Source organism: Apus apus, chromosome 3 (genome assembly GCF_020740795.1).
Source record: "Apus apus isolate bApuApu2 chromosome 3, bApuApu2.pri.cur, whole genome shotgun sequence".
In the NCBI taxonomy this organism is placed as follows: domain Eukaryota; kingdom Metazoa; phylum Chordata; class Aves; order Apodiformes; family Apodidae; genus Apus; species Apus apus.
Genome location: NC_067284.1, coordinates 98,168,063 through 98,239,817, shown reverse-complemented (window position 1 = coordinate 98,239,817; position 71,755 = coordinate 98,168,063). Strand labels below are relative to the sequence as shown.

Here is a 71,755-nt window from a genome sequence, read left to right as displayed (position 1 = left end):
ATGTTAGTTCTCCTCTGCAATGCTTGCACTTTGGTGGTTATCTTGGCCTGGTGATCAGATGAGATTCTCGAGGCACAGGTTAACCTTAGGCTATTGTCTGTATCAGCCCAAGTACACCACTGGCACATAGCTCTGAGTAATAAATGTAACATCAGCCCACAAAAATAAGGAACTGTTAAGCTGTTAAAATCTTTGCAAGCTGCAGGTTTCAAAAATTAAGTGCTTAAGGAATTTTGAGTCATATTGAAGGAAGAGGGGAAAGTCAAGTTTAAAGGGTTATGAATGTGTGTAAAGAAAATATTTTCAACATTAAAATAAATTAATACAGTTTCTCAAAGCTGAGTACAGAACAAATGGATATCATTGTTCTGAGCACTTTGGCTGCCCTGAGTTCTTTCTTTTTCTTTCCCATAAGTGTGTAGTAGCCAGATATTTGGACAAATAAAACCAGATCTATCCTTTCGCAGACTTCTGGATAAGCTGAACACATCAGGATGGCACAAGAACTGTCTGGTTAGAGATGTTGTCACTTAAACAAAAAGATCTGCCATGTCACTGCTGAAGCCACCAAGAAGACTAAGGTAAGTATTGCCACCTCCTGTTTTATGCAAACTCCGTAGAGCAGTTAAAATCAGAAAAGCAAAATATCACTTGCAAGATCAAATAAAAATCTCAATAGATTTGGAAAGTTTTATTGTCAGCTATTAGCCAGTTTCCCAAAAGATCCTGAGGCTCCGTTTAGTTCATATGATAAACCCTTAATAACTTCATCATTTCTCTATAACTACCTTTTGAAGTGCAGAAGGATGAATCTAATTTTATTTGTACTGAACTCAGTGAGAGATCATTCACAGATTTCCTGTACAAAATATTAATTATTCTCAACAGAGACTGCAATGAAATCTCTTTACTTCAGCATTTGAAAAATTGAGATGTGCACAATGTCACCAATTGTGACAGCAAAAGTCACAGTCAGAACTTACACCTTTGACTAAGTTTCAACAGTGGCTTAGTTAATTTAAAAAGATCCAAATAAGACCATTAGTCTTTAGAAATAGTTATTGCTTCATGTTTTAACAAGGGTCTGTATACCTAGGAGAGTCCTAACAGGAGTCTGGATACCCTGAAGAATTTACACGTAAGTTGCCATAAGCCATGTGAGATATCTCAAAAAAGTCTGTATAAGGACAAGAGACTACAGAAAAATTGATTGCAGTGGTTTGTATCCAGGGCGAGATTCACCTGACCATTGATCTTGTTTCTGTTGGACTGAACAGTCAAATATGTCAACAAGATGTTGTTCAGTGTTTCCAAATATCCTAAAGACCTCATTTTTTCTTTTATGAGTGAATCTTCTGAAGCATGATTTTAAACAGTAAAAAAAATATAATGGACTCATGATGGTAAAAAGAAAATAAAATCTTATTGTTCTGCTACCATGAAAAAATGGATAAATGATATCCCACTAAGTCCATGAATGTATTTCTGAACTTTTTTTTTTTTTTCTTTCCCAGAAATCTGTGAAAAATAACCTCAAACTGCAGCCATTAGAGACTTTGGTTTACTTGGCAAAAGAAGACAGTATTACTTATACATAGAACTTTTTGTTGGTGTGTTTGTTTGTTTTTTCTTTTGTTGTTGCTGTTGTCCATCAGCACTTTTTGTTCCTGCATCTAAAATATTTGGAAGACCTTCCTCTTGTAAATGGCATTAATGAAAAAAACATATGGAATAAGAAACAATTAAAAATGCACTACCTGTTACTGTTTCTGAGATACTTTGTGTAGAAAAACAAATACTAAAAGTAAAATGCCCACTTGAGCCCTACCAATTTTGTAAACAGTCTCAAATGCAGTGCTAAGAATTGTTTACAAGTTGTGCCAGCTGTTTCACGGTTAAAGACTTTACCTTTCTTCACAATGAAGCAGCAGGGAAGGAGACACATAGAGGGGGAACTTGCAATTAGGAGCAAAGTAATTGATCATCCAAAGACCATCTGGAAAATTTGCCTGTGGATGGACAAACTGCTGAGGAAGGTTTCAGGATGTTTAACACTTAACACCCAACACTACACTATGCTCACAGAATTTATGGACTTAGGGGGAAACTATCTGGCACCTGTACTTTCTGCTTGGCCTTCTGCATTGCTTAAAACCATGAACCTACATTTTCAGAATTGTTTCTTTACTTGAAGTCAGCTAAATGCATTGATGAGCTATGTTTTGCACTAGGATTACTTTCCTTAAGAAGCTTACAAAGTATCTCTTATCTACATTGACAATTTTTATTTCTGCTTAAAGGGTTAAATGCTCTTAAATCACGTTAGTGACATTACTGAGGTTTGTGCTTCCTGACTTAAAATGGTATAATCAATTAAGGGAAGCGCATCTTTGGAATTTTAATAAAAGCAGTTATTTGATGACTTATCAGGAAATGGAATTATTTTTTCCACATATATGTTTTTTTCCCTTAAATGAGTCATCACAGCTTAGCCCAAAGCATTAAGGTCTGATTCCACAAAGTACTTAAACACAAGAGTAACTTTAAACATAAGACTAGTGCTACTGTTTCAAAAATAGCCCGACTGCGCCTGTGCCTCAATTTACAAATGCTGAGACCTTGTTGAATCAGCACCTTCAGCAAAATTGGCAAAGCTGCATTGCTCTGGACTGCAAAACCAAAAGAAAATGTCCCAAATAAAGCTGTAAACTAAAAGATGTATTTCAAGATCACTGGAAGGACTTAAGTGATCAAATCTTGCTGACTGCTGGTGAAATCTTGCTTCCTGTTGGAAGCTTTGCATGTAAATTGGTGGAGGAGAAATTCTTCCAACCCCCTTCCCAACCAAATGTATTTGCCCTGTGGTGATCTCTCTCTGTGGCTACAGAAAGGGAGGGGAGCCGCTAGACAAGGCTAAGTGAGATCAGTCTTTCTGTTGGACTTGTTTTGAATACTGCTACACAGATGCTCACACAGCACTTGATACTAAAAAGAGCATTTCTCAGGGACCGGGCCAATTCACCTCTGTTTTCTTGAAAAGATAAGTCATTTTGGGAAAAGACAAGCACAGGTCCTTGCAAGTAATTTGTCTGTACCTAGCAGGACTGCTGTGCTTTGTCAAGGCTGTGTAGGGAAATGGGTTTTGCCAATGATCCTGATCAGAAGGCCACTGCTGCCAACTTGCTCAGCGTACTGCACCTTTTGTGCCTTGCTCTGTTGCAGTGTTTAGTCTCTACATCCTCCCATGACCACAAAACTCACTTTAAAATTGAAGAACAAATGCCAAAAATATATGCTGCCATAAACTAAACCAAAACCACAATAAAAAAGTAGGCCCCAAACTAATAAGTTGCAAATACATCTCTGTCTGTGTGGGAGGGATGGATAATTGAGGGCCGAAAGAGCATTTTGAACTCAAGCCGGATCCTTGTGGTACTGTTTCTCTTTCAAGGAGCATGTGAGAGGTGCCAGCCCTCCAACAAAACACTAAATATTTAAAAACAACAATCGCACTCCTCTGGTGGCTAGGTTTGAAAGAACAAACATCAGGCCATTGTCTGGCTCCTGCCATCATCTTGTACACACAGAAAGCCAAAGACTCCAAATAATTTTGTGGCCTCAGGCATCAACAATAAACAATGTATATTTGATGTGTTGGTCTAATTTCTGCCCTCTGAATCTGCTGTCTTAAAGCTGTATCCATGCTTTTTTTTTCCCTTTTTTTCATTTTGTTTTATTTTTTCTTTTTATTTTTTTCTTTGTTGTTGTTTGTTTTTGTATTTTTGTTATGTGCAAGCCTTTATATGCCCTGCAATCTTTCTTTGCACCTTTCTCAAGTCTTAAAGTTTCGTGTTTAGGATGCTGTTACTGAGGAAAAGGTGACCAAAGTGCTCTTTTACACTGCAAACTTAATTCTTGCCGAAATTTGCTGTTCTAGTCTGGTGAACTCCTTGCCTGTTGCTACACTTTATAATTATATTATCAAATTTTGGGGAAAAATTCCTGAAAGCAGGGGAAAGGAAACATAATTATCCTTGCAGCGGAGACAAGTAAGACTTACTGAATGCGGTTTCCAAAGTTTTTTGCCAGACTTCTGCTATGAAAATTATTGTCCAGAAGGGAGGCTGTAAACTTATTTTTGAAGATCATTATGTTTCAAGAAGGACTATTGTACTTCAGATAATTGCTTTACCCTTTCTCATATGATTTATGAGGTCTTCCAACATTTGTGGTACCAACATTTGTTTGTGACTTTTATTGCTCTCAGAGCAGTCACTGATTCAAAAGACAGACCTACTCTCTGGTCTCTGCAAAGCTGTATTTTTAGAGGACTAAATGACCCCTTTTTCTTCTCCATTCCTGCAAGCTCCTCTCCCCAGGGCTTCACTTTGCATCCCAGGCTGAACACAACCATTGAGTAAATTCCTTGCAGAAGCAAGAGCAATATACAGACTAAGGAAGCATCACACATGATGTAGTAATTTATTAAAGGAAAAACTTGTGATGAGCGTACAGGAAACAATTCAATGCCACTCCTCAGTGAAGGAATGACAGTTATAAACTTTTCAGCAATGATGATAAAAAGGCTATAATGTACAAAGCAAACTGTTGAGTGTGATCTACTATTTCATTTTCAGAAAGGATTTTGTAATAGCGGTATTTTACTGGTACCAACAGCATTTGCTGCAAGGGCAAGTGTCACACAGCAGAGGCTTTTGCTTTCTTCTCAGATTACACAGGCAACACGTGAGGAGAGCTGGCCACATAAACGGTATAAGCTATGAAATCTAAAAAGCTTTGCAAGAACTAGCAGAACCAGTCCACTAAGCCACTCTGCTAGGGCTAGACTGGGGAGGTGAAACTTGTAGCTAGAAACAGCCCCAGGAAGCAAACTGAAATCATGTGGGGCAGAGTGGGGAGCTGAACTGAGGTGCCTGACAGCCTGGGTGAGGCTGCAGCTCACCCAGCTGATGGATGGAGCCCCAGCATTTTCACAGAAAAAAATAATATAATCACTTAAGTTGGAAAAGACCTGTAAGATTCTTGAGTCCAACCATTAACCCTACTCTACCAAATCCAGCACTAATGTGTGATGTCCAACACATCTAGGGATGGTGACCACGTTCCTAGTCCTGCTTGCCACACTATTTCTAATACAAGCCAGGATTCCATTGGCCTTCTGAGCCACCTGGGCACACTGCTGGCTCATATTCAGCATCCTGTCAAACAGAACACCCAGGTCCCTTTCCGCTGGACAGCTTTCCAGCCACTCTTCCCCAAGCCTGTAGCATTGTATGGGGTGGTTATGGCCCAAGTGCAGGACCCAGCACTTGGCTTTGTTGAACTTCATACAGTTGACCTCGGCCCTCGTTCTAGTCTGTCCAAGTCTCTCTGTAGATCCTCCCTACCCTCAGGCACATCAACACTCCCTCCCAACTTGGTGTCATCTGCGAACTTACTGAGGGTGCATTTTCACCCAACTGGTTTGATCAGACCTCCTCTGAATATGCCTATTAATTTAGGATCCCCACGTGCCATACGGAAGTGAAAAAAATTAGCAAGTGAACCTGGAAAAGGCCTTGGTCAAAAGATAGTCATTGCTCTGTAGAGCTTGGCCAATCTTGGGCCAAGGGCCTGGGCAGATATGTGCCAAAACAGCTGCAGCAGCAGCTAAGCAGCCATATTCTATTATTGCTCTTCCTCCTACCCCTGCTCTGCTCCTTTCAGCACACCCTCTGCCACAGATCTTCTTTGTGCAGGGAAGTACCAGGCATTATTTTTGGAAGCTCCTCAGGTGCTCCAATGGACAGTCAGCAGTGAGGCTGTCAGCAGCTGCAGGAGGGCTGTTCAGACTGGACTTTGAGCAAATGTACCCTTAAATCTCCTTAATATGAAAACATTTAACCATGTTCTTCCCACTGAATTTAACAGAATTACTTTCATGCCTAAATTTAAAGCACTTCAGGATCAGAGTCTTTCTTAGTCTTGTATGAGCTGGCTGTGACAGAGCAAGGCTTTGAACCTCTTTCTTTTGAAATTCAGTTGGGCTGTGTTAACCACAAGACCACAGGTATTTTGTGAGCCTGCTCATTAATGTTTGCAGCATGTTTTAGGATCTGAAGATTTTAGCTCACTCTCCAGCTTTCTAGAGGAACTGTTGCTGAAGTTAATGGGGTCCTTGATTCCTGATTAGGCTGATTTTCTTGGCTGCAGTAACCATTGTGATACTGCCACCAATTCTACATAAAAAGTTTAAATAAATGATGTGCAAAAAAAAAATAAAATCTAACCTTCTGCTCAGATTTTAGGTATTATTTTTAAGGCTAAGCAAATATTAAAATAATTAGTTTATTCCTTATTACTCTTTTCTCCTTCCAAAACATTACTTCTGCCTGCAAGTAAAGCCCTACCACATAGAGTTAAAGCACCTTTCTTATGTTTCAGAGTCTGTAGATAAATTTAGGCTATTAAGAAAAATGGCTGAATTAAAATACTTGCATATCTAACATCCTTTCAAAACTAGAAACAAGACGAACACTGCAAAAGAGAGAGAGAAATTCTGTCTCCTTTCTAAGGCCAGATAGCTTTTCAAAAAGCCTGTTTCTAGCTCATGGTTCCACTGCTGCACGAGCACATTCAGCCAGCCTGGTTTTCAATCCCTTTGGCTTTTGTTTCCTGGTGTCTGAGGACTTAAGTAAGAGGGGGAGAAGGAATTCGAGTGATTTAGGTAGAACATAGGCTTCTTGAATCAAGGTCTTTAAATACAGTATACAAAGGGACTATCAGCATGCTCCATGCAGGAATAGCTCTGTTTTTCCATCAGTAAATTCGTAGCCCTTAGCTTTTAGTTTGAGCAAGTTTCCAAACAAACGTCGCTATCTCTGATACATGAGAGGTGGTGTTCTCTGCTCTGCCCGTCGTGTGCCCCTGCAGTAGGAAGAGGAGGAGGTTTCCTCCATCTGCATGTGGCTCCAGGGGTGGTGGGGACATCCTGTCTGCTCTGGTGACCCTTCTCTACATCTTCTGTCACAGTCTCAGTCCTCAGGCTCCCCCAGCCCAGAGCAGCTTGAAGGGAGCCGGGCGGCTCCTCTGCCCCTGGCCCTGCCGTGCAGCAGGGGTTCAGCTGTGCCTGGGCCTCTTCGCCTTCGCCCTGGCAGCCCCGGGCTGCAGCTCAGCCCCTCTGCCCCTCCAGGCGTCAGGCAGGATGGGGTGGCCTTTGATAAATGACTGCGGGACAAACATCCGCAGCAGATGGGGGCAGATGTTGCTCCTGCTAATTTTGCGAAGTGCTTTCCCTGCTCTACCAGCAAAACCTTCTCGTTGCTATTGTTAAACTCCCAGCAGTTGTTTTCCATTTGGGAACATAATTATTCCATATCTTCTCAAACTGACTGATGGGGAATGTTCAAGAGAAATCCTTCTTCTTGTGTGCCATTTGGGAAGGGAAATGAAGACCGGGTAAAATTTTTTCTCTATTTCTATATAAAAAAATGGTGCCATATGACTTTAAGTTTCTCTCTAAGCATTGATATTGGTGAGTTCTGTAATTTTAAACAGTCACTTCTGTGCTCTGTTTACCTGAGTGTCACTAGCTTCATAGCTAGGCAGACACTCAAGATAGGCCTAAAGAAATTTCTAATCCAATTTCTATTAATTATAAAATGGATTTTTATGAATTTATATTTCACAAAACAGTTTTTTGATCCTCTTCTAAAATGCTACCTCAGCACAAGGTGCAGTGGAGAAAATTATTTCTGTGCAATGATTTGAGACTCGCTTAATAAAAACACCTAGTGGATTAAAAGTGTAAATAGTTCAAGGCTTATTTCTGCACATGTGGATGATAAAAAAAAAATAAAGTTTAGAGAATTTTTCTTTGAGTAAAAACTTCAGGATAAGGCCTTCCTATGTATTGCTTAGCTCAGCTAGTATAGTAGCATCAGTGCACATGTATACACATGTATTTATTTATATGTAGACATATATACACACCTATAGTAGCAGGCAGTGGCAACTTTTATCTTACTAGGAACTTTGAGCTGGTTGTTTTAAACCTGAATGGAATAGGACAGGGAAAATCCAAGTACAGGATCCAAAACAGCCCTATCCTTAGGAAATAAGTACTCCAGGAGCCTTACCATAGGGTGGAAGTGGAAATCTACAGGAAGTCTGATGGAGCCATTGATATATATGGGTCTTCTTGACTTAATTTTAGTTACTAATAAACCAACCATAGGCCTCCTTATACAGCATGTGTTGCAGTATGGCCAACTATAGAGAGATTAAAAAATCAAATTAATTTAGCAAAATCATTAGAATAACTCTGCATCTGTCCCTTCATATCTAATGATTTATTTCTTATGCCTTTGTAGAATCATAAAATCATAGGGATTGGAAGGGACCTTGAAAGATCATCTAGTCCAACCCCCTCGCCAGAGCAGGATCACCTAGAGTACATCACACAGGAAGGCGTCCAGGCGGGTTTTGAATGTCTCCAGAGAAGGAGACTCCACAACCTCTCTGGGCAGCCTGTTCCAGTGCTCTGTCACTCTCACAGTAAAAAAATTTTTTCTGATATTCACCTTAAACCTCCTATGCTCCAATTTGTATCCATTACTCCTTGTCCTATCACTGGTCATCACTGAAAAAAGCTTAACTCCGTCTTCTTGACACTCACCCTTTACGTATTTGTAAACATTGATGAGGTCACCCCTCAGTCTCCTTTGTACTTAGAAACGTTTCAAGAGTTAGAAATATTTCTATTTTTTAGAGTTCAAAATTTATTTATTTTTATTTGTATAGATATTTCAGTTATTTAGAAAGGAAAGAATATACTGAATAAAGAAAAAAATTATTAATTGGTCCAGGTCACCAGGACAACTGGTGCCTACACTGGGCCCAGAATTAATATCTTTCTGATATTTTCTTTTCTTAGCAACCAGTATTTTATTTAAGGGAAGACCTTTAATATAGTTGGTTTAATCTGACATTACTATTTTTGTTTTACTGAAAATTTAACTGCTTTATGAAAATCATTCTGAATTCAGAAGACTGTTACATGAAATGACACTATTCCTAGGTCAGTCTGTTCTATGTGGACACAGGGAAGGCATGGCCAGTACAGTGTTTTTCCAAAGTAAGTGACGGAACCAGAAAGACCCCAGGCCCTCTTCCTTACCCTACCCAACTGAAAGAGTTTGAATACATTGTATTAAAAAAAGGAGGAGGCAGACCTGTTTCTCTCAATAGGCTGCCCAAAGATTTCCCACACTGTCATGTATAGAAGAGATCAATCACAAACAATTCTGGTATCAAAGAGAGAAGTAGGATGTTGATTCTTGTGCAACATTTCCCATTTAGAGTGAATTTTTTAGTTACACGCTTGTAGAACCAAACCCAGTTCTGTATGTGACGCACTCTGACTCAGTTAATGTACCTGCTGTGATTTCCAAATAAACTTCAAATACTCACTGACCTTACCGGGAAGCTCTCAGTTCTAGCTAGGTAGGGTAAAACTCTCTTGCTATTGTGCAAAAAACCCTACAGACTTATGTGAACCACATGTGTGAATAAGGTATTGCTTGGAAAGTCATATGTAAATCCTAATTTTTTTACAGTTACAGTAGCAGTGATGGACTCTGAAGCATTAGGAGTGACAAAAAGTCAGGCAATGACTACTCCCTAAGTCTGTGGATTGTCAATAGAGGCAAACAGTGGATTTGCATTGACTTTTGCTCCTGATACTTTAAATGTGTCAATTTTCAACTGCAAATTTTAAATAAATCTACAAGCCTTCAGGAATGATATAGTGATATACAGTAAAACTTCTTTAGACAATGCTTTGCCAAACAGGATAAACATCCCTTCCACTCAAAGATATAAACTGCAATATGCTGATCCCTCTAAAAAAAAAAAAAAAAAAAAGAATAAGTAAGAAAAATAACTTTTTGTGGCCCTGAACAGAAAACAGACTTTAAACTTGGTATGTGACCATTAGCTAAACACTTGTTTATTCACCCGCCTAGAGATGAGTAACAGTATTTAAGGTCTCTTAGAGAAAGGGGCTTGAGACTCAGACCTGCATCCCTGCAGGCAGAGATCTCTGCAAATCTACACTGGCCAAACGGACCTGCTGTGCAGCTCTGGTAGCAGGTAGGAAGTCTGGTAACCTTTTAACAAGGAGTCTGTGATGCAGCAGCCACGTAATGTGAAGTGATAACCTGATGCAAAATCACTCAATTAATTTTGTTGTGTTCTCTCTGTACCAGCAGGTCATTGTGCTAGATCAACCATTGTCTGTCCCCCTAATGACGGATTAAAATTTATATACAATCCTTGTTGTAGACTTCAGCTACTTTGTCAGAAACATGATGGTCCACCTGTCACACATGACTCAGATCCAAGCTGGTGTACAGATATGGTATTGAAAACTGTGGCCTGTGAGGCAGGGTCAGTCAGACTGTGCTTAAATAAAGTAGTGAAGCTAGTTTTAAACCAGACTAGAGACAATATAGCTGCTGAAATGATACTAAGCCTTTCCCATTATTCAAATACACATTTTTATTTATTTTTTTAAAGAATGAGTTTTTCCCAGTGGAGTTTCTGTTACAACAAATCACCTGCCCTCCTGCTGACCAGCTGCCAGGATAGAAACCTGAAGATGACAAACTGTATAGCTTTCTTGCCTACTTGACAGGGGTGTGGTTGTGCGTTTATGACTGTTTTGTAAGTCTTCACTGTGCAGTGATAGGGGAGTGCACGGTGCTTCATCCATGACTGTGGAACCATGATCCTGGTTCACACTGAGCTGTGCATTGCCAGACTGCTCATATAAACTAACCGGATGCCCTTCTGAAAGCTCAGACTGCAAGGCAAAGTAAAAAGGAAGAAAATAAAGTGAGGAATCAGCAAATTATTAGTCTAAATCTCCTTGCCACATCAAGTCACTTTGATCGCTGCAAAATGACAACAAATGAAAAAACAAGCACTTCTGGAGAGCTGGTGGTCTGGCACAGCAACAACTGCACACAAGGCTGCAAGCAGGGAAAGGGAACTGACACCTTTCCCAATACTCCACACTGGCACAAAACTCAGGAACTAACCCACAGAGCGTCTGAAGACATGCAAATGGACAGTGCTATTTTTTTTACTTGGAAATCAGACAGAGGCTTCTTGGGTTTTATTAAACGTCCTTCGGCAATGAGTTCTTTTTGAGCAAAAATATCTTTTTCTACTAACAGAAGATCTAATTGCATCATGCCAATTGACTACCAGTTAATCTCACCTCAAAAACAGAGGAGTTGCAATCATGAGAAAAATCAACTCAAACAACAGTTGCAAATCTAGGCTTGGAAAGAGTAACACAGGTACTGGAGCCATGCTGCCTTCCCCTGTCAGCCCCATTTCGTTTATCCAGAGCAGGCTATAAAGCAGCTGGTGCTGGAGGACATGATGGAATAAAAGAACAGAGTCACTGTAATACCGTCCTACTTCATAAAAATGAAATGGATTTGCCTCTTTGTAAATTACAAAAAGTACAATCAAGGCATAATGGATTTATCAGATGGGCAATCTGCTAGGAATGACCAGATCTGCATGCGTTACTCACAAAACACAGTGCTCATCAAACCAGACCCGGGGACTGGCCCAAGATCTGTGACAGAGAAGGACAACAGAAGAATATTCCAAACACCAACAGGGAGGCACATTTGCTTTCCTGCCTGCAAACTTGGAAAGCATCTGTGTAGTTGAAACAGAAGCGCTGTGACATTAACCCTTGTGAAACCATTAGCAGGGCACATAGCAAGGCCCATCTGTTTACTCAGGTCTCCATGGGGGGCGGGGAGAGCTGCTGCTCCACTGCGCTGTGAGCGACACAAACCTTTTGGCTGCTGCACCAGCGTTAAAGCTGTGGCGAACTGCATTTTAATATTTTAAACAGGCAGAGGGACTAACAGGCTGGCTTAATTATTTCACAAACTAAAAAGCAAATAAATAAATTTGCTATAATGAATGGATCTCATAATCAATAACTAACCACCATTAAAAAAATATTTTAAAAAATGAGCAAATTACTAGTTTTTATGTAAACGTGCAAAAGGACCATTTTTTCCAAGTACTAATTCCCAAACCAGAACTTGCGTTGTTCTCGGCTCCGTGGCAGGGGTCTGGCAGCAGTGCATGAAGGGAAGCAGCAACTTGTGCTGCGGTGGGAAAACTGGCCGATGCACAACCCCTGTCCCAAAGAACCTCCATGATTTCCAGGACGTGACTAGGGATAACAGACGGACAGAACCAGGAGCCGATGAAAAACCAGCGGGACACCGGGTAGTCTGATCCCCTCTGCTTACCAGCTCCCTAATACAACAAGTTACGATTCCGCAGGCTTAGTGCCACAGCAGAGTTCAGTCTGCTCTTCCTCACCGCTTCTCCTCAGCACTTTTCCAAACACAGGCGCTCGCCGGGCCGGGCCAAGCGCAGCCATTTACGGCCCGTTCGGGCCCGGCCGCTGCGGGGTGGAACCGACCGGCAATGGCTGCGCCCGGCCCGGCCCGGCCCGAAGGCAACTCAGCACCTGGGGGCGGAGCGGCAGCGGCGTGGGCGCGGCTCGGCCACGGGGAGGAGCCGGGACCGCGGAGGGGGAGCCCGGAGCGGCGCTGCGCGGATGGGAGTTTGAGAGGGGACGAGTCCGCGTCCGGCGGAGCGCGGCGGCGGTCTCCGGCGGGGGTCGGTGCTGGTGGGCTTGAGCCCGCGCCATGGAGCCGGTGACCAGGTGGAGCCCGAAGCAAGTGGTGGACTGGACTAAGGGTAAGAGGGAGCCGGTTAGACCGGGTTTGCGCTGCTGGGCTTTCCGGTGCCGGGCTCAAGGAGGACCCAAACCCCGGCGGGGTAGCTCCGGCCGCCGCGGCTTCTCTCCCCGGAGCCAGGCGGCCGCGTGGCCGGCGGGGCCTTTGCCAGCGCCGCGGCGGTGCCAGCCCCGGCCCCGGGACCGCCCCGCCGGCTGAGCTGCGGGACTCCCCCGACGTGCTGCTTGGGAGGTGGCGGCTTACTTTCCCTCCTGGCTTGTGTCCCCTTACCTGTTGGGGCGCTTGTGGGGACTTGGCGTTGTGGGTTGTTTTGTTTTGGTTTTGAATGTGGGAAAGGGAGGAGGTGAACTTTGCACTGGGCTGTGTGAGCGTGGCTGGCTCGGGGTGCCTGTATTTGCAGTGGGGTCTCCCCGGGGCTCCATCTCCTTCTATGGTCGTGCTGCCCAGAGGTTGTCACTATTCTCCATCAGGCAGAGATAACAGTTTAACTTCCAGCTTTTCAAGCAAAAGCCGCTCACTTGTCGAAAAAGCTTCAATTTTGTAAGTTAGGCAAAAATTTTATAAACAAGCAAGAACTCTTAATCCTGTTTAACGGTGGTGGGATTAAAACGCTGGGCTCCCGCTCAGGGAGTTGAATAGCGGCCCCTTCGTCCATCCGTCTGTCTATCCATCCATCCCTCCCACCTCTCCTCTCTGGTGTGTGTACTTGTTTCTCTCCCTCTCCCGTCCATCGAAACTTCCTACTCGGCTTCTAAGTTTCTTCTCGAGGCTGGCATCAGTGGGACTGATGTTTGGAGGGGGCCTTTAGGAAGCCTGTCCCCTCGTCCAGCTCCGGGGAGCTCTTGGGTGGGAGAGCGAACGTGGGGATGAAGCGGGCGCTGTGTGCTGGGCTTGAACGGTGCCCCGTTCTTGCCGTGGGTGTCTTATGTTTTTAGTTTGAAAGCAGGTTGGCAAATGAGGTTGGACTCTTGAGTGCTTTCTGAAAGCCAGTGAGGATATTGCTCTGTCGCAGTTCCTGCCCTACAGGGAATAAATGAAAAGGGAAGTAGCAATGAATTAAGTGAGGGATTTATGATTTAGGAAATGTACTTCTGTTTTCTTGTAGGACTACATGTTAGTGTGATCATCTTTTATTACATAAAGTATTTTCATAGGTTTTGCTAGAGTTTAAGTTGGTGCGAAGTTAGGAGTGCTTTCAAAAGTGAAAGTTTCCCTGGATTAGAAGTGGCATTTACTTATAGCAGCCATTATTCCTCTGTCTCAGGACCATAATGCTGATTAGCCTGCGTGCCTGTGGTCAGCACTTGGCAGTAGTTCTGCTCAAGACTGAGGCAGATTTGGAAAGCAGGCTCATGTTTTCATACAGAGTGAGATGGATATTCCCAGCTCTCCTGAGCGTGAACATGTGCGTGAAAGGGCCGGTGCCAGTGAGGGACAGTCCAAGCAGCCTTTGTGAGACCGGGATTCCACACAAACGTGCTGTGAAGTTACGCGTTAACATATAAATACCTTCCACAGAAAGATTTTTTTTTTTTACCCCCCCCCCCTTGATTGGTATTGGTTTAAACAGGAGTGCATTGTTCCAATGAAATAAGCCTTTTGCTTTGGCATGTGGAATATTTATATAATGCTTTTCCTTCTTTGTATTTTTTTCTCTTGGGGCTGAAAGTTTGCTACCTTGCCAGATTAAAGAGTAAACCTGCTAATCATTTCAAAAGGCTTTATTATACTTAAGCATGCTTGGCTTGCTTTCTTGCATAATTTATTTTACTCGCAGGTTCCTTGTACAGGTAACTCTTTAGCCGGACCCTCAATTAGAGTTATGCAGAATAATTTGAGGGCTGGCTGTAGTTGGGAGGTGGATCTTCTGACTAATGTGAACACGTGTCCTATGAAATGCAAAGGAATAAATTAAAGGCTTCTGGTGACTTTTGTTTCTGCTGTTGTTTTTTCAGTTTCTAGGTAAGCTTTTGACCTCTTTGCATGGCGTCATTTTATGTCAGTCCCTGCATGACAAGACTGTAATAGAGAAATGAGATGTGGAAAAATTTTTCTCTATGGTTATGCTTTCATCTTTGCACATTAAGACTGACACTTTAATAGCTAGCTAACAGCCTTATTAGCAAAGTGTTTCATAGTTTATTTTTAATCTCAAATGGTTATTTACTGTATAGTTCACAACCACTGAATTTTGTTTGACTGAGGTCCAATATTCTGGATTTTACCTCATTAATATTATTTTTAATCCTCATGGTTAGTTTCAAAAAACAAGTGATTGGAGGGGAATGTATACCATTCACTTTCCTACATGTGCTAAAAACTGGTCAAGCTCTGTGACAAAGTATTTGGCTGGTGATACCCACTGCCTGTAGTTAGTGCTGTGGTGTCATGGAGATGTTTTCTAGAAGAACGACATAACTCCAGTGGAAGATGCCAGCTCTCAGTTGGGAGTTTGGTTTTACAGACAGTGATGCATGCCTATCATACAGTGATAAAAACATATTGGAAAAATGTAAAGAGTAGCAGAAATAACTGGTCTGATGTTGTCCATGTTAATGCTCAGTGTAAAACTGAGAATATTTCTCCAGGAACCATTTTTTTCCTCTTCCAAATATTTTTTACAATCAAACAACTATGAACTGATTTTTTTCTTAAACTTTTCCAAACCAAGAGAAGCATGGATACTTTCCCTTGTTCCATGAAATGACCCTCAAAAAGCAAAGTCCAAAAGTAAGCAGTTAACTTCTTTTCTTTTGATAAACTTGCCTTTTTTTTTTTTTGTGAGGTTTTTTTTAAGTGGCTTTTGAACTACTTTTTTTTTTTATTATTTTATTTTAGCAAGGTAACTTTTATCCTGAAGAGTTTTGTTCTACATTTTTTGAGCTGTTCACTTCTAGGTAAATACTGTGAATAATGTTTATCTGGAATTTAAAATAGAACCCGTGAAGAGTTAGTAAGCCAAACATGAATATTTTTAGACTTTTGTAGTCAGGTTTTAAATAAAAAGTGCTCTGTTCATTGTTACCAACAATGGCTGCCACGAAACATAGTTGCTTGTCTTCTCTTGCTAATTCAGACTACAATGCTGCTATTTTTTTTTTTTTTGCAAACAAGGGTGTTTTTTTCTGGTAGGGTGTGCTGTACTGACAGTAGCAGCCTATGTAGCTAGTAAGAGTGGGTCTAGTTAAACAAAGCTGCTGAGGAAGAGTTGATATTTTTACTTGATAGCAGTTTTCTGTGTAGGTGAAGTGTTTCTCAAGCTTTGACCAAGGATATGGTAACTTTTTAGCTACAGCATCAATGTTTGAAAACTTATTTTTGTAAGCACCTCCTCATTTTTTTTCTGGAGGAAGTGATGATGTAACTATAGATTTCTCTTACAGTGTGGCACAAGTTCAAATAGCACCTGGGGGCCATGTTCCCCAATGAAGAGGTACTTCTTTGGTTAAGATGCTGTATTGATTTGATTTGTGGCTGGGCTGACATGGAGTTTATGCTGTTTGATATGGCCTGCACGGTTTTGCTGACTGTACTGAGAAGATGGTGATTTTTTCTTTTAGTTTATTTGTTTTTGTATACTTGTTGGGTTATAACCTGATCTCTGGGTAGTGTTGCAGTCAACCACGGTCTTGGTCCTGTGCAGGTTAAGATGTTTGTGGGCTCCAAGTTCTCACCTGTATCTCACAGTTCTCCCTCATGTGCCTGCAAGACTGAATTCCCCCAGAGTTTCTCAGGAGAGATTCCTAGAGTTATTCAGGTTATTGTGGGACAGGTGTATGGTTATGGAAGTTGTAGCACATCTGCAGTGCTAACTGCTGATATTTGTGGGCTTGCAGTTTTCCAGGATATCCTGGGTGTGAAAACCTGCAAGAACCCCTTTAGTTCCATAGGGCTATGCATGTTTAGAAATCTACAACATAGAAGTGGCTTAATTTTATTGGTGTAGCAACAATTTGAAGGAAAGAGAGTGCAGAGAAATGTTCTCTGGTCACACAAAACCCTGGTTACTGAAAACCCAGAGCTAAGGTCATTCCTCAGAAGGTGCAAGGGGAAGGAAAGCTACGTGTGGGATAGAGCCTCCTGTGTGAGAAATGTCACTCCCTTATTAGAGAACATCGCTGTGCCTTCTCTTTGTTTGCTGTAGCGTGATCTGTCTTTTCCTCCTGCCCCCAGGCCTCACATACTTATGTGAGTTGTGACTTCAAGCCAAATTTTACACGGTAAAAGACTGTTTGACGTGCTTGTGGTTAGATGCCTCTGTTGTTGTGAGGCTCCATTACAATTTGGCTTTTGTCGCTGTAGCTGTAGCCTCAGCTAGCTGGGGATCACACGGCTGCTTCTGTCTCTGTATTGCACTCCAGGTTTGGTTATTCATTTCCTAAGTAATTAATGGATATAACTTATTCCTGCTCCTGTTATGTCATGAAATACTATTATTTCCGTTCCTGTTAAAGCTTTTGGGCAGCTATATTTGTTTATGAGTGGGAGAAGGAGAAAGATATATGCTGATTTATTAATAGTTAGCAGTTAATTGTGAGGGCTTGGTGTTCTTTTCTTAGAGCTATCTTGCTTACCCAGGGAGATTTCAACAAGGTCAGTCACGTTAAGTGTGTGTGCTAGGAGCTGCAAACCATATCTAGGTTTTACAAACAATTATGGGTAACATAGCACAGAAGGTTTTATTTATTTATTAATTTTAGTATTTTTATTCTTTTCTTTTTAAGTACTTTCAAATGAATGTTATTGTGTTCAATAGATTTCATAGAATAATTTGGGACAATCTAACACAAATAAACCCCTGGTTGTATATATATATATGTTTTATTTCAGTGAAGAAAAGTAGAGAGCTGCCCATAACTGGGGCTGCAGAAGAATCCTCTGTTTGCTTGGTTTCTAAAAAATGTCTGTAAAGAGTATTCACTAAGTAACTCAAAAAATGACATTGAATTAACGCCTTTTTTCAGACCTCAGCTGAAATTCTGGCTATAGCTGAGCCATAATGTTTTATTAGCAAAAGGTGACTATACTAACTCTATTTATACTTATTTTGGTTTGAAGCAGAATAAAAAGTTGCGCAACCAGTGCAGTCTTAAAATTATTCATTGTTGCTAAGATCAGTGAAAAAAAAAAAAAAAATATATATATAAAAAATAGAGCAGGAGTTGGGATCAGTGTCCATGTTTGTCATTAAGTTGCCAGTGAGTCTGTGATAACCAAGCATCAGGAAGTCAAAAAGTTGAATGTTGACAGCATAATGTCTTAGAAAGCAACATTGTAAATGCTAAAATCACAACCAGCATTAGTGGAAAGTTGGCTGTGAACTTTGTAGAGGGTTTTAACTTTGTTAGAGGAAAGTGTGTAACTGATAGTGAATTTAAGGCTAGGTATATTTATGTAGCATGTATCTAAACATAGTGGTGTTAAGAACTAAGATGCTGGCACAGTATTAAACAGCTAGAGATGAAAGGTGGTTTACTTAGTAAGAGAAATTTATTCTAACTGTGCAGTAGAAGGGGCAGAGATGGGCCAGTGGGCCAGTTGCTCTTTTCCTTCTTTCTTTAAAGCTTTTCCTTGAGTCACAGGTAGTATTTTGTTTCTGTCATTGAAGACTTCTGTAGCAAAAGCCTCATTTTTGATGAAATGTTGTGTGTCAGAGTTTCATAATTGCTGTGTGCTCATTCCCTGCGCTTCTGCCTGGGACTCCGTGTTTTCAGCCTATAAATCCTCTTGTCTGAGGATCATGCCTCTCTTTATTTGTACACTGTCTAGCACAAGACAAAGACAAAATACAGAGCACTGGATAAAATGCATGTTGAAATTTGCCATGATGTTTTCTTTTATTAACTAAGAGAGCCTGACAAAAGACTGTTATCCAACAGATGCTACCAGATGAGTTGCAGTTATGAGTGATGCTTGCATACAGCCTGTCAGCAAGTATTCAAAAGTATGTGGAGTGTTTTTTGGGTGATGTTTGTTCTTTCCTTTTGATTTCTTAAGTCTAAACTTCTGGATTGCCTGGTTTAAGTCATGGTCTAACAGTTGTGCTCCTTCCAGACACATCAAACAGGGTGACTAGTGAGTTAGAGGCTGCAGAAGAAGGGGTGAGACTGCTCAGTCTTCAGTTTGCTGCATTGTCTTAGGACAAGTTTTTAATTTACAGGGAAGCTTCACACAGAAGTTACATTAATGATTTAGTTAAAACACTGCCTTTGTGAATCAAGTGGAAAAGGTTGATTGTGGTGTGTTTGTGGTTTGTGGTTTTTTTTTTTTTTTTTTTTTTTTTTCCCTAAAAGTGATTATATTGCTCTTAATTTGTACCTTGCATTTTTGTAACAGAAAAAGGAGTCAGGTCTCGCCTCCAGGGAGGGATGGTGTTTGGGCAGTGTTTCCTTGCTTTGTCTCTGCATATCCCAAATATGTAAGTCCTGTCAAAAGGAGGAGGTAGGGAGGTACTGATGTTTTCAAGGCTAATTTGGGGGGAGAAAAAAAAGGGTGGACAGCAGTTAAGAGCTGGGTCCTCTATACCAATGTTTCACGTATTTATGGTAGTCCTTCAGGACCCATCTTCCTGTCGTCATGGTATTGCTCACAGATTTTAGTGTGTTTGTTCACAAGGCCACAGTAAGAGACAGAAAATTCAAATAAAAATGCTGTTTGACTGGATCCCCTTTCTGATGTTAGGGTATATAGTCCTTTTGTCATTTGGGCTCTGTTACCAGAGTGAGATAACTTATGAGGCTATCAGTCAGATGCCTGGGCCACACTTCCTTTGCATGAGGAAATTGCCTGCAGGTTTCCATATGCCAGTCCTTATCTTTGCACAGTCCAAGCAATAACATTTAACAGTTTGGAGGATCTGCAGGAGGTACAGAAGTTCAGCCTGATCTGTTTTACTAGCTTTAAACATTCATTACCTATTTACATGATATATGTGATATTATAAAATGTAAATAATTTTCAGTGAACATAATGCATGCTGGACAAAACCAAGCATCTGTGTTTGATTTGGTGAGATCAAATCACTGACCTCTCTAACTTTGGTTTACAGATATGCATTCAGTATCTGGCTGAATTATGTTATAATATTGCATCAGAGCTGAGTTAATGTTGTTTCTTGTACATGCTTCTCTGATATTCTTTTACTTGAAAACAGTTCTTTGTCACTGGAATGACAATCTCTTTAGTGTTTTTTGGACTTTCTTACACTAGTGTTTAAGTGTAGGTAAGCAAAGCATCTGGTGTGCTGTTGCAATCAAAGCTGTGGCATAAATATGATCTTATCTTGCTCCTTGATCAAAGGAAAGAACTCAATTTAAAACTTAATTGGTGCTCATCAAGGGCTAAGGCTTCTCCTAAAGCAAGTGTTGGTACACGCTTCTAGCCTAATGATCCTGATGTCTCTGTCTTGTGTGTGCAAAAGGAATGTTGCTTAGGTTGCTATCCTTCTGTCATTAATATCTTTCCTTATCTCAGAGTCTTGTATTACTGGAATGAAGCTAGCTAAATTAATGCTTTATGAAGATCCTTGCAATATGCCCATATTGTCATCAAATAAAAGGTGTCTTGTCTAATGCAGATACTTTCCTGGCCGGAACAGAAAGGGAGGACTCAAGGTATTTCCTCCTTTGGATAGAATGCAAGGCTAGTGGGCCAGTGAAGCAGGCTGGTTGGGCTTTCTGCTGTTTGCAGCTTGTAAAAGACCCTTATCAAATAAGAGAGGATTCCTGCCTTCTGTTGTGATGCTATTGCCAGTTCCAAGGATGCTTTGTTCTGAGCTGCAAGTCTTGGCAATACTTATTTCCTGCTCCTGAACTAGCAGTGTGAAAGCTGCGTCCTTGCTGTGATGGCCAAAAGGCAAACCTTAGGTGACAGGTGGACATGTAAATAGAAGAATGGAAATCTATCAGCCTGTTTCATTGGGGCAGCAATATTGTAACTTCAGTACCTTGAAAATTTAATTTTGAGTTGGCTGCTATCCCACTGCTGCAGGTAGCAGAACTGTACCTGTGCAGGTATCTAGGCACTGTACTACTCAGAGCATGTGTGTTTGGCTATGGGGGTAGGGAAAGGAACAATAAGGGTTGGAGACTCCCCTCCACCCTCTGCTATGTAGGACTTCCTCTGAGGAAGAAGGGCTATAAGAACAAGTTCAGACATGTCTGAAGAATGTAGTCTGAAAAACATGTGCAGGGACTAGGGGCTGGAGCTGTGCCTGGAGAGCATTGTAAGGGAAGAGTGGGAAAATGTAGATACCTATTCTGACATGAGTGGTCCTTGTTTTGTGTGGGTGGTTTTTTTTTTTTTCTTCCCCCCAGTAGTTCTAATGGTGACATGTATTCACCACTTCACTCACCTGTTCTTTGAAAGGTGCAGGATTCTTGCTGTTTGCATTCTGTTAGCTTCACCAAAACAGAATTTAAAAAGGATTATGGCAAAACATAAAACTTAGTAATTGTTGGCATTCCTAATACAAGCTGTAATGAAAACTTTAAAAGAAGGAGGAGACAAAAGATAAATATGAACTCTGTGCACTTATAGCATTTGTAGTATTCCATGTAGTGTTTGGAGTTCGGCTGTATTAAAAAATGGTCATATTTATTTGAACTACACATGCTTCACTATTTCAGACAATAACACAAGATAAAGAAATCCATATGTGATTGAAATAAAAACTTGGAAAGCAAACTTGCCAATTACCTTTTTATTTCTTGCTGGTTTTGGTTGTATCTTACAATAACACATGGTAGACATCACTGCGTTAAAAAAGTTAACTGAAGGCAAACCGTGTTCTTAGGATTTAATGGTAGTCTTGGAGAAACCTGGAGTATTGTCATTTGACTGAGAATGAGATTCATTGCTTCTTAGGAAGAGTAAGTGTGGGTTCCATGTAGCAGTGCCAAAGCTGGAGCACTAAAATGGACCGAGATGGATGTTGTGCTTCCATAGCGGGGGATCTATTTTTATGGTTGCTTTTATGAGAATTTCATGCTTCTTAGATGTTTGCTGCTTACTACTTTATTAGAGTATGCAGTGTACCTGGTTCTTTGCAGTCTTTATTTTATACTTTCAGCACCTCCCTCAGTAGGAATTTGCTGTTATTATAATTTTAAAGATAGGGACTTAACATTGTGAGGAATTTGGGGTGTGTCTGTCTTAAACATTGCAGATCCAACTAACCTGAAGAAGGTTATCTATGTAGTAGAAACAGCATTTGTGTGATTGTCTTGGCTATTTTTATTCCCCTATTTTTTATTCCCCTGTTACTTACAAACTGAAATGTCTATTTGGGCTACTTTGGGTGTCCATTTATGCCTCTGCATAGTGGAGCAGATGGTGAAAGAATGTGGTTTGCCTCTCGTTGTATAGTGGGTGGCATTCAAATCAGGATTAAGGCATGATTTATCTATGCAAATGTATATGTCTATACTGCTGTTACAGCCACTGTGGCCTAGAGAGTGGCTCAGCAGATCTTGTGTTTGGTGTCTGTTTCAGGGCAAGCTGAATCATGCTTTGGGCTCCATGGAGTAGGTCTGTGAGTTTAAACACATCAATCTCTAACCATGTCCATGATCTGCAGCAGAGGAAGGAGACTTGTAGACCCTGGTTCAGTATTTTAGTTACTGGACCCTGCTTTTGCCATTGGTTGGTCGGGGTGCAGGAAGTCACAACGACAAATGAAGGGGCATGTTCATTTAAAAATTATTTGTATGCTTGCTTAAGAAAATAGAGCATGGATACATTTAGGGTTGTTGAAATATTACTAGTCAATAGGCATCTGATGTACAAAAGAGTTGTTAAATGTAATCACTGGGATCTGTGTTTAGGAGAGCTTTAATAATACCTCATGCTATTCAGCATCTGATTAAAAATTTGGTATGTTTTAACATGGTTCTTTAAATATTGCATGTGAGAGTAATAACAAATGCAAGTGTGATAGTAACTGATCTCTTCTGTCATTTTTGCTTTGTCTAGCTTCAGTGCAGTGTCTTTAATTGGTGAACTACCTTGTGAAGCTACACAGAAGGATGAGCAGTGCCACATGTTATTGCATGGAAAGGCACCATCTAACAGTTGTAATTGAATCAGCTCTAACTGATACTTTTTAGATCTTTGTGGTATAATTATAAACTCTTGGAAGACCCTTCTGGAGCTACTTTGGATTCTTTTTTTTACAGCAGAAACCTCACATCTTATTGTGCTAGCCTGGATGTGAAACTAGTAAGAAAATAGTTTTTCATGGAACCAGATCTTTAGTGCAGTAGTTAGTCTTTTGGGAGGCTGTTTAATATTTTGTCATCTTAGACTACATCACAGTACCTGGATTCTAAGCTAGTGAGCATCTCTGGTGTATATAATTGTCTCCTGAAACAAGGTAATTGACAGTGTGTTGCTAATAGTACTATAGCCATATCCCAGTGTCCAACTATGTCAGCTTTTAGTGTAGTGAGATTAGTACTGGCTTCTCAGGGCAGCGTATTTGGAGAGGAACTCAAGCTCTCAGTAGAGTCAGTCCTGAGCTAGACATGTCTGGAGACTTATGTTGAGCTGTTATTCACAGAAGTACTAGTTTCCCAGATTGTCAGCTTGTATGTATGCTTACAGGTTTTGCTCAAATTAACATGGCTTGGTTACTGCAGAATACTGAATGGACTGTGTGGTTTCAATGTATAACTGAGCATAATGCATATAATCTTATTGTCCAGTATCATCTTCAGTTTTTCAAGGATTAAGAATGTGTTGAAACGGTAGTTGGAAACTTAATTATTTTTTTGTGGCTTTACTGAACTATATTTGATGTACCCCGCCCCGTCATTGAGTGTTCTCAAAAATCTGTTAACTTTTGAAAACTAGTTTTCAATTAAGATTTAAACTATTTTCATTCTGCCTGCAGTATTATCCTAGCAGCTTTATTAGCCATATTTGAGAGATCTTCCTAGAAATGGTTCTGGCATGTAGGAATCATGCAGTCCCTGGAAGCTGCCCCTCTAAAGTTGTACTCTGTAACAGATCTTTGATGAAAAACCCCAACTGAAATCCAACCCCCCTCCCCGCCCCCCCCCCAATTTAGCTGAAATGCTGTGACAAAGAAGAAAGTATCCACCAGTCAAACTGACCAAATTGCCTACAACTACCTGATGGTTCTTTACTGTTTCTTAAAAGTATCAGGAAGTCTTGATTGAAGCTTCTGCAGAGGGTCAGAAATACCTTGTCACCATCCTATTAAGCGGGTGGAATATCTGCTCGTGCTCTTGGCCCTTCATAATCACAAAAAATACTGTATGAGGATGTCAGATGGAGTGGCTGAGATAGATGTAGGGCTCTTTCCTTCCCTCTTCTGTTCTACTTTACATCTGAGTGTAGAGTCAAGTGTACATGAAGTGTAGAGTCTTGCATCTGGGAAGAACAACCCCATGTACCAGTACAGGCTGGGGGCTGACCTGCTGGGGAACAGTGTAGGAGAAAGGGACCTGGGGGTCCTGGTGGGCAGGAGGATGACCGTGAGCCAGCAATGTGCCCTTGTGGCCAAGAAGGCCAATGGCATCCTGGGGTGCATTAGAAAGGGTGTGGTTAGTAGGTCAAGAGAGGTTCTCCTCCCCCTCTATTCTGCCTTGGTGAGGCAGCATCTGGAATATTGTGTCCAGTTCTGGGCCCCTCAGTTCAAGAAGGACAAGGAACTGCTTGAAAGAGTCCAGCACAGAGCCACAAAGATGATTAAGGGAGTGGAATATCTCCCTTATGAGGAAAGGCTGAGGGAGCTGGGTCTCTTTAGCTTGGAGAAGAGGAGACTGAGGGGTGACCTCATCAATGTTTACAAATATGTAAAGGGTGAGTGTCTGGAGGATGGAGCCAGGCTTTTTTCAGTGACGCCTAGTGATAGGACAAGGGGCAATGGGTTCAAACTGGAACATGGGAGGTTCCATGTAAACATCAGAAAAAACTTCTTTCCTGTGAGAGTGACAGAGCCCTGGAACAGGCTGCCCAGAGAGGTTGTGGAGTCTCCTTTGCTGGAGACATTCAAAACCCGCCTGGACGTGTTCGTGTGTGATGTACTCTAGGTGATCCTGCTCTGGCAGGGGGGTTGGACTAGATGATTTTTCGAGGTCCTTTCCAACCCCTAAAATTCTGTGATTCTGACAAGGGGGTAGGGCTCCTGGTCAGGCTGGTGGTAATTCGGACCAGTGTGTGATTCAGACTGAGCCCTCAGTCAATTTTGCCACCCTTGATCTTAGATGCCTTTGGCTTTCTTACATTTGAGGTGTTGGACTTGAATTCTGGTGAGGTCTCTGCTACTCTAGGAAGCAGCATCATCACTGCACACCTAACTAAAGCTGTAAGATGATGTGGAATAACAAAAATGTGTCAGGCAGCTAATTGCTTGAAGCAATGGCTTTACAAGTTTAAAGCAATTATAAAAATATGAGGAAGCTGAGATACTTGGTGATTGCTCAATTGAGAAACTTTGACACAAGTTTTTCAAAGGAAGCTGAGATGCTTCAGTGATATGCTTGAAAATGCCTATTGTATTGGGTGCCTTAAGGCAGGTCTCTCCTGTCATAGGGACAGCGTTATCAATGTGTTGTGGTGCTGCAAAGTTTTGTTACTTTTTTGTTTGTTTTTAAATTTTGGTCTAGCTGGGTGTTCTAACCATATCCGTCTTCTCCCCCCCTCTCTGCTGCTGCCTTTATTGCTTTAAATGTATGCTGGCAGCTTCTGCTCTCAGGTGTCTTTGTGGCTAGGCTTTCTCCTAGCCTTGCTCTGCACATCTTCCCTCACATCTTGTTGGGAACCCAGTGGCTACTTTGCACCTTTAAGCTTTCAAATTCTTTTCACATTGCTGTGAAGGTCTCCTCAAATATGTCAACTGTGATGCCATCGACTTTCCCAGCTCTTTGCTAGTGCAGGGAAATGGTCACCTGTCCAATGGAGTGGAGTTCATTCCTCATCTTAAGTTCCTCTCTCTCTGTTTCAAGGTCCCTTTGCACAGGGGCTGGGGTTTTTGTTCTTGGTTCCAGGGGCTCCTTGTATGTCCTGCCTCATCGGAGGCACTCCAGTGTGCTATATAAAATAATTTTTAAGAAGCTAGAATTCCTGTTGTAAGTGTTGTGGGGATTTTTAACATGAAGTGATATATGCATCAAAGTAATGACTGTGTGTCCTAGGAGAATCCAGTAATGACTGCTGGAGATCTGTCCCTGATGGAAAGAGGTATGCAGCATCAACATTTTTCTATTAATGCCATTCAGCTTACAATGACATATTAATGTGATTAGCAGGTGCTGATGGCTGGTGATTCTCATGTACCTGTACTTATGTCTCCTTGGTGACTTTGAGATTGTAAGGTGCTATTCATAAATGTTTCATAACAGTGTAGGAGGTTATCCTCTCAAAAGGCTGGCTATTTGGCAACTGCATCAGCTTTGCCTTACAGCAAACTGCTCCCTGACTAGCTTATGGGTGTAACAGTAATCACAGTGTTCACAAGAGTGCGCCCAAAGGAGAGGCAGATGTGAGTAATGGACCTTGCTGCAATCAGCCAAAACAGTTCCACATGGTGGTGTGAGAAGGCAGCCAAACCAAATTAAAGGGATCACCCCATTTCTTCCTGGGAGCTGAGATGCAGGCAGTTTTGCAATGTTATTGTTTCTACTGTGGGAACAGGCATCAGAGTGTTAATTGCTAGAGTTCACGAAAAGGAGCTCTTGTGACTAATGAACTACTCCTTCAACCACAAAAACCTTGAAACTTTTAAATGCCAAGCTTTTAATTGCATATTTGATGTGAAGACCATAGGTTGGGGGGGTTTGTTGCTCTGTGTTAACCACGTAAAGCTATCAGGCACATAGGCTTGCTAAGGAGTATAAAAGTTACTCTTGCTGGAAAGGTGTTGACCTAGTTTTCCAGTGGAAGATGCTGAACCTATTGAAGTTGACAAGCCATGCAGGCAGCCACCTTAGGAAGTGTGCTTCAAAGGGCACAGTGCTTTTGTGTTGCCTGTAGTTCATGGGTAATTACTGTGATTAATATTAATATTGCATGTGGTTGAATTCTGTGTTTGTGCTTGCTTCCGTGTTATTCCTTCGGAAGAATATTTATCCATGCTGTTATGAAGAAATTGTTAGCAACTGTAAACCAGGAGAGCAGAGGCTTGATGATGGACTGTATGGGCTGATGAAAGTTCAGCTCTGGATAAAGTGGGCTGAAGTTTTGATATTTGTCTTCAAGTGGAATGAGGTTTTTGTTTTTTTAGGTTAGGTTATTGCTCTGCCAGGGAATATTGCTGTGCAGTTGACTCTAAAGGCTTCCTTTTTTTGGGGTTTCTGTGCAGAGGTGGAGAATGTGGCTGGATGGGGGTCTAGCATCTCCCAGAGTTCACTAGGCCCAGCTGATTACCCATCTAGAAAAAGGGTAGGAGCTGCTGCAGTCAGATCTGGTCTGCAATTAAGGGCATGGTTTTGCTTTCTGTGGCTCTCATTCCAGCATCTTTCACCAGGATTAGTGTGTGAGTGGCAAACAGTAGTTGAAGTTTAATGTCTGCAGACCAAGAAGTTGATGACAGTTTTATATCTATTTGAATCAAAAAAGTTGGGGGTAAAATAAATGTCTGTCTTACTTCACATGAGCAAGATGGGATGTCTAGAGAGAATAGCTGAGGATTTCTGTGTTACCCTGTTCAGTATATGGCCATAATGCTCTTCTGTGGATTGATTGCTTTTGGGATATTGCTAGTTCTGTTAACTTGAAACAAACACTAAGATAGGAAAATAATGTAAAAAAGTGGTGTGCTTACTGTAGTTGAAGCAGTGTGACTGTTTAAAGGTCAGAGAAATGGTTTCTGTGGGGTGAATTTCTCAAATAGGAATTTTCAATAGTATTTGCTCCTCATCTTTCCTCTTATGGCTGTATATCCCTTTATTCTCAAGTGATTTCCTGTTATGTAGTGGTCTTTCCCAGGTGGTATTTTGTCATGCTGGTCTTACTTGAGTAGGAGAAGCCTCAGTGTCTCCTGACTTCCATAACAGTTTTCAGAGGATTTTTTTTACTTTTTTTCATTAGTAAAGGTGATGCTTACAGAAGTGACAAAGTGCAGAAAATGTTTTGGTGAATTGCATTGGTCCTTGGGTGGGGTGTCTGATTCTTTTCCAGGTAGTGGTGAGCAGAAGACAGGAGTGCTTAGTAGCCTCTGTGGTGACAGTGCCATCCTCTCAGTAGAAGTCTCATTTCGGAACTGTGAAGCCAAGTCTGCATCGAGAATGTTTGTCAGATGCTGTTTCTTTGCTGTCACTTTGATAACTTCTAAAAATCACTAACACCTTTAGTTTAGAAAATAATCCTTTCTTTCCCTCCCCTTTTCCTCCTTTTCCCCAACTCATAGCTTTCCCCAATCTTTAGCTTCCCCCATTGTTCCCCACACTCTGTAAGACCTAATAATTAACTTTGGTATAGGTAAGGTCAGTATAGTGCCTGTTAGTGAAGAACAAAGATGAACAGTGATCAAACAGGCTTTCGTAAATAACCATCTTAAATGTTCATTGCTGCATAGTTAACACATATGAGTATGCTCAGGGGTTGAAGAGGATCAACTTGGTTGCAGGTTGATGTTTCTCCCCTGGTAAAGTAGCACACCAAAGTGTTACTTCCAAATGCATCTGTGGACACACACACACAGAGTCATTCTGGTTGGAAAAGACCATTAAGTTCATTGAGTCCAACTAATAACCTAACTCTGTCAAGTCCACTGCTAAACCATGTCCTTAAGTGCCACATCAACATGTCTTAAACACCTTCAGGGACAGTGATTCAACTGCCTCTGTCTGACAAAATTTTGTCAGACATTAAGAATGCAAACCATTTATTGGATTTTTTCATCCCTACCTGCATCTGTTTTTGCAAATACAGAATTAGGGGGATATTGTACACTTTGTTACTCTTTTAGAAGCAAGGCTGTTAAATTGTTAGTTTATCACTTTCACAAATGTTAATTATTTAACCTTACTTAAAATCCAATTCAGAGAATCCTCCCCCTTGGTTAGTGTACAGCTGTAGACATGGATGATCTGAAGGTTTGATATAACTGAAATTAGGAGTAGTAGTATTTGGACAAATATGGTCCTTACAAGGTGTATCAGCCACTGAATTAGTAAACATTTCATGCATGGGTGTCTTGTCAGCATTTAGGAGATATCTGCCTGTTCTTGCCTCTTGCAAAGGTTGCTCTTCTCTAACAATTCCTGTCCTTTCAGCTGATGGCATGGTAATGGTGATTTTTCTTTTCTTTTTTTTTTAGAAGTTGATTGATTTATTTGTTCTGTATAAAAGCCAACCCTAATTAAAAAAGGTAACATATTAAAAATATTGCTAAAATAAGCTTTGAAAGTAGCACTGCTCTCTTTTCTCTGACACTTTCCATTTATTTTAAAAAAACTCAGTATGAGGAAAAATTGACTATACATAAGAAATCAGTGATGCCATGTAGACAAAGAAGATTGTTAAATGCATTAGAATAATGAAATGAAAAGCATCACTTTGAAGTTTTAGTAGGCAAAAGGCGATATAGCTGAAAAAGGTGAAAATACAGGTGGCTGTATTTTACTGAGGTTAACTGTGTAGCAGAAATATTTCCTTGTTCAGACAGCTTTGAATTTTTTATGCCTGGAAGTTTAATCTTGTGTTGATGCTGGTGTAAAATGCTTGTTACTGTGAATGCATTAGCCATTCCTCTTAAGTCTTGGAATTTCAATTATAATGTTAATTAAATTGTTCAGGAGTCTTCCCATATATGGTGCTGTTGTGAAAACTGTTTTTAAATTTGGTAGTGAATTACTTTAAAGTGTAGTAGTAATGAATTTAGGTGAACTAGAGAAGTACAGTGGTAGGGAACTGCATCTTGGTAAGTTTAACTTTGTGTGTATGCTGCTTGGAAAACTGGAGCAAGGAGATGTCTTGAAGGATGGAGTGAGACCTGCTGAAAGACATACGCTTTGGTAAGACATGAAATATTACTTCACTTTAAGCAACATTATACAAAATTACTGGTGGTAACATTTGAGTCCTAGAAGACCAGTCTCACCAGCAACTTGGGATGCTGATGTGACACAGCATAGCCAGTATTGAACACTTAGGCAGTAAATGCACTTGGTGTGTCTTAAATGTTTTGTATCTGGGGATATGATGAGAACGGTGTTGTGCAGGAGGGGCTTCACTGCTGTTCTGTCAAATACCAACAGCAATGAGACCCCCTCCATGTGTATCCCATCCCCTCCTCAGCCTCCCCCCACTCCCACCTCAACCAAAATACTTAGAAGTGCAAATAAGGATTATCAGGTATACTTTGTAGGACCTCATTTTAATGTGCTAGCTGTGCAACCCTTGGTGCCACACCGTACTCCTCACTGTCCCCTATATTTTGTGGCATTCACTGTCTCTTGTCCAATGTCCTTTCAGTCATTAAAGTGCCTTTTTAAATTCACTAAGTCCATGGTGCTGAATACAGTCCTGCAATGTTTCTCTGGTTCTTCCTATATGGCACGTGTATAGTGTATTTCCTAAAACCCAAGCTTTTCATGGTCTCATTTGCTTCCAGGCTTTAATCTAGTGTCTCAGGAATGGTGTGTGTTAGTCCACAATGTAGAGCTTGTTCAGCTTGCCATTAGCAGTGCTTAAATGATCCACTGCTGTGCCAGCAAGAAGATGCTCAGACAGAGCCGGAACACCTGATGGAGTCTCTCATCACCTCTAGTTTGGCTTTCTGTCACCGCTTTTGCTACTGATTGGTCCTGGAAGGTTTTATGGCAATGGGGTGATAGTATCACAGAATCTTAGGAGTTGGAAGGGACCTCAAAAGATCATCTAGTCCAACCCCCCTGCCAGAGCAGGATCACCTAGAGTACATCACACAGGAATGTGTCCAGGCGGGTTTTGAATGTCTCCAGCAAAGGAGACTCTACAACCTCTCTGGGCAGCCTGTCCCAGTGTTCTGGTGCAGGTGAGAAAGAAGAGGATCAGGGATGTTGGAGAGAAGAGTGGGATGTACGATGGGAAGAATGAGACTAGAGAGGTGGTCTTCAGCCATGTAATATGACTTACAGTTTGTGGCCTAATTCTGTAATTTCTACAGCTTCCAGAGTTTTTGCCTCTGGGGACTGAAATGATTCCATATTTCTGCTATGGATTAAGCTACAAAATGTATTTCACAAGAACAATAAAATGAAACTTTTTCATTTAAAAAAAAATAAATTAAAAAATCTGGTTCCAGTAATCCTGTGGATGACTCCACAGTTAGCATTGAGACTGTTTTGGGTTTGGTGCTATTATACTTCTGTGTTTTAAAGGCTTGTATGGAGTAAATTTCTCCTCTAAAAAGTGTGTGTTAGGATAGCGGTATAAAAAAGAAGCTGCCTGACAAATGCAGTTCTGTAAGCTTGAAAATTCTGGAAATGTATTTCTTTGTGGCTGCATTGATTTAGTGAAAACATCTGTATCTGTTAGTAGCAGAAATATTTCTTTTGGGCCTCTCTTTAGAGCTGTTAACAGGTGTGAAGAAATATGCATCTCGGTAAGTGGGGTCAGCAACCCGTTCAGTGAGGACCACTGTGGCAGCTCTTACAAAATCAGGTATCTGACAGATGATCTCTGCTGGGCATAGTTGTGACACTTTCTGCTGCTTATCCCCCACCCCCTTGCAACTTTCTACCCTTGCCCTCTACAGTAATTCCACAGCAAAGATGGCAGATCAGTTGTGTCCTCTTACCTCTTTTCCTAATTTACAGCCCATAGTACTAGCTGAAGCTGCTGCTTATATTGAACTTTCAAATGTCCTGTTGCAGTGATTGAAGCACAGAGCATCCATGCAGCTTGCCACCTTCTGTGGAGTTATTGAGGTTAAGTGTCTGGGACAAATCCATCTCTGATGGTGCAGGGGAGCTTAGCCGCAATTTTAGATAAAAGTGAGTTGGCAGCAACCACTTATGCATCTCTTTGTGCCATCTGGGATCCGATGAGGTGAGTGTTCTGAGGTCACATTGTCCTCCTGCAGGTGGCGTCCATACTGAAAGAGTGAGTCAGGGAGTTGGACCAGCCTGAAGATGAAATGGCAGTTGGTCTCCTACCTCAGTTCTTGTTGCCACCTAGCTGTAGAAGAGATGAATGCTGTGATATGCCTGTGGGTGGCTTGTTTCTGAGGTAGTCATTCTATATGTTCTGTACAGGAGAGAGCACATGGTGAAGTGATTTTACACCCTATGAACTCCAGAACCGTAGGGGGGGAAGGGCAAAGGTCTTGTCTGTAGATTTCCAACTGCAGCTCTCAGTTTTGATGTACTTGCCAAAACCGTACTGTGCTCAGGCAAAGCTGTTATTTTCATAAATGGAATAAACAATTTTTCAGTCAGACAGAAACAGACCTACCTTGACTACAGAATTTGCAAATTGCTGTTAAAGTATAATGTGTATTGGCCGGCATGTCTTTAAAGTGTACTTAGTATGAAGAGATAGCCTTAGTGGGATCACACAACCATTTTCTTGGTTGTAGGAAGATGCTGGCAGTGGTTTTAGGCCTTTTAAATCCTGTTGCATCTGTCTGTCACCACAGCCATTTAGTTGTCTTTCTTGCCCCCTTTCTTGCATGTGGCTTTAAGGGCACATTGGCTGATCATTCTTTTACCAGGCTAAAAGCTCCATATTTCCTGACACTGTCAGTCACGTCTTCACCAGCAAAATTATTTTATTAGGTTGTGACAAACACTAGAATATTATCACTGGACATGATGGCCATCAAAAGAGTTTGAATGAATGAGTTCAAGGACAATCTTTTGTTGTAACAATTAAATGTGATTTTTTCTAGCATTGCAGTAGTCTACTACAGTATGCAGTTCCAATCTCCGTGGGTTGAAAATAATATTTCTGGAAGGGGATAAGTTGATTGCTAGGTATAATGGTAAAAACTTAAGGTGAAAAAATAACAAGAGCTGGTTTATACTTGCTGGAAGTGCTTCTGTGTCAGTGGGAAGCCTTTCTAAACCCATTTAATTGCAGCTATTTTAAATGCAACCAACAGACAAAGAGGCACACCCTGGCACGTATTAGTGTATTGGACAAAGAGATGTTTCCCTGTTTCAATTTGGAGTTTATATTAGTTCTTAGGTGCTACTTGATCAACAAATATTGATTAAGTAGAAATGGCTCATTAAAGCTACAATATGCTGCCATTTTATTTGGTGTGGCCTTGCTCATGCTGCAATATACCCAGGGGATGAATTCAAGTTGCATCATGTTACAAGTAGGATATTGTTTTTACAGTGAAGTCAGGGAGGATGTTGTCAGCAGTGTCCCTGAAGACCTCTTGAGGTATTGGCTAGGAAACTGTTTGGACTTGTCTGTCCAGGGCAGGTGTGTTCTCTATTTTTATGTGTTTTGCGTGCATTTGCTGAATGTTGGCTTTCATTGTGTGCTTTGTTGAAGCTCAGAGTGCCAGGTCTATTGCAAGGAACATATGGATATGTTCTGCTTCTATCTCATTCAGTTTGCCAAACAAAATCTGTTAAAGCATGGAAAGACTGCTTTTGCCAAGCGTAGCTCGTCAGTGAGTGATGCAGTTGATTCTTAAAAAAGAAAACCAAAGCATGAGTGTTGTATTGTGTAAAGCTACTTCATTACATGGAATTTAATCCTTGCTGCATACAGAGAATGTACACCAAAGTCAGCTGGAAAAAAAACATGGACATCAGTTTTCTTCTTTTTTTCATCTTTCTCTGGTCAGCAGTCCTGCTCTGGTGGTGGCTGGGATTAGCAAAGAGTTACAGCTAAAATTCTGCCACAAAGCTATCACGCTGCCGGTTGTCTGAGGTCTTGAGTATGAGCGCTTGTTTGTGGTTCCTCTTCTTCCTTCTTGGATACCTGTTTTCCCAAGATGAGTATTTGGGGTGGTGCTGCACAGCATAGTTGCCTGGGGTTGAGTGACAAGTCCTCAACAAGTGTCTCTCATCTCTTCCCTCTTTTTTTCACGTGTGTAAAAATTTCAACCCTAGAAGTGAGATGATACTCAGTGGCCTAATATTCTGAGTTGGAGTCACTCGCATTCTTTCCAGGAAGTGGGTGATGTTAGGAGCCTGGTGGCAGCAAAGCCCCACTTCAGTATGGTCACCTACATACAGTGGGGCCCACATCTGTGTGCAGGGGTCCAGTCCAGCTCTGCTGGTGAAAAACATGACTGCATGTCTATTCTGACCCACCTGCCTTCAAACTGGTGGGAATGTAATACAATAGATTTTTGTTTGTTTGTTTTTTTGGTGTATTCTACTTCTTCATGTCTAGAGGGAAAGCCCTGTCAAATTTAACAAGGCTTTAATTTCTGTCTCTCTGGGACTCTGGTATAGTAATCTACTTTTTCAGTGTAGTAAAGTGTGATTGGCCTATGTCTTCTGTAAAGAGATGTTTCCGGTTAAACCTGTATGTCATGATCCTGTTCTGGTGTTGTGGGTTTTTTTTGTTTGTTTGTTGTTTTTTTTTTTAGAAATGTGGCATGTCAGCACAACTCACTTTTCAATTTCTATAGTGTTTTAATTTTGTCTTTATTTTGAAGTCTTAAAACTGTCATATTAAGAAACTATGGAAAATAGTAGAAAGACATTTGTCTTCTCCCACCCCGGTTTTTAATGAGTTCCCTGAAAAAGAGCTATTAAAATGAAAGAAAACTGAACTTTGAGTTTTAGCTGAAATGCTTTTAGAATTAAATATGATGAACTCTTAATTTATTATAGAATTGTTTTTATCTTGGTTTATTGCATACTACTATTCATTCATATAAAATATATTTTTGAAGTCATGATGCAAGTTCAGTCTTGTCAACTGAAGGTACAATTTCTAAATGAATTCACTCTTGCAGTTTCCTTCTCGCTGTTAATATCTCAAGATAGATTTCAACCCACCAGAGCAGCTGTGTTTTTCCTAGTACTACTAGGATCTACTTTTACTGTGTTTCTTTTCCAGTCTGTGCAAGCTTTGGTTATGTCTTTGACTTAAGTTGATATAACATTTCAGTATTAGAGCTTAGGCTTTTCATTCTCTCCTCCCCCAGCTGCCCCTCTGCACCATTCTATTTCTCTATATAGACTTTTTGCATTTTTGAGAAAATTTTGTCACCTACAGTAAATATTAACGGCAATAGTAGCTTTCACTAGTGAATAGACAACAATTTTCTTAAGTCTTAGGTTAACAGTAACTAAAAGAAAGTGGCCATCTACATTTTGATGCTGCATATGGCACAGCTATGGTAGTCCTGTGTCCAGCACCATGTAGCTCTATGTTCCATCCTGAATGTTTGCCAAAAAGGGATGTGTTGAGGTTCATAGGAAATATCACATATTGTATGTTTACCTCTGTGGTTTTCCTCAGGCCGTCAGAGTCTTTCGGAGTCAAACATGACTTCTGCAACATTTTCTTTCATTAACCTGTTTGCCTTCCCCATAACCTGTACGGGTATTGATCATTCAGTGCATTCTGCTGGGCGAAGAATCAGACTTACTGCTCGTTTGGGCCTGTTACATGCTGACTTCATTGGCTCTCCCTGAGTCCTGTATTGGAAGAGACGATGTGTAATCAGTGCTTTCTGTTTTTCTGTGCCACTTCTGGCTTTATGGGCCTTTATAATGGCCTTCTCCTCCTTACAACCTTCTCTCCTGAGAAGACTCTGCTGCTACCTAGCCCATGTCTTCTTAGTTTCCTGAAAATATTTTGTGAGGGAAATCTGAGTGGATTTTTCTCTCTGTAGAGTGAGGTTTGACTTTGCAAACCTGCTGGAGTTCTTGGAAAGGTTCTGCAAGTGGACAAAAATTATTTTAACTCTTCCTTAACACACTTTATGATTTACCCTGAGAAGTGTTGAAGCTTATAGCTGTCCTCAAATTTACAGGCTGGAGCATGGTGATGGGGACTGATGGAATGGTCTTGGTCAATGGCTTTGTAGGGAGCACTAGTGAGAAGTGTAGCACAGCAGAAGGCCTGTCAATCTGAGATTGCATCTATATGGAGTGACTAAAGGCTAAACAGTCACCATAGCCCTCCTAGTTGCGATAGTTTTCAATCAAAGTTTACTCATGGGTTCATTTATTACATGGTGAAGCTTTCAGTTTTGCATTCAGAAGAAGCTAAGGGATTTATGGGTGGATTTGAATGGAATGAATGGTTTTATTTTGAGGTAGTGTGAACTCGTGTGTAGTCTGTTTTTCCAAGCTAAATATGTTAGCTGGAAATACTGAAAATAGGAACATGTTGCAAAAGGCTTTCTGTGCAACTGCCAGTCAAGAGAGCATTACAGAGGGGACAGTAAAGGATTCATTATCAAAGCTGAAGCCTTTGCCCTTTCCCTCTGTCATGCTGTGACCTCCATGAGAGCTGCCCCTTGCATCCCTGCTGGCAGACAGATGCCAGCAATTTGTCTGGTTCCGTCCCCTTGTGAAGTGGGGAGGCAGACAAGAAACTTCTGTACTGTTCTGGTTGCTCTAGGCAATGTCCTCAGCAAATCTAGACCTAGTGCCTGGTGAGGCAACAGGCCGTGCCTGCTTGTTCAGGAGGCAGATGAGTATACAGAAATGTGGAAGAGTTGCATACAATTGACTATATGAGGAGAATTTATTTTATAAAAAAGCTGGTTTATGCAGGAGACATCTTGTATTGCTGATAATAAGCAGCTTTTGCTCTTCAATTCTGTTTTTGTGTTTGTTTTTTTTTCAAGGGATTGATACTTCAGATTGTGGCAGAGTTATGACTGATTGTGGAATTTACTTGGATTAAAAAAAAACTGAACAAGGAAGTTGCTTTACTTTTGTTCACTAGATAGTAATTTAAAGTTCTCTTTAAGGCTTTTATATTTCTTGGCAAACAAAGGCCTATAAGCATCTCACACCAACTGATAATTAAACTTCTGTTTTAGCATTTATAATTAAAATTTTTTTCAAGACAATCAATCATATAGCAATTAATTTCTTACCTGGCTCAAATTCTTACTGAATTAAGTTTCTACAGGGAGCTTTATTTTTTAACATCCTTTTAAAAGCTCTTGAATGCCTTTGCTAGAGTCATGCCTGGCTCTGTCTGTAATATTGCAGGAGGAGAATGGCATCTGTGCTGTTACAGTGAAACAACCTCCCCACTTCACTGAACAATTCTACGTTAAAGAAAATGGTCTTAGTTTTCCTTTCTCCTTGAACTTTTCAGTTTTTTTCCATTTCATCTTGTACCTGTCCTACTGAGCTGCTTCAGCTTTTCCAGAGCTGTCTTGCAGAGCCTTTTTCCTTAATTTCACCTGCCTTCTCATGTGCTGGTTCACCTGCTTATGAAGTAGCTCTTTTCTCTTCCTAGTATTCCTTTGCTTCCTTGATTCTCTCCTGCTTCTTCTGTTATTAAGTTCTTCCAGTCCTGAAAATAGATGGAGGAAATGAAGGGAGGAAGCTATCACAATAACAGTCACAAAGTATTGTGGAATATTCGTGATAGTACAATGGCACGTACCATGGGGTGTGTCAAAGATTCTCCTAGAATTTATGATCTTCCAAAGCTTGACAGGGTGCATTGAAGTTGGTGTGTACAATGAGTCTTTGGAGACTAAAAGTGGCAAATTATTAAGTGATATAAGAGTAAGAATAACTTTCTTAGGTTAGAATTTCAGGTTTTTACAACATTTCAATGTATATTTTTTTAAGGCTATGAGGAAAAAAAGACATTGGCAGTGCCACCTAGCCAGCAATCCAAAGTCCAGGGGGATGTTTTGATGGGCTGAGGGTTGTAGCTGAACCTTGGTGCTACCCTGAGACACCAGGTGCTGCCAGTTTGTTAATGAGTCACCCAACAGAGAAGAGATTAAGTACGTATTCATAATAAGAGTGTATTTCCTTGAGACAGTAAGAAGTAATCTCCGTGGTGGTGCTATGTGAAGGAATAGCTCTTGTGCTTCCGAGCTCTTCTCCTGTTCAAGAGGCTTCTGCTCCTCCCACTTCTTTCTGTCAGTTTTGTATTTATAAGCTATCCTGAGAATCTGTTCAAGATTGGGAACCAACAGAAAATAATCTGTCACCTTCTAGTTCTCCCTCCGTGTTCCTTCTTCAGTTACTTGTCCTGTCTATCTCTGCTTTCCATTCCCTGCCTTTCCCTTCCACCCCAACCTGCTCTGCACCATGTTGATTCGTGTAGACTGGCCTCACAAGAGAGGGTATAAGAAAGCGATGGTGGGAGGGAAGAAGAGGTGTTGAGTCAGCTGGCTTTGTAGCTATGGAGTTAGTGAATTAGTGAACTGTTTTTTATTGCTTTATGGTAGGTAAATTATTTTGTAACATCCAGCACAAAAGAAGCAAAAATAATGAAACTACATAATGACTTTACTTATAAAACACATCTCTAGCACTTTGGGAGTCAGATATATTGTTACTGAATGGCTGACATCTGTCAACAGTAGAAATAATAATTCTCCCTGAATAGTAAACTGGTAGTTATGGCTTAGGCCCAAGCTTCTCCCTTAACCCCCTCAAAGTTGTTTTCCCCCCTCAATTCTTATTCAAAATAATGTTCTTAATCTTGGAAACAGACTGAGATTTGTATCAGTGCAAATCTGTAAGTGCAAGCCCTGTCCTAATGTTTTTGAATGAATGCAAGGTATTGAATGTCTTCTGGGGTGCTTTTCATGGTCTTGGAAGGTTATTTTAGATAGAAAAGTCTAGACAGTGCTTAGGATCTATTGCACATCTCTATACCTGCCAAAATTTGGGAGGGAGTTTTGTTCCAGTTATGCTGCAATTCCTCAGAAGGGTTTTCACAATAAAAATAACACTATTGTGTCTCTCCCTCAGCCTCCCTCTCCCCAAAATTGCTGCTACTTTTTTTTTTTGGTAAAATTTGGGTAATCTGTAATTACTGTTTCTATTTCCATCTTCCCTCAATCTCTAAAAATTATGTAATTAGGAACGATATTGTCTATCATGCATGATTTTGATGTATGTGCAAACAATAATACAAAGATTTCTTGAATGCAGTTGATAGCTTTTTAAACATACTTTGAACAGAAAATGAACAGATTAGACTTTAGAAGGTGTCTTTGGGTAAAGGAGATAAATATACATATCTTTTCCAATGTCTGTCTTGATTGTTTTTTTTAAAATAGAGAAAACTTTATTCTTGCTTGAACTTGGTAATACACTGTTGAAAATTATATATGTAAGAAAGTGTCTTTCTGAGTAATGTAGGCTACTTTTTATTGTTTTTAATTCATCTGAGTTTCTAAAAAATATCCAGACTTTGCTAATGGGCAATATTAAGTCTATGTGAGTCTCTGAAGTTTACAGAGAAAATACATGGAAAGAAATTAGATGCTTGGAAAAAGGAAAAAATGAGCAGTCCATTTTGATTACCAATGGCATTTGAATGCTGAGTTTTTAAACTTTACTTAAATAAAATTATTTTATTTTATTGAACAGATTAAGTCTTTTTTTCCTCCCTTCCCCTTTCCCTCCTGGAGAAATAGGATTTTTTTGTTTGCATATGATGTTTAAACAATTCATATGACATAAAATTAAGCACTAGGCTGTAAATGTGGTTGCAATCTCAATTAAAATGTTTAAGATTTTTCCATAGGTTTCTTGGTAAAAATGATAACACTAATGTTTATTGGCTTATCTTAAACAATTAGTGAATGCTTATTATGAGAGTGTGGGTCTTTCTTAACTTCCTGCTTTGCATAGTTTTGGTTGCTATTAAGATACATTTCTAGCTGTTCCTCTCTGACTGTTTTGAGTTAACATGTGTGTAAGTTTTCTGGTAATATTTTAATTTGCAAAATTTACTCTTATCTTGTGATCATAGAAGTACTGTTTTTAAGGACTGTTATTAAAAATACTTTAGAGGTAGTCTTTTGAGTTGTATTGGACCTTCAAGAAAAAGCACGGGCAAGCTGAAAGTCATGGTTGTGTTTCTCGGGCGGATATATACACACACATTTGTGACTCTCATATCTTAGCACAGAATGAGGATCTAGAATGTTGAGTCAACACACAGAAAGGACAGTAGGCAAAAGTAGTACTGTGTCCAAGAAACTTAAAAAATAAAAACTTTGTGGCATGCTCAGTAAAGTGGTTTTATTTTAGGAGTTTGTACAATCTGTAGTGGAAAGTATGGGCTTGCAGTGGCAAATGATGGGAAACAGTGGTCTGCAAGACAGCATTAAAAATTGGGAATGCCAAATATGTGCACTGTATGTCAGCCTCGGTTGAGAATTTGTTTTAAAAAAATAAATTGTTAAACAATGAGGGACAGATCTTTTTATTATTTTTCCTGGGAAAAGAGTTTGTATAGCCTAAGGGAGAATTTGGTGCCTGTGGGAAAGAGAACACTGGGCTCAATTTTCAAAATTTATGTGCCTTTGCCAAGACAGATGGGAAGAAACAAGAGTGCACCCCAAACAACTGTAGCCCTGGGAGATGCTGCTCAGCTTGCACGCGTCTTTTCCCATTCATAATTATGCTTAAAAATCAAGCTGTACTCACTAGTAGCTCTGCACGTGGCGGAGTTGAGCTTGTTCAGCCAGATTTTGATGTACTGCCATAATTAAGCTTTCCCGAGTCATGTAAAGGCATTACTGCTGAGTGCCAGGGTGTCTGTCCTTATTCATTTCTGAGTGAGCATTATAAAGGCAAGTAACGTATGTTAAGTAACCTTGTGCCTATGAGAGTCCATAATGTACAGATCTACTGTGACCAGACACTGCAGGGCAGCAGTGTCTGCTCATGCTGATGTTATGAAATGCATTTGTTTCATGTGACTCCTAGAAACCCCCTTTGTGATTTGTCTCAAATGTTTTCTTGGCAGTGCTTGTTTTCCAAACTGCTGCTGTGGCTCCATGAGTGCAACTGAGTGCTGGTCTTCTGGCTCTTGTTTCCTTGTAGTTCAGGATGCTGCTCATGTTTCTCATCTGCAGTATTCAACATCCTGTCCATCTCAATGGCTTCCTTTTTAGCGAGCACAGTGGATAAACATCCTTTATACAGCTAAAGTTCAATTTTATACAAATGAGTGGTCAAATAATGTAGCTGTTGTGGATGCTACAAAGTAGATGGCAAATCTGTAATCTGTTTTTTTTTTTTTTTCTTGTCAGCTGTTTTCAGTGAACCTCATGTATTTCTACAAAATGGAGCTAATTGCATCTGTACCTTTTGCTCTAGCTAATATGTTAAGAGCATTAAGGGCACTGCATAATCTTTAAAATAACACCATCCAGTTGTTTTTCCCAGATTTTTGCTGTGCACAGGATCTTTAAGAACAGAGGAAATGAGCAGAATACACAAGGAAAGAGGCTTAACACGTTAACACATGAAGTTTAGTTATATAAAACAAAGTGAAAATCTGGAATCACTGGGGAAAATATACTGTAGAGAACAGGGTTATAAAATCACAATTTAAAGTGAGGATTTTGGGGATATTGGTGAGACAAAATACTCTAGACTGTTTTAAAAATACTTAATAGATACAAAAATGAATTAGATTCTTATTGGTGTGTGCCATTAATCCTTAGTAAGGGGAAGGAATGGCTGATTCAGGAAACTGCAGGGTCTCATAAATCAAGGGAATAATGAGACTTGAGCCAAATGTAATTTTGATTGCTTTGCCTTTGATTGTTGCACTTTCCTCTCATCATTCATTCAGCCCTTTTATATGTAAGTGGATGGGGAACCATGAGTTTTTGGGCTTTTGTTTGCTTGTTTAACTAGACTTCAGGCAAGATCTTCGTTCTTGCCTTGCCTTGTTGTAATAATTTTTTTTTGCCAATTATTTTTTTGTTGTTGCTTTGGTTGCCCTTCAGAGTTTTGGGTTACCCTCACAGCTGAGTCTATCCATGCTCCCTGATAGCTTTGACTATGCAGACACCTAAATGACATTCTCACCCTGCTGAGCTTGATCCACAAGGAGCAGGTGGCTTGTGCACTTACTTAGGTGACCCAAAGCTCCAGAAAACCTGTGTGTTCTGTTTCTGTGTCCCTGAGATACAACTTCTAGTCTTCAATCTTACTGGAAGTTTCTTTCATAATTTGACACCACACTGTATAAACTTGCCTATTGTGTCTTTCACAAGTTTTTTGTTTTTCTCTTGTAATAGTCTTTTTAATTGGGGGAAGAAGAAGAAAATATATTTGTAATCACATCTATTTCTCTCTCTTTCTCTTTTTTGCTTCGATAGGCTTGGATGATTGCTTGCAGCAGTATGTCCATAAATTTGAACGAGAGAAGATAAATGGTGAACAGCTATTACAGATTTCTCACCAGGACCTTGAAGACTTGGGTATCTCACGGATTGGACACCAAGAACTGGTTCTAGAGGCTGTGGATCTCCTGTGTGCACTGGTTAGTTAAGTTGTGAATAGACAGGCAAATCAAATAACTTCTTAACATGCTTTTTTGGGTGAATATCTAAGGCAAGCCAGAAAAATCTGTTACTTGCTTTCTGTTACACATCATGGTAAAAGAAAATAGAATTTGTTTAATTCTTGTAAGTTTTGTCTTAAATAGCTGTAACTTCTTCCTGATATGAGGCAATGTTAATTAATTTGATTGCCTTTCTAAAGAAAGAAGTTGCATAGGTCTTGTGGCTCCTGTTAGTGAACAGAATGATTAAAATTGCTGTCAAGTAGTATGAATTTGTCATAGAAGATAGAACACATACTGTTGAAATGACAGCTGCTAATGGTTCCTCACATCAGTTGAAACAGGTTTAGGGCAATCCTGTAGTCTACAAAGAGAAGAAAAATGTTCTTGAAATGAGGGATGTTTTGCTAACTCAGTTGATGTTGAGTTCAACTCTCATTGGATTCAGAACTTAAGCTGTTCCTCTGTCTTACTCCTTATACATAACTATGCAGATACTTTTAAAAGAAATACACTCTGAAAAGAAGAAATGTATTTTGGATTGTTTTGCTAGTGCAGGCTTTATTTAAAAGCTTTTGAAGATGTGCTTGTAATGCAGCAAATGAGCAGCAGAGGTATATGAGATTACATCAGGGGAAAGGCTGTCTCATGGTGCTTTGGCCAACACTGGCCCACCTTCCCTTCTTAAAATGTAGAGGCTTTATTGCTTACACGATACATGCTTTATTTGCTGCAGAGAGGTACTACAGGGGTCTCACTCATAATCCATAACCAGGAACAAATTGGATAGACCAGACCATGCTGAAGGAAGTGTATTTAATGAAATCACTTCATACAATCTGAAATGTTTCCCAGAGAGTTACTCTTATATTTGAAAAATATTTTATTTTCTCGTGCGTATTTGATCTATCAAAAGTTTTTAACAAATAACTTGAAAATCTAATAGAAGAATGGAAATTAGCCTGAAATGTGATACGATGAGGGAAGGGATCATCTGTCAGGCAAGTAAAGAGGTCTGGTGAGTTAGTAAGTGTACTGTGTGCTGTATACAGTGCTGACTGAAGTAATGGATGTGGCAGCCCCCAAAGGCAGTTTCTTCCTACTTTTTAAAATATTAGAATAAAATGAACAAAGCTGGATGACTGCCAGAACTGAAAGCTGTGTTTTATCTCCTACGATTTCCTTCTGATTTCCTTTGTAGACAAAAGTTTTGACCTCAGACTCATTTCTGGAAATCTTTTGTGAAAGGCAGATCAAGTTAATACATTAGAGTTCAAATATTGCAGCTGAAAAATCCTTGCTCCCTTTTAAGAGGTGGAGGAAGAATTCCTGTGTTTTTAGGTATGCCCTTTGTCACCTTCTTGATGCCCCTTTCCTTGAGTTTTTGGGATTGTTGCATAAAATCACCATTGAGTTTTGTTCTTGAGGGAATGGTGTGTTTTAAGTTGTAATGACAGCCAGGTTTTTACTTTGTTCTCTTTTTTTGTGTGAGAATATAAAGGGTTCTCTGTTCCACCTGTATTAGTTCTTTGAAAGTGGGTCTGCTTGTAGATATAATCTAGTGGATGCGTTTTGTGTGTGCGTATATATATGGGGACATTTCCCAAATGGTTGGGGTCTTGAAGTAAAAAGCAAAAGAACTATTTCAGGGATTGTTTTTTTTCTCTTCCCCACCCCCCCAACCCCAAATGCCTTTAGCTCATGCTGTGGGAATGTGGTATTGGCTGGGCCAGCCTGAGGTCAGGCTTTGAAAGCTGTAGCTCTTGGTGATGGGGATGGGAAATGGCTGACAGGGGTTTTTGGTGGTTCTCAAGTAGATTTTTTTTTAATTTTTTTTTTTTCCCTAGTTTAGTCTCTGCAGTTTTCCATCTGAGCTTCCTTCAGTTGTGTGCTTTGTGCTTTGATTCCCTCACACTGCAAAATGCTTGCAGCTTTATAGATAGCAGAGCAGTTGCCTCTGGACCATCTTTCTCTGATAGACTTTTCAAGCATTGACTGTACAGACCTTTTTTCCAGCCTCAGTAGATCAGTTGTTAAAAATCCGTGTAAAGGTAGTCCTGTCTTTGAGAAAGGACACAAAATACACCTTCCCCCCACAACCCCCCTTTTTCAGATTTTATAGGGATAGGGCTCATTTTGGTAGCTATACTGACAAACTGAAAATATGTCTGCATCTATGGCATTCACTGCCACAGAAATCAAACTCCAGAATCAGTGTAGCTGAAAGAGAAATTAATACATCTTTCTCTGCTCCTTTGGTGATGAAGAAGTGTTCCCTCATCTCCTCATAGCAGTGGCTGCATGTGCAACACCTGCAGCTGAAGGGACAGCAGGAGAGAGTGTGGGCAAGGATAAAAAATGAAGGTTTCTTGTGAGCAAATATTTCCATTGCTCTTCAGCTGGTCTAATACACTTTTCTGAACAGGTGTTGGAGGTATCAAAGAAACTGAATTCCCCAGCGGGGGAGTCGGGGGGGCAAAACCCCATCAACTTCAGTGCCTCCATCTTTTTGTCAATGAAAATATTTGCTTAGGGGAGAAGAGGGATAAAAGGAAGACATTTCTTAGTTGACTGAAATCTTTGGGGGAGGAGGGAGCAAACATATGTAAATACGCTTTTTCAACTCTTGCAAAAACATAAAAGCAGGGGCAAGGATCCAGAAAATAAACTTTCTCAGCCAAATAATTGGCATGAAAAGCATCTAAAGTGGTACTGAAAACTAAATGCTTATTCAATATTCCCTGATGAGTAGACTTGCCTGTTCGGGCTTAATTAATATAGAACAGTGCAAGCATTAACAGGAAACTGTATGCAAATAGTTTCACTTTTAATGTGTTCTTTGGATTAGATTTTTTAATATTTACCTATACTGTATGATGGAAGAGTTTGGAAGCAAAAACCAGCTGATTTTTCTTGAGGTTAAAATGAGGAAATGATATTTTTAAGCAATCTAAAAAAACCCAACAAACCAAACAAACAACAAACCACAAAACATAAATAGCATAGTTTTTAGTTTATGCTACCAGTGAATTTGTCAAAAGCAATGTTCTGCCAGCATAGTTGCAGTGCAACAAAATATAACTTTATATTATAAAATAGAACATGCACACGCAAAGACTTATCCTTTGTGGCTAATTTTATAATGAGTTTTCAGTTTTCTAGAAGTCTTAAATTTAGTCATATTATGAAATGTGAGACCCCCGGGGACTCTTTAGGATGCGTTTTTGTTAAAAGGGGGAGAGCAAGAATGGGTGACTGTGACAGTACCTTGTGCCAAATGAGGTTGCAAAGCAGCTCTCTATCATATTTGCGAAGCTGTGGCAGTGTGGTAAAGTTCCCACTAGCTGGAAAAAAGGCGACATAATGCCCATGTTCAAATAGGGAAAAAACGAAGACCCAGGGAGCGACAGGTCAGTAAGTCTCGCCTCTGTGCCCAGCAAGATAATGGAGCAGATCCTTCTGAAGGCTCTACTAAGGCACATGGAAATGGTGGAGGTGGTTGGTGACAATCAGTATGGCTACACCAAGGGCAAATTGTGCCTGACAATTTTGGCGGCTTTTTATGATGGAGGTCACAATATTGTCAAGGGGAGAGCAGCTGAAATAATTTACCTAGATTTGTGCAGAGTGTTCAACGCTGTCCTGCCATGATATCCTGGTCTCTAAGTGGGAAAGATAAGGATTTAATGGGTGTACCATTTGGCAGATAAGGAATTGGCTGGCTGGTAAGCAGTGGTCGATGATTTGATGTCCAAATGGAGACCGGTGACAAGTGGTGTGTCTAAAGGGTCAGTACTGGGATTGGTGCTGTTTAACATCTCTGTTGGGATGTGGTCAGTGGAATTGAGTGCACCCTCAAAGTTTGCTGGTGACACCAAGCTGTGTGGTGTGGTCAACATGCTGGAGGGAAGAGATGCCATCCAGAAGGACCCTGACAGTCTTGAGCGGAGGGCACATGCTGAAAGTTCAATATGGCCAAGTGCAAGATCCTGCACCTGGGCTGGGGCAATCCCAAGCATAATTGCAGCTTGGGTGGAGAATAGATTCAGAACAGCCTTGAGGAAAAAGATTAGGGGGTGATGGTGGACGAGAATCTCAACATGAGCTGGCAATGTGCACCTATAGCCCAGAAAGCTAAACATGTCCTGGGCTGCCTCAAAGGAATCTTGGCCAGCAGGTCAAGGGAGGTGATTCTCCCCCTTACTCCACTCTCATGAAACCCCTTCTGAAGTACTGTGTCCAGTTCTGGAGTCCCCAGCGTAGGAAAGATGTGAAGCTGTTGGAGTGAGTCCAGAGGAAGGCCACAAAAGTGATCAGAGGGCTGGAGCACCTCTCCTATGAAGACAGACTGAGAGAGTTGGGATTGTTAAACTTGGAGAAGGCTCCATGGAGGCCTTATAGCAGCCTTCTATTACCTGAAGGAGTCTGCAAGAATGTTGGAGAGGGACTTTTTACAAGGGTGTGTAGTGATAGGACAAGGGGGGGAACAGTTTCAAACTGGAAGAGGGTGGATTTGTGTTAGATATTAGGAAGAAATTCTTCACTGTGAGGGTGGTGAGACACTGGGGCATGTTGCTTCCCTGGAAGTGTTCAAGGTGGGATTGGACAGGACTGAGAGAACCCTGGTCTAGTGTGAGGTGTCCCTGCCCATGGCAGGTGAATTGGACCTAGATAATCTTTAAGGTCCCATCCAATCCAAACCATTCGATGTTTCTATGAACTCTAGTGTTTATATAAGCATGCAGTAAGTTGAATCTGCTTTTGAGCAGGCATTCGATCTTTATTTTTTCCCCGAAGCTGATTTCCAGTTGGATCAGCCAGCAGATCCACTACAGCACATGAGCATGGCTGTGAAGGGGAAGGCAATGCTGCCTCTGGACAATAGCAGAGCTCTGGATCAGCCCAAGTCAGTTCTGACACAACGGCTGTGCTCTTTTGACTTGGCTTAGCCATGCTTTTTTTTGAATTGTGATTTTAAATGTTGGCTGCCTGATCTTAAGCCATTATTTGGTCAGTGTACTTTTTCTCATTAAGTGCAATGGCGTTTGGAAAGAGTGTGCTCTTGTGCACATGTGCTCTCTTATGCACGTGCATGTGTTGTCTCTTACTTCAGCCCTGTGTATGGTTCCCCAGGTTAATCAGTAACAACCTGGGAGTGTTTGCTTTTGACCGTTGGCTTCAGCCTATTTTGATGAAAGCAACTTTGATGTTTGAAATTGGGAGGGGTAGGAAAATATATTCTTTGGTTCATGAACAATATCTAAAAGCTTTTGGTTGGTTAAATAATAAAATAATTAAATATTGTAGCCTCAGTCCTGAAGAAATATTTTTAAAAAGCCTGCTAAGCCTTGAACTTCAGTGATGTGTTGCTGATAAGGCTATTTGGTGTGCTCATACACTATCAGCATTTCTGTATGTCCTGAATTGGGCCTACTACTCTATGACAAGTTAAATTAATCCAAGTCAGCTGCTGCCTCCACTCCCTCCTGTTCTCCGATTAGTCATCTTTCTGCTTGCACTCACCTGACCCTGAGGTGAGCTACTTCAAGGAGTTACACCAGCTGAAGGCTCACTACAGTAAAAAAGGCAATAGATTTTTTGCATAGTTTATTTCCGCAGACCATGACTCCCAACAGACTGGACACTGCAAGTGAAGGAGCAGAAAAATAGCAGAATAGGTGTTGTCTGTGAGGGGGTCAGTTAGTGTCAGCTTGCAGAGAAGCATTACTATGTCTGCTGAAGGGGCATAATGATTTCTGTGTATTAGAGCAAACAGGTTAAACTTGGAGAATTTGGTCTCCGGTATTGATGGGCTCACACTCCTTGTTCTGCTCATTAGGCATGGTGGTTTAGACATCTTGGGTGCACTCCATAAAGTCCCTGGGAGAAGTTGTAGGAAAGCTTAGTGCAGTAACTGAAGAACTGTGATGTGTTCTTGATAAACTGTTGAGGAAACCAGTTGCAGCCATAAGCTGGAGCCCTGGTATCTCCAGAGGCCACACCTGCATTGCTGAAGTCTACCTCAAAACTGAGAACTACTTGACAGAATAATTTAAAAACTAGCTGAACTGGAAAAGTCACACTGGAGTGACCCGCTGTATAAATAAGGTGTGATAAGGAGTATGTGAATGTTTTAGGGCCAAAACTGAAATTTAACCTGGTGTATCAACATATGTTCTTTAAAGTGCTGGGGCCAGCTCTAGTCACAGACACCTATAAGTGTTTGGCCCAAATTTTACACCTGAATGAGAGAAAGGCCTGGAGATACTTAGTTTTATGGAGACTCTCTCAAGTTCTGACCACAGTGATTAGGTGGTTATATCACTGAACAGAAAAAAATATGCTGCATTTTCTGTCCCTTTATGGAAGGGGAGGGGGGATCAGCATCCTCTAATTCCTCTGTTAAAGGAGAAGGTTTCTGGCATACGGCTATTTTCAAATTCCTGTGGTCACAGGAACTTACCCCGCAGCCAGCCCCGTTGGTGAAGAGGTATTTCTTCAAAAATAGACTAATATGCAATGTCCTGTGATGGGGAAAAAACTAACTGAATGATGCTCTTGTTTTTGGGGTGTGGGTTTTGGTTGGGTTTTTTTGGTTGGTTGGTTTTTTTTTGTTTAAAATGCAAAGGTGATAAATTCACACATGACAGTGTGCAAATACTTTAACATTGTTTAGTCATCCAAATGTTCCCCTCTCTGTGATCCTGGAAAATTTAAGAATGTCCTTTGCTATTGCACTAGTGGCATTTATTGGACATATCTTCTCAACCAATGCTGCTGGCTACACTATAAGGCTATTTCCTTGCCAAGAGCCCTCAGGGGGAGGACAGAGGCACTTGTGTAATTTAGACCCACTGGAATCTTCTCCATAGGAGGTGGTGGGTATTTTAAAGGTAGTTGAGTAGCTGAAACCTCTCCAGAAGACATTTTAAGAAAAAAAAAAAAAAGAAAAAGGCGCATTTGCTTTCCTTTAACGAAAACAGCACATTCCTTTTACTCCAACTACATTTTAAATATAAGTTACATCTGATAGGACATTGGGCCATCATTCTGATTGAAAAGTGTCCTAAAATCTCATTAATGTCAGAAACTGAGTGAGTTTGGCACCCAGAGAAGTATTATTTTGTGGATGTCATGTAGAACAAATCTTAGAAGGCATTTTTCCAAAAAAAGCCCCAAACCAAGAAACCCAGGAAAAAAAAAAGGGGGCAAATCCTCAGTTGAGTTTGTAACTTGTATAATAAATAGGAGGACTTAAAAAGGGAGATCTATCAAACTTTTTATTCCTTGCAGAACTACGGGCTTGAAACAGACAATATGAAGAACCTGGTTCTCAAACTGCGAGCGTCATCCAACAATCTGCAAAATTACATCAGTAGCCGTAGGAAAAGTTCCAATTATGATGGTACCACCTCTCGCAAGCCCCCCAATGAATTCCTTACTTCCGTGGTAGAGCTTATTGGTGCTGCAAAAGCCTTGCTTGCATGGTTGGACAGGTAAGAATAAAATCTTTATATTTTAATTTACTGCTATAATGAATTGCTTCTCCTTGCAGCACAATTTCCAGATGTTTGGGTGTAAAGATCTTGATTTTGCTCACCTCATCTGGCAATACTGAAAGCTTCTAGTGGACAAATTTAATTTAGGGTATCTACTCTTGCTAAAACCAGTGAAACCTTTAACATTGGATCCAAAATAGTATTTATAAAAGTAGGGGTCTTCCTGTTCAGAGCAAATGACCAATTTTCAGACAAATTTCTCGTACATGTGACTTTCTTCTCTCACCTTCTCACCTTCTAAATTACTTGTCACTGGCAGGTCCCTTTCTAAAAGAACTTTTAATGTTTTGCTGAAATCATGGCTTTAGCTCTATAGCATGAAAACTGAATAGTAGGAAAGACTATCCCTCTGCATTTATTTGTTTATTTCCCTGGCAAGAGCTGGAGCTTCTTTGTGACAACTGTAGCAGAACCAAACAGACAACAGAGCTGGTCGGGTGCTGGCTGGGATCCTGGTCAGGATAACAGATGAATGTCAATTCTCTAATCCCTTGCCAGCTTTCCTGAGAAGGAAGGTTAGGAGGAAAGCTACATGGGGACAGGCAGCAAGGAGAGCTTTTATCCTTCAATGTCCCTGATCTCCAGTAAGGAACTGGTTCCGTGTCCAGACAGTGATGTTAACAGCTTGTGCCTCTGGTGTCGTCCTCTCATGTCACCCTGTTGCTGGCAGCTTGCCCTAAAATTTCTTCTGCAACTCACCATCAGCAAGATGGATGGTTTGTCCATTTCCAAACGTGCTTGGGTTACTTCTAAATCCCCTTCTAGCCCTCTCAGCTGTCTGGAGGGTCTGTGGTGAGAGTCTCTAAAGCTGTTCTACTTACGGTGATCCTTCTCTTAAGATTGAGCCTCACTGCATCTCAGTGTGTAAAGTATGAAATCCATTTTTCTTCTTCTTTTAGAGAGTGGTTTTTTTTGGTTTTTTATCTCACCTGGATTTAGTAATTGAAGACTTCTAAGGTAGAAATCTACTCACTGGCAAACCCAGGGGTGTGATTTTTACAACACAGTGTCATCTGGCTTGACAATGTAGCTGAGAGAAATGCAGTTTGGAAAATTGATGGTTTCTTCTGGTTTTGCTCTCCAAACTTGCTTATCACAGGGCTAGACATTCACCAGATTTGGTCCAAGGATACAGCGGGACTATGCAGTCAGGAATATTTATATTTTAAAGCTGTGTTATCATGCTTGCGTGAATGTCAGAGTTACAGCTCTTGCTCTCACATGCTGTTCCTCACTGATAAGGTAGGATAGGAGAAGTCTGGTCCCTTTGATCTAAGGGAATTTTCTCTTGTTGCAGGACCCCATTTACAGGCATTGCTGACTTTTCATCAATGAAGAACAGAATCATTCAGCTCTGCTTGGATCTCACTACTACTGTTCAGAAGGTCAGCTGATTTATTTTCCTCTTTGTCTTCCAAAAAGGAAGGAAGGGGGATGTTTGGGAAAGTCATGTACTTGCTGTGTGCAGAGAGTTCTAAGGGAAAGGCAGATTGGGAAATGAGAGCTTACTTGAAACTTTGAAGGTCCATGGAGGTCAGTTTTGGTTGTCCATTTTTCTAAATTGTTTTTTTTCTTTACCTTCTTTTCCAGTTTTTACTATTGCTGGCCATATCTTAAGTGATTGTGGCTTAAAGGCTACTCATATTTTCTTGAGTTTTAATGTAAAGAGGGCTAGTTTTTGAAACAGTTGATGTACACCTGGAAGACTTTAAACTTCCGGACATGTTGAAAAACAGTTATGTGTGCTAACTCTAGGCAAAAATATTACTGCATTGGTGCAGACTCCTCAGGTTTTTTACCAAACAGTGTGTTTGAGCCATCAGATGGGAAATAATGGGAAAGCCTGCATGTAATGGAAGGAGCTGCTGCCTTTATGATACAAATCCCACTGGCAAGGCTGCTTCTGCCCGTACTATGAGACCACAGTGTTTTGTCTCAAAAACTTCCATTTATCATCTTTGCGCTGAGCACTCATATTGGTAACAACTAAAAGAGTGCATAACTGTGGCAGTCTTGGCAAATGATGTCATTTAGCTCTCTGAATAATACTGCCTGTCTTAAAAACTGTTCTGGTAGTGTGTCACTGCTTTGGCTGTGAAACATGTTCCTGCTGAACTTTCTTGTAGCCATTGATTAGTGACTATATTGTTTGAACTCTGAAGAGCCATGTCCTGTGACATTGGTGATTCTCTCCCCATTTGGGGGGAATGATGTCAAAGGATAGAAACATCCTGTGAGTTGTCGGGCTGTGACGATGACCAATTATATCAGCTGTATTGTTGTGATAGGGCAGTGTCTGGATATTTTAAGTTCAAAGGCACATAAGTTTGGCTTGCTTCTGAATGCCCTTCTTGTTTGTGTGCTGTATGTGCTGAAATTGCTTAATGCCAATGATTTACAGCTACAGATGAGCAGATTGTGAAGTAGAACAGTAACCATTTCTAGCAGCAGATGGTGTTCACCCAAGAGTGCTATAGGAACTGAGTTATGAGATTGCTGAACTGCATTAATAAAAGTACTAAAAATGTTATCTAATCTTTCAGTTAAATCAGTCTTTGATGGCAGGAGAATGGAAGTTGATTAATGCAACTAACCCTTTAAAAAATGTTAGAGTACTTCTCTGCCAATTTGGTATGAGCTGTAGTAAAGAATGGGATTGGTGCATATGAGAGAAGTCATTAATGGGGGAAGAGTCAACACTATTTTGTGCTGGGACACTACAGATACATTAGAGTGATCTGAAGGCATCCACTGGAAGGGACAGATACAGTTAAAAAACTTAAGCTGAGTTTTTAGATATGAGAAGGCATTCTTATTAAGAAATAGAGTGTAGGAATAAATGGTCAGTTCTCCTAGTGGAGAATAAACCAGTGTGGCTCTCGTGCAACCTATGCTGCTCTGTATGATCACAAATTATGTGTAAAAATGGGTGAATAATAGGCAAGACTGGAATGCATAAGAGTCCAGTTCACTCTTACGACAGCGATATAGATACAAAACTGAGTTTACTCCACTGTTTCTTCAACTTTTGTAAGCAAACTTCAAGGATAAAATAATAATTAGTGGAAATAAAAAAGGAGCAGAAGGATTTTGCATTACTGAGCAACTGGGCTTCATGAAGATAGATAACATTAACTGTTGATTTATGCAGATGTATTTAGCAGAGAAAAATTATGCTGATTTACAGTGATTGAGTCTAAATTTGGTACTAGTGTTCAGGAATGGTCTTGAAGGTTTTGGTGACAAGCTGTAGAAGTGTGACCTCAATCTTTGGTCATCACAACAATGAACAAGGTGCTAAAGTGTTGTCATGAAAACAGAAGAGAACATAACTGAGCTATTTCATATGTCGCTGATGTATCCATATCTGGAGAACTACATGCGCTTTTTTTTTTACTTCTGTCTTTAAAAGCAGAGGTAGGTACGAAGGAGCAGAAAAATATTGAGGATGATCAGAAATATGGAACAGCTTCTGGATGCCTCTCTTGGGCATTGTGTGATAATTTTGCAGGTTTAGATGTCTATGGCAAATATCTTGGAATTTAAGCTTGCTTAAATGCTTGGAATTTGGGGGTTTATTTCTTCTTAGAAATAAAATACTGCTAATCTTGTTTCATTACTTGATGAACTTTTAAAATTTGAGAATCTAAAACCATTCTCAGTTGAGCAGTTCTTGCAGAAAACAATGATGATTTCTGTAGCCTGTTACATGAACTTGTTTCAGTTTAAAGACTTTTGTACCTGGGCTGTTTAAATGATGCTTTGTGTGCAGTCCTCTTGCCCTCAGGAATGTCATTGATAGCATATTTTTAACATCACTTTTCATGCTATTTTTAGCAATATTTTTAGATTCATTTTTTTGATGCCTGAGACAGAAGAGTGCAGAAGAGTGGGGTTTGTCAGTGAAAAGAAAGCTCGTGGGCTTGGCTTTCTGAGAGTCTGGTTTTATTGTGCATAGTTCTGTTTTTCTGGAAAAGTCTGCTGCTGTAATTGAATTCCATGTTCTCTTAGTTTTCAAGGTTTATTATTGCTTTCTACTGGAGCCAGAAAATAGTTGTTTAACAGTACATTTGAGCCCTACTGGTTGAAACTAATCTGATTAATCCGTGCAGCACGAATAACTAACTCAGTTCAATGTTAAACTGGCAGTTTTGCAGAGTTTCTAGAGATGATGTGTTTAGAAGTTTATTGGTTCATGTTGGGGTTTTGTTCTTGTTTTGTTTTTAGGACTCTACTGTGGCTGACATGGAAGATAAAGTTCAGACTGTAGTAAGTACATGTTTCTGTTGAGACTCAGCTGCCTGCATTTATTTTGGTGACTTCTACGTTGACTGTACTAACAACAGCTTTCCAGTCCCACACAAACAAGCACATCCGACAAGTAAAGTTGTTATAGACCATTTTATGAACACTTTACTTTAGAGGAAATTAGTGGAATTTGTGAACAGTCAGGTAGTGTGCGCCATAGCACAGAGTCAGGTGTTCCTTAAAGTTTCATTGCACTGCTCTTTTTTCATGAGAATTCAGACCTCAAATTTGAAAGTGTGAAGGGTAGTACTATAGGATAATTGTAGGCTAAATAAAACAATTATGTCTGTCATGTATTTTAATGCCTTAATAAGCAGACACTATGCCTTATTAAGCTTCTGTATGTAAAAGAACTGCCCTATCTCAGAACTGAAGTTCTGTCTGTGATTGTACTTGAGCTTGAAAGATCTGAGTTTTCCGAGTTGTTTGAAACAGCCCTGTGACCAAATGAGGAGTGTAATGGAATGCTTTTTATATTTTGTAACAGTTAATCATCGCTTCCTGCTTTTGACATGAACCAGGCTGTGCTCTTTGATAAGGCCTTCCGCTAGCTCATAGATGCTTAGGAATTTAACAGCACAATAACTAAAAATAATCTTGTCAGTAACTAATTAGACCACGTAAAAGGGAGTGTTTTTGCATCTTTCTTTTTCCATTTGTGCACACCCACTCTGGAGCTAAGTATTGTTGTTTGGAGTTCCCTTGTTTGAGCAGTTCCTTGCATTTGCACTTAAGCATTGTTTTGGTTTGTTTTATTGCTGCTGTATAAAATTGATGTAAAACAAAACAAAAACCATTGGAACTATTGTTTCCACGGACCATTGTAGTCCAAAGCAATGTCTTCCTACCAGACAGCTTCCCCCACCCCATAATTACATATGTCTACTGTGAAGGATTCAAATACCTTGTGAAAGGTGGCTTACCTTTGGTTCCCAGATTGTGTATAACTAACTACTGTGTTCTAATCCTTCCTCCCTTGTTCTTTAAGCTTTTGTGTCCTACTTTCAATTTCAGCATTGCTTCAATTAATGTCAAGACCTAGAACACACTGTGGGGCATTATTCTAATTTGTGATTGTAAGGACAGCACAGATTTTTCTTTTTTACTACATTTTTTTTTCTTTCTTCTGATTACTTAGCTTTTCTACTGGTTAAAATTTATACAAGACAAAGCCATTCTGACTTTACTGACACACACATACAAGGTCAGAATTTGCCTTTAGTTATAATGTCGGCCTAGGATCAGTTATGTTTTGGTCAAAAAGAAATATGAACCTTGCCTGTGTAAGCATTCCAGAAAAGGTCAGATCAGAGGCACAGTAAAGAGAAGTAATGCTGAAGTGCTATATGTCCGACCACATACTGTAAACCTTTTTGCAGATAATTCACTGGCCAACACCTCACTTTTTGGTGACACATGATCGATTTTATTCTCATAGCAGAAGTAGAAATATGAAAAACTGTTAGTTGTTCCCACAAGGAATCATCGAAATGTCCCATTATTTTAATGGATTGTATTTTTGTTAAGGTAAACCCTAAAACCAACATTTATTTTTACTATGGTTTTAATTTATTTTTTTTTAAAACAGAGAATGTGTTGGCATCTATTAGTGATTTTGAGTTGGCACTAATGGAAACAGATTGTTTGTACTAGGTTACAGAAAGAAGATGTAGAATAGTGGACCGAGTTTTAGAAACTAACTTCCGTTTTTGGAAACTGAAAGAAGAAGAAGCCAGGAGAGAAATTTTGTAACGGTTTTCTGTATGTTCTCATTGTAGGCCAAAACTTTAAATGGCATTTGTGATAAAGCCATCCGATCAACTACAGATCCATTGATGAGCCAATGTGCGTGTCTGGAGGAGGTTCACTTAACCAACATTAAACCTGGGGAAGGCCTGGTAAGAACTGAATCTCGAGTGTCTTGATGTCCGCAGCGTTTAATAGGTAGTCTTATGAGCCACTGCATGTCTGTATGTATAGCAAGATATTTCAAAACCATTGATATCCTATGGGGAACAGAAAGAGATATGGGGAGGAACTCTGAAGGTTAAATTGTCAGGTGGTGTGCTGGAGTGGCTGCTGGAAATGGGTATGCATGTTGATATGTTTGATCCCAAGTGTAATTTTTAATGTGGTGCAGATTTGTTCCAGGGTATTGGAGTATTTACAGATGCTTGTGAAATCAGACTTTTTATTTTTGCAGGTTAGAGTAGCCAGCCATTTTTTGGAAGCGAGGAAGAAGGTGATGAGAAACGGTGTTTGTTTTTTGAAATACCCATTTTTATGTGTCATTCTAGCAAGTTTGTGAAGAATATGAGGATTTTTGTGGCCTGCTGTTAGCAGGAATATGAGACATCCTTTTAAATGTTCAGTGACTGTATAACTACTGAATCTAATTAATTCAGTGGATGTTGCTTTGCGGAGTTCTACTTATGAAAAACTGAGTTTGAAATCTTGGTGGATTTTCTGGCTGGGGAACAGACATGTTAGAATGAGATGGAGGGATTTTATATTTGCAAGTACATTTGTTTTTCCCCCCTGGCCCCAAAGGCAGAGGAGATCAACACTGTTAGAGGAAGATTTACAGTGTTAGTGTGCTATAGAGTTTTCCATGGGCCACTGGATTTGACTGGATCAGTCATGCATTCTTGAAATTACGGGGACCTCTTTGTTAATGCCCAAGCTACAATGAAGCAGAGTCAGCCTAGCTTGGTCTAAATAAAAAATGATGATAGGTGCACAGAATTGGATACTGACAGGCAAACAAGAAAGGGAATTGGCTGGAGAGGAAGGGGCAAAAACATGTTGGAGTCTTTTTCTTGCACTTTGAAGCAAATGTGGTAACTTCAGACACAAAAGCTGCATATGACTTCTGAATAACCTCCAGTTCTGAACAGCTCTGTGTGAGTACAGCTGACAACAGATGTGGGAACAGTAAAGAGATATGGTATTCATAAATGATGAAGCTACTGTGCTGGTCACCTCTTGTTGAGAAATCTCTGTAATTATTAGTTTATAGCCTGCTGATTATTTTTAATTTGGTGTTCATATGGTCACCACCACTTAATCTGAGTTTGCCCTTGCATTCACAGTCAGCATTAACATAGACAGCCACAAATACATCTACCAGAGCTTTTATTGCTTATGTCAGCGCTGCGGTTACAAGACAGTCTGCATAGTGACTTGCCAAGAGAAATTGTAAAAGATTATATAGTCAGTATCTGTAGCCAACCTGTATAAGTGTGCTTGATATGGAGAGAGCTGGTGGCTGTCTAGTAAGATCTGTAATTCTCTAGGGCAGACTGGGCAGTAAGGAAAGTTTTTGCTCAAGGCCAAAGAGCAGCAAGGCAGCAAAACCAGTGGTGTTTGGTATTACCAACCAGACAGTGTTTCTAAATTGCATTTCACATACTAGTTTAAGTAATTATAAATGTTATAATTAATTACAGTAAAAATGGTCTGTGAAGAGATTTATAATGTTGTAATAGTAGACCACACTTTTCTGGGGAAAACATGTGAATTGCCAAGTGTTTTTAGTAATGTTTTAAGTCTGTTGCCAACAGTTGGTTGATCAGATACTTGCATGGGTTTTTTTACCTTTAAACTTGTCCTTTTTCACTTACATTTAGGGAATGTACATCAAATCAACTTATGATGGATTACATGTAATTACTGGAACTACAGAAAATGTAAGTGAAGCAAATGTAGATTAACTCAGGCTATCTGACAGTAACTTTGATTAAGTTAGACTTTTTTACTACTTTTCGCTGTTTTACATATGACTTTCATGATATTAGTCCTTTAAATGCTCTGTGATGAATAATTTGTTTATTCACGATTTGTAAATATAATGTCTACATGTTTCACTGTCAGTCTAATTAAACCAGTCTCTGCAAGTACATGAGTTAGTTCAAATGCCTGGCATTGCAATAATTGCTTTAATAAGTTACAGTATCTGCTGTTCTGAGTATCTTGCTTAACAAAGTCTTGAATGTATTTGGTCTCCATTGGCAAAGGCAATAAGGCCTAATGGCAGTGTTTAGGTGGCAGTGTGATAAATTCAGTAATGAGCAATGAAATTAATGAGCTGTCCAGTGACAAAATTACCTTGCAGAATAAAAAGATTAGGAAAAAGTAAGACTTTAAGAGCAGTCTGTTGGAAGGAAATGGTTGGCACGATAGGCAACTGTATTTTTTGCTGCAGATGGTTGCTTGTTTTATTCTTACAGTGTGAGTCCTCTGTAGTTGGGACTTTAATAAAGGCTCTGGGCAGACAGCACAGTTGACCTCTGGCAAGCAGCAGCAGCAGCTGATGCTGTTGGGTGACCATGTGTTGTTGTCAGACATGCCATGCTAGAGAGAAAAAAAAAAAAGCATCACTGCAAAAGCCAAGTTCTCCACTTATTTTTCCGTTGTTGTTGTTGTTGTTTTGTGTTTGTATGTGTGTGTGTGAATAGGAAAGATCCAGCAGTTCTAGTTGTGCCCCTGCCAAGTCCAGGGGCCAGCAAGGAGTGGGTGGAAATCTATGCTTGCAGTTCAGAGTGAAAACTGGAAGCTTTTATAGTTTTATACTATTGCCCTGGCATAACTGTACAGGATCTGTGACAGAGACCAAGTTCACTTTAACAGCAATTTCAGCATCCAAGAAATGTGAGATGGTGTGATGTTGACTGCCACCAAGCTCCCTGTGCATATAGATCTCATTTTGGAGGCATGGAGTGGGGCTGTTTTGCTTCTGTAGCTTTGAGTGTTGACACAAACAACTGCTTTTTTATGAACACTGGTTCTTCCTTTGGGGAAGCTCCTTCCATTGGAGCAACACCACTTGACAAGTGACTGACAGATCTGCAAACACCCATCTTTCTCGTGGTGTAGGATCATTTAGATGACCCAGACTGGTTCTTAGTTCAATTTTCTTGCTAGGTTTGGAATGGTATTTTAGTAGCTATTAGAAGCAAGTGTGCTGGAATTCAGTGGAATTGCACCCCAAAATTAACAGTAATATTAATTAGAAGGTTGGTGGAAGTCCATGCATTTGATACTAGTCAGCCAAGAGGATTCCTGAGTTGTGCCATCCTACTTGTAACTTCCCACGTCACATTGGCCTAGCACTAAACTTTGCTCTTTCCTCCATTCTCACGATGCTGTGCCGGCTGGCACTTGTAGGACTCCTCTGTGCAAGGGCCCCCCACCCTCCTCCAGGCAGGTTGTTCCTTGCCCAAAGGACAGCTTGGAATGAGCTTTGTTTTTCACAAACTTGACTTTGGCCCAGTCATTTTTTCATGACTTATATATGTGCAGCCTTCCACAGAGACATTTCCTCTCAGAGGAAGCAAGAAGACAATGAAGAAATGGGGTTACTCATGATAGCTGGAGCCTTCCACAAATTCCCTTATGTTGCACTATTTATTCCTACAGTTCCTTTTAATAAAAAAGTTACTTGAACTCTGAAGGCATGATGACAAGGAGAAGGGAGTCCTTACTACAGATGCTTAGGTCCAGAGTCGCCAAGTAGAGCTGGCCTGCTAATGGCTTGCTAGAGCTTGGGATTAGTTCCAAGAACATTACACTTTAAGGTATATTATTTGTCAAATACTAATCTAAGCACACTTGATTTGTGCAAGCATATATTTTACCTGTTGAGCTTGATGATTCAGACAGATAATTTCACATCAAAGTTGGTAGCTCTTATTTACATTAGGAAACAAAAAGGGAATGTGAAATTAATCTGTTCTATGGGTTGAAGGGTTTTTGGTCCTTAATTCTGTACATTCAAAATCTTAGTGTTTTTAAAAAAAAAATGAGTATACATTTATTTGCAAGCTAAGTTTAAAATAGTTGCTTTGTTAGGACAGAAATCTCTTCAGTCCTCTCCCACTGCTGTCTGGAACTACAGTACAAACTGGAGGCAGGACAGCAGAGACTGTCCCATGATTTAAGTACAATTTGGCTTGTGACGGATGTAGGCTGTGCCTTCTTCCTTTCCCTCTAGTTCTCTCAATATAAAAAATAAAACATAAGCTGAATTCATTTGCATTTCTCAAGTTATCAATGGATGTAATGTGTGATCTGGCAGTGCAAAAATTTTCAGCAATGCTTTTCATTATGGATACAACCTTTGACTTAGCTTGGTGGTGATTGCTATGGAAGGAAAGAAAACCTGCTGAAGCACATGCCTTTTGTTTTCCTCTTTGTAGTCTCCTGCTGATCGATCTCAGAAGATCCATGCTGGTGATGAAGTGATCCAGGTTAATCGCCAAACTGTGGTTAGTAACAAACGACGGTACCAATCTTCTCTTATGCTTGCTCTGCAAAGCTCACACCCAAAGAGTTCTGAATAGATGGGGTCAGGAGATGGTTCTGGTGATTTCTTGCAAAAGTCTTGGAGGCTTTTAAATGTTTTACTTTCAAAACAAATTTTTCTTGGGTGTTAATTATTTTCAATTTCAATTATTTTGCTAAAATAAACATGCTGAATTTTGTGTTTAGATATTGTGTGCATAATATAAAAATATTTCATGTTGTATTTAAGGCCTATGTTAAAATGCAGCCGTACAATCTATTGGAATGCAGATAAAAACAACTTTAAAAGATAATTGTTAAGTCGTTTACATGTGGAAACAGATTTAAAAAAATACATTTTTGCTTAGTACAGGTAAGTAATGCCTTTCAATCTGAGAAAGAAAAACAACAGTAGTAGTTCACTAGGATTCCCTTTGTTACTCTATTTGAGCACATTTGTGCATCCTTCTAGGAACTGAGCTGAAGTATAAAGAGCATTTCTTGATATATCACTGTTTAGTTTACAGCTTAAGTAGAGGTCTTTCTTTGATACAAACCAAAGAAGATCCTTCCAAAAAAAAAGAAGAGCTTTCCAACTTTTTTCTCCATTATGTTTTTTTAATTTTTAATTTATTTTCTCTCTTTAGGTTTGTGTTAAAACAGTTTGACTTAGGGAATTTGTTGTGGTTTTGTTGTTTTTTTTTTTTTCTCGTTTGTTATCAGAAAAGCAATACTAACAAAAGATATATTTATTGTCTTCCAGGTTGGATGGCAACTAAAAAATCTGGTTGCAAAGTTGCGTGAGAACCCTGCTGGAGTTAGGCTGCTGCTTAAGAAACGTCCTACTGGCTCTTTCCATTTCACTCCTGCTCCACTAAAGAACCTGCGCTGGAAACCACCCTTGGTGCAGGTGAGAGGCTGCGGGCTCAGCTGTAATGTTGAGATGGGAATGCCTTGGTTACAACTTGAAAATTAGAGATACCAGAAATGTTCCCAAGTACAGGTCAAGGAAGGTTAAGTGAAATGGCTGTCCTCTGCTGGTTCCGAGATAAAAGGGAAAACGTTTCTGCCTTTTTTAAAAAAACGAAACAAAACAGATCATGTCCTCTTGATAGAAAAAGGGACTAGATGTGTTGAGCATTTTAATCAGTCAGTGTGCCACTGGGAGAACTTACCTGAAACAAAACTGCTGAAACCTCTGATATGTACATAAGTCATCAGCATGGAGTAATAAATGTTTGGTCTAACAAGCAGAGTAATAATGTTCTGCTGAAATAACTTAGATTATTCCATGTATTTATCCTCTTAAGTCTGGTGAAGGGTGGGATAGAGTGAGCGGTGTTCAAGAAGTTGTGTAAACAACTTGCTTGGGCAATTCACAGATTGAGTATTGAGCAAACAAAGTGAGATTAATAACTTAAATAGCCATATTGAGGAATGACTTGTATTGGGAAGCTTAGGTTATTTCCTTATGTAAGCATTAAGCCATAATTGAATCTAAACTGATTACCAGAAATACAGAAAACCAGGCAGAGTTCCCATCCCTACTCCTGTTCTAACACAAATCTCTCTACAGCAGTGAGGAGAGTTTATGAACCTGTGAAATACCAGTGGCTACTGCAAATCTCAAGGCAGCCAGATTTCTCTCAGGCTGAGTAGAGGATGCGTGCTTGGCTCCTTTCTGATCCTTCCTTTCACCGATGTCTGTCTTGGTGTTGTGGCCTCATGCATGCCATTTAATACATCAATACAAAAAAAAAGCAACCCAAATAAACAAGCACACATGCCACCAGAAAACACCAACTGAAAAAACCCCACACCAAACCCTACAACCTCAGCCACTAGAGCATGCCCTGAAGTGCCACATCTCCATGTTTCTTGAATGTTTCCGAGGATGGTGACTCCATCGTCTCCATCGGCAGACTGTTCCAGTGCCTGACCACTCTTAGTACAGAAATTCTTCCTAATGTCCAATCTAAACCTCCCGTGCCACAGCTTCAGGCCATTTCCTCTGGTCCTGTCATTATTTACTTGGGAGAAGAGGCCAACATCCACCTACCTACAACCTCCTTTCCAGTAACTGTAGAAAACAGTGAGGTCTCCCCTCAGCCTCCTCTTGTCCAAAGAAAACAACCCCAGTTCCCTCAGCCACTTCTTGTGTTACTTGTTCTCTATACCCTTCAGCAGCTTGGTTGCACTCCGCTGGACATACTCCAGCACCTCAATGTCCTTCTCACAGTGAGGGACCCAGAACTGCACACAGTACTCGAGGTGCAGCCTCACCAGTGCCAAGTACAGGGGCATGATAATTTTTCTGCTGGCAACTCTATTCCTGATGCAGGCCAGGATGCTGTTGGCCATCGTGGCCACCTGGGCACACTGCTGGCTCATGTTCATCTGGCTGTCCACAAGCACCCCCAAGTCCTTTTCTGCCAGGCTGCTTGCCAGACACTCTTCCCCAAGCCTGTAGCGTTGCCTGGGGTTGTTGTGACCGAAATGCAGGACCTGGCACTTACTGAACCTCATGCAATTGGCCTCAGCCCATCGATTCAGCCTGTCCAGGTCCCTGTGCAGAGCTTTCCTACCCTTAAGCAGATCAACACTTCTACCCAGTTTCGTGTCATCTGCAAACTTACTGAGGGTGCGCACAATCCCCTTATCTAGATAATTGATAAAGGTATTAAACAAGACTGGCCCCAAAACTGAGCTCTGAGAGACATCACGGGTCACCAACTAGATTTTGCTTCATTTACCACAACTCTCTGGGCCTGGCCATCCAGCCAGTTTTTTTACCTAGTGAAGAGTACACTTGTCTATGCCATGATGTGCCAGCTTCTCCAGGAGAATGCTGTGGGAGACAGTGTCAAAGGCCTTACCAAAGTCCTGGTAGATAATGTCCACAGCTTTCCCCTCATCCAAAAGGTAGGTAACAGTCATAGAAGAGATCAGGCTGGTCAAGCAAGACATCCAGATGCGTGTGTAGTGGTGCCATTAATGGAGTGGCCAGAGTGAAAGCCTCGGCAGGCCCTTGGCAAAAAGGGGAGGGTGGAGTTCACTTGCCTGACAAAGGTGAAATGGTCCTTCAAGCCTTTGCTTTCCTAGAGGCAGACAGGAGACTGGCAAGATGTTTGGGACATAGAACTGAGCCACATAGAGTAAAATGGCAAACTTGCTCAGATGAGCAATACTACATATAATTTTATTTTGCTTCCCTTACCTTAGTTATATCACTCAATACAATTTGTGGTGAACTTTACTGTGTTTCTGCCCATGTCTCAGGCATTGAACTGTATAGAATAAGAGTAGTGTGACCTGGCTTTTTAAGTGCTGCTGGTCATATCTGTATTTAACAAATTGAATTATTTCAGTGGATCTAAAAATAGAAGAAGGGGTTTTGTCTTTTATTGCTGCTGGTTTTTCTGTCTGTGGAATTTGCAGGAAAAAAATTATTGAGCAATGCATTACCTGTGATTGGATTTCTGTAGGAGGGACCACAAAGCTAGCCAAAACCAGGAGTGGAAGAAAATGTAAATGCTAAGAGTTTTTAACATGTTTATTAAGCACAGAAGTAGTTCACTAGGGGATGAAATGCTACTATTGGTTACTTAATTATATTTTTGTGAATGATGAATCAATGCTCAGATGTTTGATAGCTGTCTAACTTTTCAGACCAGTCCTCTGTCAACTTCAGCCCAGTCACCAGAAAGCACCATGGATACCTCATTGAAAAAAGAGAAGCCAGCCATTTTGGATCTGTACATACCACCTCCACCAGCTGTTCCCTATTCTCCTCGGTATGCAAATAAGCATGCACTATCAAGCAAAAATTTCTCCATTACACTTATTTCTGAGCTGTCTTGCTACTAGAGCTCTGCACAAATTAGCTTCAGGAAACTGCAGGTTTCACAGGCTTTCTTCTAGTTGCCTGAGTGCATAGAATTACTTAACTTATGCTTAAATGCAGAAACTACCTGGATCATAATAGATTTTATTATTAGAAAGCTATTGTGTACCATATAGAGTTGTACTCAAAATATGAATGGATGTCATCCCTGGTTTTGTTTGTGGTAATGTGTTTAATTTTTTAAAATCTAATTGTACACAGCAAAAATTAATTTGCAACATTTTCCTTTTTTTTTTTAATAAGTAAGTGTTGTGGGAGTTAGGAAATTGCAAATTGTATAAAACAGGAATGTTGCCATGAAAGGAAGGGAGGAGAGTCAATTTATTCAACTTTATTTTTTTCCTGCAGTGTATGTTATATAAATGCCGATCTGTGTACACAAAAGATGTGTTAGGGGGCAGTATGGTATGGCTAGCTTTTGTTTGTTCTCAAGTCTATGTCGCCTCATGCCAGAGCCCTGCTAGCTGACTTGAAAAGGTGATGGACAAAAGGGTTTTCAGGCACAGTATGCTTCCTGGCCTGCCCCAAAACTTCAGGTTACATATAGCCCAGCACAGAAACTGTGACCTTTTGCTGCAGGACTCATGGGAGGAGAGCTTGCCTCCTGTCATGGAAGACCTGATACGGAGACAGAGGTTGTAGTGTGGCAGTGTTCAGGGCTGTATTGGGGCAAGAGAGAGGGTTTCTTCAATGTTGGGAGTCTCTTTACTGAAGCTGGATCCAACTTGACCTGCTGTCTCCCTGTTTTTCATGTTTATGCATGCTCCATTCTTAAATAATAAAAGCAATCACATTTCTTAATATAAAACCAAGTATGTAGACTTTAACAGCTGAGAGCAAAATGCCTTGGTTGAAATGTAGGAAATTAAAGACAAGACCAAATTGGTGAATTACGTGTGTATGCTCAGTTTCTTTATCTCTTTCCTAAAGAGTCACAAAACTATATCAGCTTCAGTTGCCTTTAAACTTGAGTCCCTGTTGACAAGGAAGGAGGTAGCAATGTGAGCTATAAAACTTGTCCTGGATGATATGTGGATAGGGGAAGGCTTCTTGACTTTGACTTGTAGAGAAAGGAAATGTGGGAAGCTGTGGCAATCAGGAAGAGGAAGAAGTGCAGTTCTCTCACCTTCTGTTTGGCTATTTAATTTCACCTCTGCATGTTTTGGTCTTCTCTTGAAACTGTGGTACATTTGTGTGGTAATTTCTTTTTTCTCCCCTCATCATCCTGTTCTCTTCCCTTCCTGGCATGGACCTTTTCTAGTTCATGTTGGGAAGGCAGAGAGCAGTGGCTGGTTTCCCTCACCGCAGCACAGTCTCCACATGGTGGTGTTGTAGGAGAGCTCTGTGCCTACATATGGTTGTGGTGTAACACTTCTGTGCAATTTTTGGTCCCTGCATCTCCATAAATAGCTCCCTCCCATTTACTGAGCTCTAGCATTATTCCTGATGGAGAGCTGGAAAAAGTGGTATGCCATGACCAGGGGTCTGTTGTGAATACTGGGATGTGTATGCGCTTGGGCAGTCAGCTGTGTATTTTTATGCCTGACTTGGCTGATGGTTCCTTCAAGCAGTAAGATTGCACCACATACAGGGAAGTGGAAAAAAACCCCAGGCAAATCTTAACTTTGGAGGGTAGCTTTTCTTCCAAAGGTACTTACAGGGACTGATTCTAAAAATTGCAGTCCCTGGCCTTTGGAATGAAGCTCTGGGAAGCTAGTTGCTGCAGAAATTGCTCAAAATCATATGAATATACACTGTAAATTTATTAGTGAAACTCACTTTTGGATGGAGAGAGAAGGTGATGAGAATCCAGTGGTAATTATTGGACTCTTAGAATGACTGAAAAGCATAATGCCTCAGATGGAGGCAGTATGTGTTGCTATTACACAGAGATGGGTTAAGTCTATGTATGCACTCCCATGTCACAGTGCTGTACTGTACAGGCAGTGAATTGGGAGGTTTGATGCCCCCAGGGCAGAAAGGTCTCTTTCTCAAAAGCTTTTTCAGGGGTGGTAAACTTCTCTCTGTGTTAAATTACTGGCTCATTAAAAGTTGATTATCATGAGGAGCATAGCTTGCTTTTCTCCTTGGTAAACATGTTTATAATGAAGTCGTCCATCACCTGACTCAAGTTTTTTTCAACTTGTTGGCAGCCCAATGCCTGTGGTCAGGAGCATGACTGGAGGCTAGAAGTACCTTTCAAATCTACTCATGTCTGTAACATGAAACTCTTTTGAGCTATTAACTGAAGTGAAATGTCCTTTCAGAGATGAAAAGGGGAGTTTTGTATATGGAGGAGGAAACAAACCCAGTCAGCCATTGACGGGGTCCAAGGGCGCAGAGTCTCCTAATTCTTTTCTGGATCAGGAGAGCCGAAGGCGAAGGTTCACTATTGCTGATTCAGATCAGTTGCCTGGGCATCCTATGGAAGCAAATATCCTGCCAGCCAGGATGAGAGAAAAAACACAGTCCTACGGTGAGTTCATTCCTCCTCTTTCGTTATTGCTGATATGATAAACATTTTGGTAACTTTGGAATAATTTGTGTTAGAAAACTGCTTGTTAGACTTGATGCATGTTAAGAGCAGTCTATGCAAATTGTAAATGTGAATGAAATTTCACATGTGAAGTAATTTAAGTGCTGCTATTTCTTCAATGGCTGTTGTTCAGCAGGGCTCTGCTGCCACGGTTTGCCATTTCCATGTGTGTTTTGGTTATAACCTTTAGTCATTATGTCCACTGCAGCTGTAAATTGAACAAGAGTGTAGCTGTTCAATCTCAACACATTGCTTTCTTATATTTCACCAGCACAAGGATCTTGACATAGTTTTTTCTGCAATTTTAACTCTTTATTGCTGTATCTCTCCCATCCTTAATTGTGAAAAGTAAATTTAAAAATTGTTTTCCTAGACTTAATGTAATTCCTTATAAGAGTCTCTCCATCCTTTAGGAAAACCTCGTCCTTTGTCAATGCCTGCTGATGGAAGCTGGATAGGAGCTGCAGAGCCCTTCTCCAGACCAAGAGCACCAGGGAGAAAAGGCAAGGTTTTAGATCTCATCCTGCTTTTTCTTCCCTTCCTCTCCAAAATTTCCTTTGGGTGATCTAAATGGAAGTGTCTGAATTAGGAATAAAGGATTAATTTTTTGTGTATTGTTGATCTGATCCAAGATGACAGTTGTTGGTTTTAGGAGGAATGCCAGGTGGCAGTTGTGAGACTTGGGAGGCTATTCAGTGTTGGAACTCAAAGTTTTGTTGTTCTGCCTTAGAATTCTTCTGAGTTTTAAAAGTAGGCTAGAATGATTAGGGCATATCAGTACTATCTTTATAACACAGGTTTACCATTTTGTTCTTATCCCTGCCCCTCTTCCCTTTCTACTGCATTTAATATTGATCATAAAACTGCTTTTTTTTATACATCTTCCTGTTTGTTTAGCTCACTGTAAAGGCTATTGTAGAAGCAAACTTGTTCTCAGAAGTAAAATGTAGGGCCTTTTATGAATTGCCTTGTGCTGTGACTGCTTTTAGAAAACAATGTACTCTGCAGATGTCACAGAGTTGTGAGAGAGAAGCTGATAATGTTGGGTGGCTTTTTTTTCATTTGCCCACTGCCCTTCTCTCCCTTCCCTCCTTTTGCATCTGAAAGGCTAGGAATCCTTTTAGAGTTGGAGATAAGAAAGGATGGCTAGTTTATTCTTGAAAACAGTTAGGAAAGCTGATGTGTAATTCTAGGGATAGGAGAAGCTGAATTCCATTATTTTAATGCAAAAGTAGAATCTAATAAGAAGAAGCAGCAGCCTGGAGGGCTGTTAGAAGCAGGCTAAGTAAGAAGTTAACAGAGCTATCACCAGGTGGCAGGGCTGGTTTTTTTTGTGTGCGTGTGTTTTGTTTTGGTTTTGGTGCTGTGTTGACGTTTTGTAGTGCTTGAAATGTACTTCTCGTTCAGGCTTGTTTGTTAGCTGTATTGGGTCAGAACAAAGGCATCCACGGTCAGGTGTCTAGGGGAGAGGAAAGAGGGAGAAAGTATTGCAAATCCATGATCCAAACCAGAAAGTTTGTTAGGTCTCAGTCATGATAATGGCTTGCTGGAAGGTAGTCAGTGCTAGCAGTTTGTGTGTGAATCTGGAATTTAACAGTCAAGCCGGTATCCTCTTTGTGTGTGAATTGCTTTTGGTTTTCTGTGTGTTGCTCAAAAGCTATTAAAGATGCGAAAAGCCATTAATCTATTGACAGCTGCTTATTTTCAAGTATGTTATGAAAGGTAATAAAAATCTGGATAGTTTGAAATGTAACCAGAATTTTTTATAAAACCAGAAAATGCTAATGGAGGGTTTTCAAACCAGCAGTAATTTGTTTTCTTCCTCTTGTTTGTGCAGGTGAAGATGTCCTCTGCAGATACTTCAGTAATGAAAGGATACCCCCAATCATTGAAGAAAGCCCTTCCACACAACACCCCCTCTCAAGACCAGTGTCTGACAAGCAGTTAATGAGGGGAACGGATTATATTCGAGGCAGCAGGTGTTTTATGAATACAGACCTCCACAACAGTGCAACTATTCCTTTTCAAGAGGAAGGTGCTAAAAAATCATCTGTTACATCATCCACAAAATCTTCCTCTGCAGAGCCCTCACTGCTGGTCAGTTGGATCACAAGACTGAAATTGTTGACTCATTGACTATTGTTCATGAGACTGTTACCAAGTGCCTTTGCTCATCAGTCAGATTTACTGACTTTTCAGCTTAACTGGTGCATAGTGACTAATGTGGCATTCTTTTCTTGGAGAGTCTTACATTTTTGCCTTTTTGTTTGTGATTTTTGGATGGATCAGAGTGTTTCATAGTATGAGGAGGGAAGAAAGATAAAGATCAAGTTTCTCTTCCTGGCCAAAAGCTGAGAGCATTTATTTCCCTGGAAATGAGTAAAACTTCAGTGATATTGAGGCCACATATGACCTGAATGATACATAATGACTCAGAGTAAATCACTGCATTGCCATAAAGTCCAGTGGCACTTCAGTTGACTGGCTGGGTGTCAGTATGTAGAACTCAGCAGAAGTGGTGTTACTGTCCTGACCAGGAAAGATAAGCAGGGAAATGGCAGTTTTATGCAAGTTAGTGATTCTGTTGCAAGTACTGCATGAGATCAGCCTTGTGAGGAAGAAGTGCTAGTGTTGCCATTCTTTTTCTCTGATATCCAGAGATCTTAAGGAGTCTTAGGAAGAGAGTTCTCTTATGCAGAGATCCTAGGAAGTTGGACTAATTTAATTATAAATCAATCCAACCTGATCTAAAATCCATTTAATTGAAATTACAGTACAAATAAAGAGTGCTGAACAGCTGCAGTGCTCATCCCATAGATAGACATTGATTGCTACAACATGCCAAGGAAAAGCATCTGTAGAGGTGGTAAATAATATACATTTTTTCCTTAATTGTTTAAGAAAGATTTGCTGTTAACCAAAGTGAGCTTTTAGAGACAGTCCTGTTGGACTTACGAGAACTTTTATAATGGTTCAGTTTTTGAATGATGTATTGTTTTAATGAAAAATATGTGCTATGATACAAGACAGTTGTAAGACATCTTGCTATTTTCTATATAGCTCAGATTTTTCCCCCTCTAGAATTTTAAAGTAGCAATGGGTATTTTGGGAGGAAAATAAAACTCGTTTAGCAAAATAAGAGTATATTAAAGAGGTATTGTTTAAAACTGAATGTACATAGATTGTTAGTATGCAAACAGTTGTGTTTAAAGTAATTTAAATGTTAAATATAGTTGTATATATTTTTACACTGAAACAGATACAGTTTGTACCTTCCTGTCTGCAGTACTGGGCACAGATTCGTCAAATGAAAAGAAAAAGCCAGTCTTTTGTATTTCTCACTAATTATAAGACTAACTATTTTAGTAGCTGATGCATTGCCAGCAGCCTTTACTCCTTTGGTCTTGCTGAAGAAAAGAGGAATAATTTTTATTTAATAATTGGGGGAAGAGGGAGGTTAAACACTAGTTTGCACTTTAGTTTGGGCCAGGAATCATATGTGATAACAGAAGTGTTAAAAACCATACCATAATTCTGTCTGTGAAGATTCTGCTGCAACGAGTTAATGCAGTAGTGCTACAGCCCTGCAGAGACACAGGATGTTAAATTCAGTTCTCAATTACTATATTTGATTATGATTCACTGGTGATTTAGGTGGAGGGCTGGTTTGGACCTTTTTGATCAAAGCAGACTGTAAGCTGTCTTTAGCCACTGGTCTCCACCTCCTTGACATAGCAGTCTGTGCTAGAGAAGTGGCCAAACAGAGCTTCAGTGCAGTTGAATTCCCAACCAGTTTGGTCCTGCCTCAGGGGAGAGGCCTGAAACAGTCATGTTGTAGGCACTGTGTTGGAGTATAGTCCAGCCCCAAACTGACTGAACAGCTTAAATTGAATCCACTCTGATACCTTTTATTTAAAGTCAGAGTTGTTGTCTAAACAAGGCTTTAAAACAGCTTTTGCTTGTCTTTAATGTCCTGTTTTCCATGGTTTGAAAATGAATGGGCAAGGGTACACTTTGTTGTATGCTTTCCATGCAGATTGGTGTGGAAGAATCTATGGGTGTACTTGGTTTCTTCGGGTTGTACCCAGGACTACTTTTAAGATACTGTAAAGTTTCCTGCCTTTGTTAACTCAGAAATTCTTTAAGTTTGATTTCAAGTAGTGAAATAAGCTTGCTCTAATTTAACAAATAGATTTCAGTCACTGCAGCTATGAGGAAAGCTGAATTTGTAGGCGTTTAGACAGGGCGACGCTTTCAAAATCTTTCTTGTTGCCTAAATATAAGCCAAACCTGCCACCAAATTAAACCCCCAAAAAAACCAACAGCAACCTCCATCTCCTTCCCCCAAACCAACACAACAGCACAGCAAACCCAGCCAACAGATGTCCTCTTCATGTACATCTTCTCCATGCTGCAGTGACCTAACCATGCTGAGTTAGAAGGTATTGAATTTAACCTTTTGTCAGTCAATCATAAGAATATCTAGTAGTTGATAGTCCAGGAAAACAGTTGCCTGGCTTTTATAACAGGGGAAACAGAGGTACTTTTCTGGAAATTTAAAAAAAAAAAAAAAAAGGTGGTATTGCAGTTTCACAAAATCACAGAATGGTTGAGGTTGGAAGGGACCTCTGGAGGTTATCTGATCAAATCCTGCTGCTCAAGCAGGTCCACTGTAAAGCTGGTTGCTCAGGACTATGTCCAGATGGCTTTTGAATATCTCCAAAGATGGAAACTCCACAACTGTCCTGGGCAACCTGTCCCAGAGCTTGGTCACCCTCACGGTAAAAATGGGTTTCCTGATGTTTAGAGAGAACCTCCTGTGTTTCAGTTTGTACCCATTGCCTCTGGTCCTGTCGCTGGGCACCACTGAAGAGCCTGGCTCTGCCCTCTTTGGGCTGTCCCTTCAGGTATTTGTACTTACCTCCCTGAGCCTTCTCTTCTCCAGGCTGAACAATCATGACTG

At 40.4% G+C, this 71,755-nt stretch overlaps 1 protein-coding gene across 2 annotated transcripts; it reads left to right on the top strand.

Annotated features, from left to right (window-relative positions):
* The first annotated feature begins 12,672 nt into the window (after window positions 1–12,672).
* On the top strand, window positions 12,673–70,050 carry CNKSR3 (CNKSR family member 3). 2 transcript variants are annotated; one of them, XM_051615798.1, is made up of 13 exons: window positions 12,673–12,807; window positions 42,019–42,182; window positions 49,497–49,699; window positions 51,060–51,147; window positions 53,990–54,031; window positions 55,849–55,968; window positions 57,700–57,759; window positions 60,268–60,336; window positions 61,116–61,262; window positions 64,022–64,146; window positions 66,524–66,732; window positions 67,206–67,295; window positions 68,630–70,050. In XM_051615798.1, the coding sequence occupies exons 1-13, from the start codon at window positions 12,756–12,758 to the stop codon at window positions 68,926–68,928; spliced, it is 1,668 nt and encodes a 555-aa protein (XP_051471758.1). In that variant the 5' UTR covers window positions 12,673–12,755; the 3' UTR covers window positions 68,929–70,050. The 2 variants fall into 2 exon arrangements, with proteins under 2 accessions (XP_051471758.1, XP_051471759.1); XM_051615799.1 differs by lacking the exon at window positions 12,673–12,807 and adding an exon at window positions 17,139–17,167.
* Window positions 70,051–71,755: the final 1,705 nt, after the last annotated feature.

Excerpts from the sequence above, each read along its gene's own strand:
- CNKSR3 (XM_051615798.1), top strand. The coding sequence starts at position 12,756 with ATGGAGCCGGTGACCAGGTGGAGCCCGAAGCAAGTGGTGGACTGGACT. Across the intron at positions 55,969-57,699 it reads TTAAACCTGGGGAAGGCCTG|GGAATGTACATCAAATCAAC; the intron begins GTAAGAACTGAA and ends ACTTACATTTAG. Across the intron at positions 61,263-64,021 it reads GGAAACCACCCTTGGTGCAG|ACCAGTCCTCTGTCAACTTC; the intron begins GTGAGAGGCTGC and ends CTAACTTTTCAG.